The sequence below is a fragment of the Pleurodeles waltl genome, chromosome 3_1 (assembly GCF_031143425.1).
Source record: "Pleurodeles waltl isolate 20211129_DDA chromosome 3_1, aPleWal1.hap1.20221129, whole genome shotgun sequence".
Taxonomy (NCBI): domain Eukaryota; kingdom Metazoa; phylum Chordata; class Amphibia; order Caudata; family Salamandridae; genus Pleurodeles; species Pleurodeles waltl.
The window spans coordinates 966697872-966769960 of NC_090440.1; positions in this window are offsets into that span (position 1 = coordinate 966697872).

Sequence of the window (72089 nt, forward strand, 5' to 3'; positions counted from 1 at the left end):
CGGGGTCATCGAGTGCGCCACCCATCAGGGCTGCCAGTGTGCCACGTAGTGAGGGCAAGGATATTCCGCCACCTGCCAAGGTGAAAAAGGTGCCCACATCCCAGAGGGAGAAGCCGAAACTACCAGCCACCAAGGGCTCAGCAAAAACAAAAGGGGATAGTGGCAAGACAACTGCAGCACCATCAAAGGTGGGGAAGGGCCAAAAGCAGAAGACCAGGTCAGGAGAGGGCCTGCTGGCACCGACTGAGGGACCAGGGTCACACCTTCTGTCCACGACTACACCAACCTGTATGGCGGCAAACACCGCTAGCTGCCCCGGTACCACAACCGCCACCTGCACCGCCACCTGCACCGCCACCTGCACCGCCACCTGCACGTCTACAGCCTCAGCGATAGTCCCCAGCCTCTTCCCCAGTGGGCAGACGTCCGAGGCTGCAGGAGATGTCCAGCTGTGTCCCTCAGCAGGTGCTGACCCATGCACTGCCACCACAGACAGCGCTGCAAGCACTGCCACCGGCCCCGCGACATACTCGGACAGTGGCACCACCGCTGACATGGCTACCATCCCCAGTGATTAGTCGTCCGGGGCTGGAGGAGAGTTCCTGGACCCTGGGCAGCTTCCATGAGGCATGACTTCCATCACTGTTCGCACCTGCAGGTGGAAGGCGAAGCTGCAGCAGTGTGGGGTATGTCGATGCCTCCATGGCATATCATGCTACCTGTACCTTGCCAATCTCGGGGCACGCACACCCAGGTGAGAGAATTGTACCAGCCCCACTGCACGTGGAGCACTCTGGGTACCATGCCCCCTCCAGAACCAGTGGAGAGATACATCCACTACCTCAATGCTTGGCAGGATGAAGCAATCTGGGCATCATGCCCCCTCCAGAACCAGTGGAGAATGACATCCACTACCTCAGTCCTTGGCAGGATGAAGCACTCTGTGCACCATGCCCCCTCCAGAACCAGTGGAGAGTGACATCCACTACCTCAGTCCTTGGCAGGATGAAGCACTCTGTGCACCATGCCCCCTCCAGAACCAGTGGAGAGTGACAACCACTACCTCAGTCCTTGGCAGGATGAAGCACTCTGGGCACCATGCCCCCTCCAGAACCAGTGGAGAATGACATCCACTACCTCAGACCTTGGCAGGATGAAGCACTCTGGGTACAAGGCCCCCTCCAGAACCAGTGGAGAATGACATCCACTACCTCAGACCTTGGCAGGATGAAGCACTCTGGGTACAAAGCCCCCTCCAGAACCAGTGGAGAATGACATCCACTTGAGAGACTGTGGCTTTGCACTCCCCAGGATACAGCAGTGGGCAAACCACCCACTGGAGAGACTTGAGAGACTGTGGCTTTGCACTCCCCAGGATACAGCAATGGGCATGGAGCCCCCTCGTGCAGCACTGGCGTTGTGTGTTCATCTGGCTGAGGTGCCCCCTTTCTCCTCCACCTGAGTGCCTGTATATTTTCGATCTGATGCCCCAGCAGTGTTCTCTCCGTTTCCAGTCAGGAATCTAATGTGGGCTTCGCCCATGCATTTTGGGGCCAGTGGTCCACGGACAATGATTGGTACACTATCCGGACTTGTGGAGTTGGTGTACATATTTGTATATACTGAATTTTGAATTTAGACTATCAGATTTTTCATGATTACAATAGTTATAATCATTTCCTTTTGTCCTTGCGTTCTTCCAGGGGGGGGGGGTGTATATATAATGTTGCTGCATGTATTTGTGTGTATGTTGTGGGTGAGGGTGGGGGTATTGCATGTTGCATGTGCGTGTCACTCTCTCCCCCCCTCCCCAGTGTTGTAGGTGCAGTACTCAACGTGGTCGTCGCCGCCGCCGTTCGTACTCCTGGTAGATGAGAAGATACACCAACATGGGCAGGACCTGTAACTCGGGTGTCCTGGTTCCTCATTGGGTGTCGAGAGGTGAGTGTTTTCCCTTCTGTGTACTGTTTCCACCATGCTTTTGATGGTGTTGTTTCCGCCCCAGAAAAGGTGGCGGATAGGTGTCTTGAAATACAGTGGGGGGTACTTTGTCCTCCGTCTGTCTGTTGGCGGTTACCGCTGCGGTGTTTGTTTCTACCGCCGTGGCGGTCGGAGTGTTAAAGTGGCTTTCTATGTTGGCGGTTTCCGCCATGGTCGTGATTCCATTTTTTTTCCCGCCAGCCTGTTGGTGGTATTACCGCTGCTTTACCACTGACCGCCAGGGTTGTAATGAGGGCCTTAATGTCCTTGGCAATGCAAAGTACGTTCTCACGTTTGATTTCTTTTGCAAACGGCACCACAGGGTTCTCATAGGTGCAGCCATCTTTTTTTTCTGTGCTTGTTATGGTGCTGGTACTTACTTTTCTAGCCCTCTATATATATCCTGTCCCTCTACTTTAAAACCTATTTTAACCTAGTTTCTTTTTATTACATTACCTTTTCTCTTTCTCTTTTTATATTTTAACTTTCCTCCTAAATTTTTTTGTGTTTTTTGTGACTTTTTTTACTTTTTCATTTTTTTGCTTTACTTTTATTTTCCCTTTCTTTTTCCTAATCCTTCCTTATCTCTTCCCCCCAAGTCCCCAGCACCATGGAACAGCAGGGGAGCAGCAGCGCCAGGCCCCAAGCCACAAGCATCAGCCACCTTCCTTGCGGGTGGCGGCGACGACAAGGAGTGCAGCCCTGCGCCATATTTTCCAAAGTGGAGATGGCTGCCTTGGTGTTCTATTTTCAACGCCACCCACCCCTCCATCTTGGCAGCAGGTGGCAGATCAAAGTTTGGGTACGGCCTCCGAGAGCACCATGAACACTGGGAGAGAGTGCACCGAGCTGAACGCCGTAGCTCTGAGGTCTGGCGCATCCAGCAACTGACGCACTGATGGGCTGACATCCTAGATCGGGAGACGGACCTCCTAGATCTGCTAGGTGTCAAGGTTGCGGGGCTCGGTGAGTAATAATTAATTATGTGTTGTGTTCTATGCTAATACTTTTTTCCCAAATTGCAAGCATGCCTGCTGAAATAAGTTAACTTTATGTTACAAATATAATATTATTTGATTGTTATCCAGACAGGTGCTAGGCGCTACACTTAATTGTATTTGTTTTTTACCCTTGCTTGGGCTGATTAAGAAGTAATGCAGAGACCCCTTCTGTGCCCTGTCTATGATAGTCATCATTGATATATTAATATTAGTGAGTTTGCATGTTCTCTCACTTCTCTGTGCCTTTATTTTTCATAGCTTGTACAGTGCCAACTGCCAAACAATTTCCCAGTGATGTGTAGTAGTTTTGCATGCATCCAATCGATGCATTGAGAGATTGAGAATAAGATGAGAACTGTAGAAATCATTAATTGCACTTTATTAGTAGTTCCAAAATGTAGTTTAGGAAATTTGGAATAGGGTTAGGAAATTTGGAATAGGATGGTCCATGATACTAGTATTATCATTATAATACAGGGCCTCTGAACTTCTGATATTTTCTAATTTGTTTTCTTACATCATCCAGCATCAAGGGGAAGGAAGAGGGCTGGTGGTGATGAGGCGAGCGAGCCAGCTGAAGGTGGCCCCTCCACAAGTGCTCAAAAAGTCCTTCTGTTATTGTTAATATTAAAATATATTTCCCAAACTTTTACAGCTCCACAATTATTTTCTACCTTTTTACTGTGCCTGTCTCCTAATTCTTTTCCAACTCCAGTTTGATTTATCTGTTTTGCAAATTCTTCTGCATTATCCTTTTACTTATTTTCTATATTTCAAGCGTCTATACTTCACACTGTCTGGCTGCACTAGTCTGTCTGTAGCTTCCTTTCTTCTGCTTTGTCAGTGAGCTTTCCCTCTCGCCTTATGTATCTTATCTTGTGCAGCGGTGGTAAGGCTCACAGAATACACGTACTGAAGATTTCACGCACATGTAATGTATTCTACACATATTTCGTGAGAAGGCTTTCTTTTTCGTGCTCCAGGCTCCAGCTCAATCACTAAAAGAAAAGTTGTTTTTGAACATGGTTGTGTAATTGTTTGTACTCTACGATGCTGTGGATGTATTATTAGTATACTAGCAGTTAATGACCCTGCACCATAGTTGGAAGTATAAGGAGGATGGCCCCATTGTATTAGCCAACCAAGACCAAGGGGGTTATTCTAACTTTGGAGGAGTGTTAATCCGTCCCAAAAGTGACGGTAAAGTGACGGATATACCACCAGCCGTATTACGAGTTCCATAGGATATAATGGACTCGTAATACGGCTGGTGGTAAATCCGTCACTTTTCCGTCACTTTTGGGACGGATTAACACCTCCTCCAAAGTTAGAATAACCCCCCATATGTCCTTCATTGACCAATTCTTGCACCCTTTTATTTCTCTAGAAAAACTCAGATTTATTAATAGCTAGTTCTGCCCCTCCATTACCAATTTTTTTACTTGACTATCTGGCTTTAAAAAAATTGTCAACCAACAAAATACCCACCTGATATTTTGGTAGAAGAAAATCTGTAACTGAAATATAGTGATGTATTGTGGTTGTATTTTGCTATCACAAAAAAAACCATAGAGGGAGGCGCATGTGGCATCTAAATTGCGTAATCTTTTTTTCTAGCCGCACCGACCACCAGTGCCAGTGCCAGCAATGACAGCTCCTGTGTGGCTGCACGAGCAAATGAGGGTGGAGTCTCTGCGGCTGTAGTGGTGGGTGGTGGTAAGTTCTATTGCTTGCTTATTGACAATTAGTAATATGGTCAATACAAGAGTATACTAGTGTTGTTGACTCACTTGTCAACACTCTGCGTTTGCAGATGCAGTGGAAGTTAAGTAAGTATTGGCCTCTTCTATCTGCAACGCAGCAGACTAAGGTTTATAAAATGAACTTAAACTATAATGTTGTATCTTTCATACCGTACTAGTTGAAAGTGAGAGGATTTATAGTAGTACGTAGTGAGAACCAGCTCAACCATCCACCTCAAGGTCTTCAAGATCTTCACCCAACCTCCCTGTAATCCTCCACCCCATCATTCTAAGCTGATGTCAGAGATTGACATCAGTACCCAATACTGCAACCCCCCTCCTTTTAACACACAAAATTATATGAGCTGTCACAGAAAGACCTTAAGGAAAAGCATCATACAATATGTTTATATACATTAAACTTCAGAGGGAAATTGACCCTGGAAACTAAAAATGAAAATAACGAAAGAAGAAGAAATGAAACATAGTCACTCAGGTAAGCTGGACTTTGCACTTTCCTGCCAGACCTCCTTGGATGTACACCATCTCCTTTTTTGATAGAGGTATTGTCCTTCCCTTTACATGAGCCAACTTCCTCTTTATTATCACCACCTTGTTGAGAATGACTTCCAGTATCCTGTAAAATGTTGCCTCTACACAAGACCCCTCTATTGAGATTCCACACACAATGATCTTCAATTCTAATGGCATTACTGAAAACCTTGATGACTTTCATTGGTTTTTACAGTTTGTTACCGCACGCCTGCAAACCAGGACATTTTATCATAACCAAATCACCTACATTTAGTGAACTTAACAGAATGTATTTGATCAAAATGTATCTTCCTATTTCTTATTCTTAAGGATTCTCTCATCGTCGACAGTTTGGTTTCACAACTTGGTTTATTACCCCCTAGAAATATATTTACCCACGAAGGTTCTAACACGGTGTTGGGATGTCTTCCCCGAAACAATACAAAAGGGGGCATTCCTGTGGTTGTATGAGGAGTGAACCTGTACATTCTTTTTTAAACTTCTACCAGCCAACTTTTTCCATTGTTTTTAGCTAAAGCAATGGTCTCTTTCAACTTTCTACCATTCCATTGGATTCAGGATGATATAGAGAGCACTTTTTGTGTATAATTCCACAATCATGAAGAAAATCCTTCATTTCCTTAGAAATTAGTTGCACTCCATCATCTGTTAGTAATGTTTCAGAGATACCTTCCCTTACAAAGAGTTCTTTTAAACAATTCATGATATGATGTCTTTCAATGCCTCTGGAGAAGCATATTTCAGGCCAGGTGAAAATATCTTTTAAAACTATGATGTAACTTTCCTGACAATCTCTATGTATGGGCCCTAAAATGTCTAGAACAATATCTTTCCATGGTTTATTGGGTTGATTCCTTATTATCATAGGTTGAGTTCTTGGTTTCCAACTTTTCTCACCCAAAGCACATTGCATACATCCCCTCACCAGACGTTCAATTTGAGTGGCCAGGCCTGGCCACCAATAACTGAATCATAACCTTTCCTTGGTTTTAGAGATGCCCAAATGACACGTATGAGCTAAATTCTCCAATTCCTCTCTTAATTTGACTGGAGGAACTAGTCTAGTGCCACATAACAGTAAACCATCCTTGGTTGCTAACAGATTCTTGACCAATCAAAAGTCCTTACACTGCTCTTCCCTTTGTTGTTTGCATTTCTAGTCAAGCCTAATAAGATCTATCAACTTTTGTAAACTTGGATCTCCCTTTACTTCCTCACGCCATCTGTTTTTTGATATTATCTCATAGTCAAGTTCACAAATGAATTCTGTACAATCATTATTAGAATCACTATCCTGGTCATCCTTGTACTCATGCACCAACCTAGATAACTTTATCCACAATCACATTTTCAACGCCAGGGAAGTACTTCACATTGAAATTATACTCTTGTAAGCTAATCACCCATTTAGAAATTGTAGAGGAAACTGAGTCAATACCCTTTTTATTGAATATTTCACACAAAGGTTTGTGATCTGTTTTTACTGTAAATGTAGTCCCCCACAAAAATGTCCTTAAGTTTTTAATTGCCCAATGTACAGCCAGGGCTTCCCTTTCAATCACAGGGTACTTACATTCTGAACCTTTGAGACTCCTTGACAAGAACATAATAGTGTTTTCAGGGCCACTACCTCCCTGCTGTAAAACTGCCACAAGACCTGTGAGACTGGCATCAGTGGTAATGATAGAGCTTTTTTTTAGGGCAACATTCTTAAGTTTCGGTGCCTGAGCTAATTTGAATTTAATTTCATCAAATGCTTTCTCGCACTTATTATTCCATACAAAGTTACTTCCTTTCTTCAGGAGACACCTCATGTTGTATGTAATCTCTGCAAAGTTTTTAATACATTTGTGAGAATACTCTACTTTCCCTAGAAAACGCATAAGCTCTTCGTTAGTAGTGAGTGGAACCATTCCTTGAATGGTATTTACAAGATCGGCCTTTGGAATTGCACTCTCTCCTGTTATGATATGGCCTAGATAATCAATAGTATTTGTGCCAAACTTGCATTTTTCCAATTTTACAGTAAGATCATGATCAAACAACCTACTCAATACTTGTCTAACTCTTGAATCATGTTCAATTTTATCTTTTTCATACACCAAAATGAACCTTGGTTCTTTTCCCTTCAATCTGAATATAGTCTAAAGGACCACTTTTGTTCACATTCTCCACTTGTAGAACAATCTGTCCAGGATCAAAATCAGTAGTGCGTGAATTTTCATTATCATTTACATGGACTTCGTAAATCTTCTGCTTTGATTTCCTCAATCTACATACTGAGGGGAAATGTCCCTGTTTCTTATAGGATGTGCATCCAGCTTTCATAGCAGGACAGATTCTGTCATTAGCAAAATGTCCTGACTTATCGCACCTAAAGCATCTCTTCTCTACCGTAGATTGAGTTTTAACAACCTTGTAATCTTTGTTCTCTTTCTTCTTTGTGCTTACAATCTTAGCTATATCACTAACTACAGTGCACACCTGATTGGACAAATCACTTTTCATCACTTCTACACATTTCAGAGAATGACCTATCTTTTTAGCAATATTTAATACTTCCTCATGAGTGGGTTCATCTCTCAGCCATAATTCTTCAGAAACCTTCTCAATGTGACATCCTAACATGAACTGATCCCTAATTCTGTCATCTGATAATATGCCAAACTTACAGGAGGATGCCAAACGCCTGAGATCTATCACATCATTTTCTTAAGATTCTCTTTCTTTCTGTACTCTCTTAACAAAATAATACATTCCAAAATGGTGCTTACTTGGGTAAATAGTGTAAGTCTAATTTGCGTATGCAAGTTTCATACTCATTGAGGTCAACTGCTTCACTATCAGGCACATCTAGGAGATGATCAAACACTTCTTGTCCTTCAGAGCCAAGACAGTGAAGTAATAATGCAGTCCTCCTTTCAGCACTGAAAGAGGTTCCACAAACTCTTGAAGAGCATTCAAATATGTTTTTTCATTTAGCCCATTTTATAGGAGGATCATCAGGGCTTGCTAAAAAATAATGGGGGTGCTGTGACATTCTGCATATTGTATAATGTACATAGAACAGTATATAAAATAAAATCACACTGAGGAAGCTTTTCCTTTTTGTATTCTAACAGTGTACAAGGTAGTGTGCACATGCAAGTACTGTTTTAAGTCAAAATACTTCAATAGTAGAAGCTGTGTACAGCGATGTGCTAAAGGAGAGATTTTTAAAAAAACTGTGCACGTCAGGAATATGCCTTTAATAAGCGTGAAGAAGCTGTGCATGTCAGCGATGTGTAAATCCAGAGAACACATTCTGAAACATGTGCACTTCCTTTAATATGAGCTGTTGACATCAGTGATCTACAGTGGAAAAAAACACCAACTAGCGTAGCGTAAACCGAAAACAGGGCCACGGCAAATGGAAACAGCATCCACAGACATCTCTAGGCAACGGTAACGTCAATCGGAGTAGACGCTGAGATTATGCCATGGCAACTGCAGAGTGTCTGTGGTAACCAAGATGTATCCAAGGATAAGTGTGAGCGTGCCGACATATCAACGTCTAAAAGTAAACAACAATTTATGCACAAGGAGGAGGCCTTGTGAATCCAACGGAAAATGATAGATAACACAGGACCAAAACGGTGAGAATCCAATGTTAAACAGTTAATGGTTGAAGATTGGTAGACAGCGCACAAAAGAATAAATTGTCCAGGAGATGTTTAAACAAATAACTTGACAAGGAGATGAGAGGACTCACCAGGTTGGCCTGCCATCTGCTAGGGTACAGCAGCAATTGAGATGATGTTGAGCTATGAAATCTCCTGTTTAAATCCCATCCTCATCGCCAGTGTAATATTGGAACTTTCACGCCGTAGTAGTTGAAGGTGAGAAACAGCTCAGCCATCCACCTCAAGGTCTGCTAGATTCTCACCCTAGCTCCCTGGAATCCTCCACCCCATCATTCTAAGCTGATGTCAGAGAGTGACATCAGTACCCAATACTGCAGGTGTGTTTTGGAAAATTGAAAGAAGGATGGACGTAGAATGGATGGGTGAATATAATATGAGTGAAAAGATGTGTGTAGCTTCAAGCTTCATCACCTTGAAAACTCTACGACACATCTTCCCCCACCTCGGATTTCCACACAAGGTGCAAGCTACTATCTTGCTTGTACTATCCAAACTGGAATATGCCAACGGCCTCTACAATGGATCATCTCTATCTATTATGAAAAAACTACAACGTATTCAGAACTCCGCAGCCAGGATACTATTACATGTAAAGCCACAAGCCCACATCTCCCCTTCCTTAAGAGCACTACACTGGTTACCCGTTGCCAGAAGATGCACCTTCAAGCTGCTTTGTATCACCCACAAAGCTATACATGGAACAGGACCGCTTTTTATCAGAAACAAAATAACCAAATACATTCAACAAAGAAACCTTCGCTCTAGATTTGCACACCGCCTTAGAACATCATCATACAAGAAAAAGACTATAGGTGGTACATCCTTCTCCGTTCAAGCAGCCAAACTAAGGAATTCATTCCTTCTAGGAGATTTGAAAGACAATGCCTGCCTCCATTCTCTGCCTATCCTTTCTTTTGTCCTCTAGCAAGACTGCCCCAGATATTTGCATTACAACTTACTGGCCAATGTGTGTTTCCTTTCTTGAATCTAAGAAGGTCAGCAATGTGTCACTGTGCTTGACCGGAATAGGTTAGTACTGCTATATATATGCCCCATTGATTGGTATGAGGAATACTTGTTTCAATGTTGAGAACTGAGATAGTTCATGTGACTCATGTCTAGTCGTGGCAGATAGTGAGAGTGGGTGTTTATATTGTTTAAGTATATTACGATCAGCGACTGATCTTGTCATCTGGAGAATGTATGTCTCCTTGGTAGATGCCAACTACACTTGTTTTGTTAACAGTAGCTCCTTTCGTAAGGTGTGTGTGTGGGGGGGGGTATGTGCGTGTCTGTGTCTGTGTGAGTGTCCATGTGTGTGTGTCTGCGTGTGATGACTAATCGTAGTCTCACATTCGCTTCCGCTCAGAAAGACCTCTGTTTCACCGTTCATACATTGGAACTCAAAAGGCAACTCCAGACAGTACCACTGACCTGGTCAGTGAAATGCTGTGCCTCCCATAGCTCCACCGGTAAGTAGAGCCCTAATTCCTCTGAACTCCTGACCTCTGTCATGCACTCATGCCCCATTCATCGCTCTCACAGTGTACTCACCTGTTAGTCTGGAGGCCCATTCAGCAGTCGGTACTGGGGTAGGACCCCATCCACTAATCGCTCCAACTCCTCCGAAGTGAAGGCGGGGGCCCTTTCCCCAGTCACAGGCACCATGGTAGGTTCCAGACACAGGTCACAGCAGCAAATGCAGTGTAGGTCCTCTCCTGTTGAAGGTCAGGTAACAAGTGAGTGAACAGATAGAAAATGGCGGTCACGTCCGCGGCGGTGTGTACTGTCACCGCCGGCGAACATCACCATTGGCCACTGTATCCCATAGGGCCCAATGTTAACCATTGAGCAGTTGCACTGCAGTTCCCGACAGCTTCCCTCAACGGCGCACAGCGTCAGAGGAATTACCTGTTTTCCACCTGCCCCTCCATATTGGACAGGCAGACGCCATTTCAGGGGGGGGGGGGGTAGGCCATGGGTCCTAACTGCGTCACAGTTCACAATTTCAAATTCTGGACATATGCCACCGAAATATTGTAACAATCACAATATGCATTGAACTGTAGTGGTTCCAATGTACAGATTATGACCAGCTGCTCACTATGTTACCCCATAGATTGAAACCGCTGTGGATTAATAGGAGATGGAGACATCCCCCTGTGTACAGACCCCTAGTGGACTTGGCAACAATGGAGGACAGGCACATTATCCTCACCTACAGACTTGACAGGGCCACAATCACAGAGCTGTGTGCCCAATTGGAGCCTGACCTGATATCTGCTATCCGTCACCCCACTGGGATCCCACCTCTTGTGCTCCATTTCCTGGCAACTGGTTCTTTTTAAGTGACAGTGGGTTTGGCATCAGGAATGTCACAGCCAATGTTCTCAATAGTGCTGATCAGAGTGTTGGCTGCCCTGATTAAACACATGTGCAGCTACATCGTTTTCCCCCAGGTGGAGGATTTGGGCTCAGTGAAGGCTGACTTCTATGCAATGGGACATATTCCCAACATCATTGGTGCGATTGATGGGACACATATTGCATTTGTCCCCAGCAAAATGAACAGGTCTTCAGAAATCATAAAACTTATCATTTGATGAATGTGCAGATGGTGTGTTTGGCGGACCAGCACATCTTCCATGTCAGTGCTAAGTATCCAGGCCCGGTGCATGATGCTTATATCCTGAGGAATAGCAGCATCCCAAATGTGATGGCCCAACTCCAGAGGCACCGGGTGTGGCTAATAGGTGAGCCCTGGTTCCCACCCAGTGGATGTTGGTGTATGGGTATGGTGTGGGCCATATGGTATAGTGTGTAGTGTGTGGCTAACAGTTTTCCCTCGATATTTGCAGGTGACTCTAGTTACCCCAACCTTTCATGGCTACTGACCCTTGTGAGGAATGCCAGGACAAGGGCAGAGGAACGATACAATGAGGCACATGGGCGAACAAGAAGGATTATTGAACATACCTTTGGCCTCCTGAAGGCCAGGTTTCAGTGCCTCCGTCTAACAGGTGGATCCCTGTGCTACTCACCCAAAAAGGTTTGCCAGATCATCAAGGCATGCTGTATGTTGCACAACCTTGCCTTGAGACGCCATGTGCCTTTTCTGCAGGAGGAGGAAACTGGAAATGGAAGTGTGACAGGAGTAGACCCTGTGGAGAGTGAAGATGATGAGGTAGAGGATGAGGACAACAGAAGTGCAGTCATTCGTCAATACTTCCAATGGCACACAGGTAACACAGTGTTATTTCACATTTAACTGACAGTTTGATGTGTGACATTGTCACTGGCAGGCTGTGAATTCCTACTTCTATACCCGCTCGCTGTACCCATTGGCATATCTTTTTGCAGATGTTGGTGCACCACTATTGCTCCTGGTGTGTTCACTGCAGCAAACTACAGGTCTTTCCTATGTATACTGTATATTACTGTACAGTTGAATTAAAAATTTTGAACCTTGTTAGACGAATACATTTTGAAATTATTTGACATACTCCATCCTTGTGATTTTTCAAAGTGTGTTTATTGCAGTGCTCTGTAGAAAAGGGGGAAGTGCAATGGGCTGGGGTGGCAATGCGGGAAAGTCCAGGTTAGAGTCCAGTGTATTTGTAGCAAAGGTGCATTGTCCAAGGGGGCATAGGAAGGGGAGCAATTGCAGTTCAAGGTGGACAGGGTGACAGAGTGGGACACAAGGGTGACAATCAGGAGAGTCTCATTTCCTGGCGGGGGTCTTGGCAATAGTCTCTGGCTCCTGCCTGGATCGCAGGGAACTTTTGTGCAGTGGTTCTCCTTCTGCAGAGGGAGGGGTGCTGTTAGCCTTTTGGTCCTGTGATGGGGCCTCCTGTCCCATAGCGGCAGTAGAGGTGGAGGGCTTTCAGTAGTGTGGCTAGGTGCAGGGGCCCGCTGGTGTGCCACTGCCTCTCTCATGGTGTTGGCCATGTCTGCCAGCACCCCTGCAATGGAAACCAGGGTGGTGTTAATGGCCTTCATGTCCTCCCTGATCCCCAGGCATTGTCCCCCCTGCAGCCGCATGTTCTCCTGCATCTTGTCCAGGATGTGGCCCACCGTATCCTGGGAATGTTGGTATGCTCCGAGGATCGCGGTGAGTGCCTACTGGAGTGTTGGTTCTGGGCCTGTCCTCCCCCGGCGCACAGCAGTCCCCCCAGCTTTCCTGTTGTTCTGTGCCTCTGTCCCCTGAACCGTGTGCCCACTGCCACTGACCCCAGGTCCCTGATTGTCCTGGGTTTGTGGTGTGCCCTGGGGTCCCTGTAGTGGTGAATGCACTGCTGATTGCTGTGTCCTGGGGACAGAGGTATGGCCTGCTGGGTGGGTGAGACTGTGGCTGGGTAACTGACTGTCCGGAGGTCCCTGATGGGCCAGGTTGGTCATCCAGATCCAGGCGACCAGAGCTGCTGTCATCAATGTGGGCCTCTTCTGTCGGGGACTGGATGTAGCTGGCACCTCTTCTCCAGTGGCATTGGCTGGGGTACCTGTGGGAATGTAAATGCAGTGTTATTGTTTCTGTGTGTGACATCTTGTGCATGGGTGGGTTGCCCTCTATGGTTGTTATTGCCCTGGCAGCTTTGCCTTGTGTGAGTTGTTATTTGGTGGGCTAGCTGATTCTCTCAAGTGTGCATGTTGTAGTGATAGGTGTCCATGCAGAGCTGTGAGTGGTGTCCCTGCATTGGTGGTGCATGCAGGGCTTGGCATTGGAATGAGTGGGTTGTGATGGTGGGATGTGTGGGAAGTGGTGGAGTGATGGGAGTGAGGGTAAGGGTGGGGGATATGTGGTGGGAGGTTGATAGTAATAGAGAGTTGACTTACCAGTATCCAGTCCTCCTGCTACTCCTGCCAGGCCCTCAGGATGCATGATTGCCAAGACTTGCTCCTCCCATGTTGTTAGTTGTGGGGGAGGAGGTGGGGGTCCACTGCCAGTCCTCTATACTGCAAGCTGGTGTCTTGCTGCAATGGAACATACCTTCCCCCTTAGGTCATTCCACCTCTTCCTGATGTCATCCCTTGTTCTGGGGTGCTGTCCCACGGTGTTGGCCCTGTCCACGATCTTCTGCCATAGCTCCATCTTCCTAGCAATGGAAATCTGCTGCACCTGTGCTTCAAATAGCTGTGGCTCTACCCGGATGATTTCCTCCACCATGACACTTAGGGGGTCATTCTGACCTCGGCGGTAAAAGGCCCTTACCGCCGGTCAGAAGACCGCCATAACACCGCCGCGGCCGCGGTTAACCGCCACGGTCATTCTGACCCCCAACGGCCAAACCTCCAAAATTCCGTCCTCCACTGCAGCCCGCCACATCAGCGGGCAGCGATAAACTGGAGATGACCAAACCTCCACCGTCACGCCAACAGAAATACGCCCATGCCATTACGACCCACGAATCCACACGGCGGTCATTCAAACGCGGTATTCCATTGGCGGTACACACCGCGGCGGTCAGAATACACACACATCACCAAAACACAGCCACATTGGACAATTTGAAATACACACACCTGATACACATACACACACCACTCCCACACAATCAACCAACTATAAAACACACACCCACGTCACCCACAAACCCCTGAGACCATAATTACTGAGAGAAGGAGAGAGAGACACAGCAGACAATCCAAAGCAAGACACACTGAGGCACACTACACCATCACAAACACCACATAGTAGCACAAAGCACCACTCACCAACATACTTATCATCACATACACCACCCCACACCTCACCCACACCACCCCATGGCACCCCAAAGGCACCCACGCTTTTCGGACCAAGAACTCCGGGTCATGGTGGAGGAAATCCTAAGAGTGGAACCCCAGCTCTTCGGCTCGCAGGTGCAGCACACCAGTATAGCTAGGAAGGCGGAGCTATGGCAGCGGATCGTGGACAGGGTCAACGTGGTGGGACAGCATCCCAGGAATAGGGAGGACATACGCAAAAGATGGAACGACCTACGGGGGAAGGTCCGATCGATGGTCTCCAGGCACAACATCGCGGTCCAGAAGACTGGCGGCGGACCCCCACCCACCCCTCCCGAATTCACATCGTGGGAGCAAGACGTCTTGAACATCCTGCATCCTCAGGGCCTCGCAGGAGTAGCCGGAGGAATGGACTCTGGTAAGTCCAATCTCAACTACTATATCCCCCCCACCCCACCAGCATGCCAACCCACACCCCCACCCTCACCCCCAACCCCCCAGCACACATCCTCCCTGACAATGTCTCACCAGCACAACCCACCCATCCCAACACCAACTCCTGCATGCCAACACAAATCATGGGCACCCATCACCTAAGCATGACCACTGCACTTACCCCCCCCCACTAACTACCCTCACAACACCTCCCTCAAGGGAATGCCTGCACTGGGGGACGAGGGCACCCATAACACGCACGCTATTGTACACACAGAAACAATAACCAAACTCTCTTACCCCATGCAGGACCCGAACGACAACACACCAGCCAGGAGGGTCCAGAAGTGTCCATCCCACCACCGGAACAGGCCCACACTGAGGATAGCAGCTCTGTCGACAGTGAACCTGATAACCAGCCCGGACCATCGGGGACCTCTGTGCAGTCGGTTCCCCTCAGGCAGCCACAGGCCACACCAGACCCGACCCCCTCTGCCAACACCAGCACAGCTCCCACCCAGCGGGCCCATGCCTCTGTCTCTAGGACAGCTCAATCAGCGGTGTGTCTGCCACAACAGGGCACCCAGGCTAACCCAACACCCCAACAACAACAGGGACCTGGGGGCAGTGGTAGCGGGCACACCGTCCAGGGGACAGAGGCCGGGGGAAACCGGGCAGCTCGGAGGGCTGCTGTGCGACAGGGGGGGGAGGAGAGGCCCAGGGAACCCACTCTCCAAGAGGCCCTCACCACCATCATGGGGGCATACCACCACTCCCAAGAAACGATGGCGATGGTACTGGCCAGGTTCACTGAGATCCAGGCACAGCAGGAGGAACGCTACATGGGGTTCAGGGAGGAGCTGAGAATCATCGGGACCGCAATGGGGACCATCGTCCTGGCCCTCCACAGGATAGAGGACGCGTTGCGGGACCATGGTGCACCACACAGGGCCCCTGTCACTAGCCCGGACCAGGAACAGCCTACCACCTCTGCCGGCGCTAGTGGACAGGAGGTCCCAACACCTCGACAGCCCCCCAGAACCCCACCTCCTGCTGAAGAACAACCACCCCGTAAGAGGAGCCTGAGACCAAAAAAAAAGACAGAGTAGGATGTCAAGACCCCCGCCAGCAGGACATACCCCCTCAAGTCTTCCCACTGTCCCACATTGCCACCCTGTCCAACCATGAACTGCCTATGCTCCATCCTTCCACAGGCAAAAGGACAATGCACCTGTGAGACTGAGAACTGGACTCTGCCATGGATATTCCTCCACCCCCACCCATCACCCTTAGAATCACATGTACCGATATCTAGCACTGTAAATAAATCACATTTTGCACACAAATCTGTTTTGAGTCATGCTGTATTATTGACAAATGTATTACATATTACTGTTCGATTTCTGTTCTGTCAATTAGTCATGACAACATACCAATATCAATACGCTGTATTTCATGGGCGAACCAAGCAGAAGTCAGGTACTGAGTCAGACAGCACTGAGAAGGGAAGGGAAAGGCAAAAATTAATGAAAAACATCTGTGGGGAACTACAGAAAGTACAGATGCAGGAGGCTATAAGCAATTGTGAAATGGCGTGGGTGATTTTTACCTGTGTGTTACTGGAAATACTGTTGTATCACTCTGTCCCTATTGTCTGTGTCGTCCTCAGAGTCTTCCTCCTCTTCACTCTCCACAGGCTCCACGGCTTCTACAACACCACCATCTGGACCATCCTCCTGCAGGAAAGGCACCTGGCGTCGCAAAGCCAGGTTGTGGAGCATACAGCACGCCACAATGATATGGCACACCTTCTTTGGTGAGTACATTAGGGATCCACCTGTCATATGCAGGCACCTAAACCTGGCCTTCAGGAGCCCAAAGGTTCACTCAATCACCCTCCTAGTACGCCCATGGGCCTCATTGTACCGTTCCTCTGCCCTGGTCCTGGGATTCCTCACTGGGGTCAATAGCCACGGCAGGTTGGGGTAACCAGAGTCACCTATTAGCCACACACGCTGTCTCTGTAGCTGGTCCATCACATAGGGAATGCTGCTATTTCGCATAACATACGCGTCATGCACTGACCCTGGGAACTTGGCATTTACATGGGAGATGTACTGGTCAGCCAAACAGACCACCTGGATATTCATTGAATGGTAATTCTTCCTGTTCCTGTACACCTGTTCATCGTCATTTGGGGGGACTAAAGCCACATGGGTCCCATCAATTGCACCAATGATGTTGGGGATGTGTCCAAGGGGATAGAAATCAGCTTTCACTGTAGGCAAATCATCCTCCTCTGGGAAAATGATGTAGCGCCGCATGAGTTTCATCAGGGCAGACAACACTCTGGATAAGATCTTGGAAAACATAGGCTGAGACATCCCAGATGACATGGCCACTGTTGTCTGGAATGAGCCAGTTGCAAAGAAATGGAGGACAGACAGAACCTGCACTAGAGGGGGAATTCCTGTGGGTTGGCGGATGGGGGACATCAGGGCTGGCTCCAGCTGGGCACACAGTTCATGGATGGAGGCTCGGTCAAGTCGGTATCGTAGTATTATGTTGCGTTCTTCCATTGTGGACAGGTCCACCAGCGGCCGGTACACGTGAGGATTCCTCCTTCTCATCGCTAGTCCCAGCGGACGGTGCCTAGGAAGGAGAATATGGAGTACAGAGTCAATCCACTCACAGGTACATACAACACAGCTTGCACAGTACAGGTAAATGTATGGTTTGATATGTTTGTATGTGTGCCATTGCAAGGCCTAGGCCTGTGTGACGCATTAGAAATTAAGCCATGTGGGCCCTTGAAATGGCCGATGCCTGACCTGTGAAGTGGGACAATGGGATGTGAGGTCACTGCGCTGGCGGGGCACACCGTGGCGGTAGGCGGTCGAAGACCGCTGTGCGAAGACGCATTGGTTAACATTGAAGCCTATGGGTTTCAGGAGCCAATGACGATGTGCGCCGGCGGTCGCGGGACGCACCGCCGCGGTACGCACCGCCGTGGGCGTGACCGCCATTTTCTATCTGCTTAATCATTCGAAACCTGATCATCCACAGGAGAGGACCTATACTGCAAGTGCTGCTGTGAACTCGGTCTGGAAGTGACAATGGCTGCTGCTACTGGTGAAAGGGCCCCCGCCTTCAGTTCAGAAGAGTTGGAGAAGCTCGTGGACGGGGTCCTCCCCCAGTATGCGCAACTCTACGGTCCTCCAGACCAACAGGTGAGTACACTCAGTGCACATTGAATGGGTTATGCCTGTGTGGAGGGGGGGGGGGATGTAAGTTGGTGGGGTGTGGAGGGAATGGGGAGTGCAACGCACGACAGATGAGAGAATGGGAACCATGACAAGGTTGGGGAGGGGGGGGCATGTACTCCAAACATGCAGATATGTGACGGTTTCTCTTTCCCACCCTGTACATGTCAAACAGGTGAGCGCCCACCAGAAAATCGATATTTGGCGTGCCATCGCCGAGGAAGTCCGGAACTTGGGGGTCCACAACAGACGGGGCACCCACTGCCGCAAGAGGTGGGAGGACATCCGCCGCGGAACGAGGAAGACCGCAGAAACACTGCTGGGGATGGCCTCCCGACCTAGGAGGGGTGCCAGTCGCACCATGACCCCCCTGATGTCCCGGATCCTGGCGGTGGCCTACCCTAATTTGGATGGGCGCTTGAGGACAGCACAGCAGACACAAGGGGGTGAGTATCCGCACATTCTCCTATCTGTATGCGCATTGGAGGCGTCTGGGTGGGGGAGGAGGGCTGTGGGTGACATTAGGCCCGGGCGCTCTCTGTAGTGTAGTCCGCTCCCTTAGGCATGGCCCTGTGCCCCCGCCCCCCACCTCTGTAGGGTGCCAAATGCAGCTACCCATGCTCCAGCATCACACATGTGCGCGTGTGTTGTCCCTAGACCTGTTTGCCTAGTCAGAAGTACTGAGTAGTGTACCCCAAGTTTGCGACTTAGTGCACGAGGCACCTGTGTCTGTCCTCTCCGCAAAGGGTATTGCTAAGGCATGCACTCAACTTTGTTTAATTTCTCCCCCCACCCTAAATCTTTGTCTTCTTGTGTTTTAGCATCATCAGGCGGAGGAGATTTGGCGTCGGAGCAGGAGGGAGCTGCAGGTCACCAGGCCCCGGTGGGCACTGACACAGACACCGAGGGCACCAGTGATCCGGAGGGCGAGGGGAGCACCATAACGGGGGCCGGTGGAGACACCAGCGACACGGACACGTCCTCGTTTGGGAGCTCCCTAGCGGGGGCGGCACCATCTGTGCCCCCCCGCAACAACAGGTACAGCCGCCACCCAGCGCACCAGCACCGCCCTCCCAGCAGCCCCTCAGTCTTCGCTCCGTGGCCGCTCGGCCAGGAAGGCGCGCGTCTCCTTCGCCCCAGGCACCTCAGCCCCTGCCTCTGTTACCCCTGCTGCCCTCAGTGCGGAGCTCATTGACCTGGTGAGGACGGTCATTGTTGGGCAGACTACCCTTCTGAATGCCATCCAGGGGGTGGAAAGGGAGGTGCATCGGAGCAATGCCTACCTGGAGGGCATTCATTCGGGTCAGGCTGCCCATCAACGAGCGTTCACTGCTCTGGCCTCAGCACTGACGGCAGCCTTTGTCCCTGTCTCCAGTCTCCCTCTTCTATCTGCCTCCACCCTTTCTCTGTCTCCTGTACCTCAACCTATCCCATCCACACCATCAGACCAGCCTGCAAACACCTCAACACCCAAGGCCAGCTCATCCAAACATAAGCACCACAGAAAACACAAGCATTCACCCAAGCAACACACAGATGCAGACATATCAACAGTCACTACCACCTCTGTGTCCCCGTCCTCCTCGTCTCCCTCCTCCCTCCCTGTGACGTCTACACTCACACCTGCATGCACCCCAACATCAGCCAGTTCTTCCACCACCAGCAAACCCTCCACTACAGTCCGCACACCTGCAGTCACCACCCCCACTGGCATTTACACGTCCCCTGTGTCCTCTCCCACTGTGTCTGTCACCCCCTCTTCCAAGACACATAAACGCAGGCAGACACCCAAACAACAGCCAACCACCTCACCACAGCCTACGTCCCAGTCACCTGCACCCAAGGACAGCACACCTGGCTCTCATACAACCACATCCTCTTCCTCCACTTCTCTCACCACTACTCCTACCCCTTACCTTGGTCCCAAGAAAAATTACCTCTCTAGTTTTGACCTCTTTCCCTCCCCCGACCCACCCCCTCCAACTGGGAAAAGTCCCAAGGGCACCTCAGCCACCACCAGCCCAACTACTACAGTGCAAGTGGTGCATGGCATGTGGAGTCCACCCTTTGGCGGCAGTAACACTTCGGTGAGCAGCAAGGGGACAGCCAGCCCCCCCCCAGGCAAGAGGACCCGGAAATTGAAGGGCCGCCGTGAGCGGACAGAGACGGCTGCCCCCAAGGAGGTGACTCCGGCCACTTCACCGGCCACAACAGCCAGGGGAGGCAAGGGCCCGAGAGCCCCATCTAAGGAGCGGAAGGACAGCAGGGCGGAGAGGACAACCACCAGGAGCGCGGAGCAGGAGGGCCCCACAAGCCCCATCCCGGCTGCAAGGGACGACACCAAAGGGCCCAGGACTCACTCCCCGAAGGGGCCTGACACAGCACGGTCGGAGGGCGACTGAGCAGGGTGTCCAGGCCAGGTATGACTCCCTTGACATACTGCAAGAGCACCGCCGAACAGGGCCCCGCCGTGAAGACAGGTACCGCTGAACAGGGCCCCGCCGTGCAGAAGAGCACCGCTGAACAGGGCCCCGCCGTGCAGAAGAGCACCGCTGAACAGGGCCCCGCCGTGAAGACAGGTACCGCTGAACAGGGCCCCGCCGTGAAGACAGGTACCGCTGAACAGGGCCCCGCCGTGAAGACAGGTACCGCTGAACAGGGCCCCGCCGTGCAGAAGAGCACCGCTGAACAGGGCCCCGCCGTGCAGAAGAGCACCGCTGAACAGGGCCCCGCCGTGAAGACAGGTACCGCTGAACAGGGCCCCGCCGTGAAGACAGGTACCGCTGAACAGGGCCCCGCTGTGAAGACAGGTACCGCTGAACAGGGCCCCGCCGTGAAGACAGGTACCGCTGAACAGGGCCCCGCCGTGCAGAAGAGCACCGCTGTACAGGGCCCCGCCGTGAAGACAGGTACCGCTGAACAGGGCCCCGCCGTGCAGAAGAGCACCGCTGAACAGGGCCCCGCCGTGAAGACAGGTACCGCTGAACAGGGCCCCGCCGTCTCAAGCACCGCTCCGCTGGGCCCTTCCTGTCAAGCACCGCTCCGCTGGGCCCTTCCTGTCAAGCACCGCTCCGCTGGGCCCCGCCGTCTCAAGCACCGCTCCGCTGGGCCCTTCCGGTCAAGCACCGCTCCGCTGGGCCCTTCCTGTCAAGCACCGCTCCGCTGGGCCCCGCCGTCTCAAGCACCGCTCCGCTGGGCCCCGCCGTCTCAAGCACCACTCCGCTGGGCCCTTCCTGTCAAGCACCGCTCCGCTGGGCCCCGCCGTCTCAAGCACCGCTCCGCTGGGCCCTTCCTGTCAAGCACCGCTCCGCTGGGCCCCGCCGTCTCATGCACCGCTCCGCTGGGCCCCGCCGTCTCAAGCACCGCTCCGCTGGGCCCTTCCTGTCAAGCACCGCTCCGCTGGGCCCCGCCGTCTCAAGCACCGCTCCGCTGGACATCGCCATGTCATGCACCGCTGCGCTGGGTCCCGCCGTCTCAGGCACTGTTTATGGTTCACTGTGCCCACCATGCCTCCTCCTTGACCAGCGGACTCTGTAATCCACCTGAGAGACTGTGGCTTTGCACTCCCCAGGATGGTCCAGTGGGCAATCCACCCACTGTAGAGACTTGAGAGACTGTGGCTTTGCACTCCCCAGGATGGTCCAGTGGGCAACCCACCCACTGCAGAGACTTGAGAGACTGTGGCTTTGCACTCCCCAGGATGGCACAGTGGGCAACCCACCCACTGCAGAGACTTGAGAGACTGTGGCTTTGCACTCCCCAGGATGGCACAGTGGGCAATCCACCCACTGTAGAGACTTGAGAGACTGTGGCTTTGCACTCCCCAGGATGGTACAGTGGGCATGGTGGCTCCTCGTGGATCTGGCGTCGTGGACTCATGTGGCTGTGGTGGCCCCCCCTTCCCTTCCCCCTGAGGTGCCTGTAGTTTTGACATCGGATGCCCCTGCAGTGTTCTCTCCAAAGGACTCAGGTCTCGTGTGTGGGCTTTGCCCTTGTTTCGCAGAACCTTGGCCCACGGACATGTTAGATTCGTAGGATGTGCAGGACTTGTTACTTCAGTGATACACTGATGTGTATATCTTTTTGGTTTTTGTAAATATTTTTCACGGTTGCTCAATTATTTCCAGGTGCTTTTTTTGTACATGAAAATGTATTCCAAATTTGGTTGTGTCATTGTATTTTTAAAGGGGCTTTGTGTGGTGTCACTGTGACTTCCTGCTCTGCATTGGTGTGTACATATTGGGGGGGTGGGGGGGTCGCATATGTTTATGCCCATAACCTTTCTTCTTCCCCCCTCCCGTGTGTCGTAGGGGCAGTACTCACCGTTGACGTCTGCGCCGGAGTTCGTACTCGTGGTAGATGAGCAGGTAGACGAGAGCAGGTATGATGTTCAATTCGGGTTCCATGTTGTCCGGATTCCGCGTGGAGTGTGTCGAGGTGAGCGTTTTCCATTGAAAATGTCTGTTTCCGCCGTGTTTTTATCGGCGGGGCTCCCGCCCCGGAAAAGGTGGCGGATTGGTGGGTCGTGATAGGGTGGGCGGTACATTGTCTGCCGCCTGGCTGTTGGCGGTGACCGCCGCGCTGTTTGTTTGTTCCGCCGTGGCGGTCGGAGTGTTAATGCGGCGGGCTGTGTTGGCGGTTCCCGCCAGGGTCAGAATTGCATTTTTTTGACCGCCGGCCTGTTGGCGGGTTGGCCGCTGCTTTATCACCGACCGCCAGGGTCAGAATGACCCCCTTAGCTCCTTATCAGAGAATCTGGGGTTTTGTTGTGGTGCCATGGGTGTAGTGTGATTGGTGTGGGTGGGGATGTGTGGGGTGATGTGTTGGGGTCTGTGATGTAAGGTGCGTAGGTGGTGTATAGGTGATGGTGGTATGTGGCTCTGGTTGTGTGAGTGCTCTTGATGTCTCTCTCTGCTGGCAATTATTAGTATTCGTGAAGGGTTGTGGGGGGGGGTAGTGTGGGTGTGTGTTTTATAGTGGTGTGGGAGTGTGGGTGTGGTGTGTGTATGAATGTCAGGTGTGTGTAGTTTGAATTGTCCAATGTGGTGTAGTTCTGTATGTGTGTGTGTATTTTGAGCACAGCGGTATGTACCGCCAATGTTTTACTGCTGTTGAATGTCTGCCGTGGTGATTCGTGGGTCATAATGTTGTGGGTGTAGTTCTGTTGGCGTACCTCTGTGGGTTTTGATACCGCCAGTTTATCACTGACCTTTGGGCTGCCGGATTTGGGTGTGTGGCTGTATAGTGACAGATTGGTGTGTGTGTGTCATAATATGGTGAACGGATATTCACCGCCGCAGCAGTATGTTGGTGGCAGTCAGCATGGCGTTAAGTGGGATTTATCGCCAATTTTGTAATGAGGGCCAATGTCTCTTTGAACCCTTGTATTAACAGATAAGTGAAAGATTAAGCTCTCCTCCAACTCCTGCGCATCAGTTTTTTCATCCACACCTGAGTAACGTTTCAGACACCTCCTTTATCTGTTTCTGCAGCATATGCACCAATGGGATAGCTTGGGCCACGGTACAGTCCTCCTTGCTGACTTCCTGTGTGAAAATTTCAAAAGGAAGCAGCATCTCTGTCAGGCATTTGACTAGGCACCATTGGGCCATCTCAATGATCATGGCTTTCACAGTTTCATCCCATCTTTGCATGACATATTCATTGATCAGTCTGTCCTGTTCAAACAGATGTTGTAACGTAATAAGTAGAATTCCAACGTGCTTGAACCTCCTGTATGAGGGCTTTACCTGGCATTCTATTATCATGCTGAATACTCCTCAACAGCTTGCCGGCTTTAAAAGAATAGCTAAAGTGAGTGCAGATTCTTTTGTATGTGGACAGTAAGTTACTGACTCAGTGTTCTTTTTTGAGGAAGTCCAGTAGAATGATGTTTTTGCAATGGGCCAAACACAGAACCCTGAAATAGCCACCATCTGACACGGCCTTAACTGCCATTGACCGTGACAACAAATCCAATGTTAAGCCCTCTGGGGTGCAGCCACTCAAAGAGCTTGTTAAGTCATCCAACCTTGTTTGCAGCTGTATGGGATTTCTCCATGGCAAACATAGCTACTGTTGCATGCTTCCGAGTACCATAAAAAATTTCAGCTGTGTCAAAACCTGCAGATATCATTTCACTAACCCCCACAAAAGAGACACAGTGTGCAGTGATGCACATAATCAGTGGCTTGGCAACTGGCCCACATGTGTGTCGTCAGGTGGATTGTCTGGACTGCACTCTGCTGCAATGCTTGTCCAACCAATTACAGCACATCATGATGTAGCGCTGGAACAGCAACTCTGGCGAAATAGGTCCGGCTGGGAACCTTACATTTTGTGCAGATAGCCGCTACAAATTCTAGAAAACCCACTCCTTCCACAAAAGAAAAAAGAAGAAGGTCAAACGCTAACATTTTATCCAGCTTCCGTTGTACAAATGTGATGTTGGGTGGTTGCGTTCGTACTGCCCCTCCTGCCTAAACATGGCAGTATTAGTAGCCTGCATTTCTTTCTTTGCTGGTGCCACTGATGCCGGTGACTTAGAAGGTGGTGGTAGGCTCAATGTGCGTCTCGGGGGCAGCCACTGTAGGTTCTTGCCTTGGTGTTTCGACCTGACTCTGAATCTTCCTTTGCCATTGCTATGTTGCTGATGTGGGCGATGATACTACTGCACTGCTGGGGACAGGGTTGATTTGTGTAACACAAATGTCACCCTCTTCTTCACCTTCACCTTCCACCATGGTAGGATCATAATCCCTGATTTCACCTTCCACCATGGTAGGATCATATTCCCTGATTTCAACACCTTCACTAACACCACTTGCATGTTTTTCCTTCTGGCCGCTAAGGTGTGCCTCCAGCGGATTGCGTGGTGTTTTTTCAAATGGATTGTTTGGCCTCCGATTCCATAGTTTGTACCAAGCTTACTCAACTAACACTTGCTCAGTGAATGGAGCATATGGCAATGTTTGGCTCGTTTTCTGTAACCGTAAAGAAGTCCGAAACTGGGGAGGTCAACTTTCTAACACTGGACCACTGCCAATGTCTGAAGAAGTGGCGGTAGGTGGATGTTGTTTTGATGACTTTTCCCTCTTTGCAGTGCCTTCTTCTACTGAGGTGGGTGTGGATGTAGGTTGCACCCAGGGCCTTGTAAATATGGAAAGTGGTGCAGTTGGTGGTATCTGTGCCACATCTCTTGGAGCAGATTGGGAAGATGGAGTAATGTTTTACTCCACTGGGGCTGGGCTCACTTCCATGATGACTGGCTCATCATCAGACTCGTCATCCTCCTCTCCTTCATCCATAACCCTAAGGATTTCAGGAATCTTGCTTTTCACTCTTTGCCTCTCCTGTTGTGTCTCAGACTGAGGTGGCATCCTAGTAGAGTCTTGATCACTAGAAGGAGGGCTTGAGGATGAAGATAGTGGGAATCTGGAAGACAGTGGCTCTTGTGAAAGAGGGGCTTCTTCGGCTTCCTCTGCATGAAGCTCAACATTCTGATGTGCTCATACTTCGGGAGGAACTGCTATTGCTGGGTGTGGCTGTTGTTCTACACTGGCCTGTGTTTCCGGCAACAATTGGGTACTACTTTGAGAAAGAGATAAGTCCAATTCAACGTCACTGCTCGTCTGCATTCCTATGATTAGAGAGGCTGCCTCTGTACCAGACGCGGACTTGGGCCTACTTTGGAATGGGGACTCTGTAGGAGGCTGGTATGGCTTATAGTGGGTACCTGATGGTGCTTACACCTTGTGCCAGGTCCAGTTATCCCTTATTAGTAGATTAGTAGTGTTCTAGCAGCTTAGGCTGATAGAGGTAGCTATAGCAAAGCAGCTTAGACTGAACTAGGAGACATGCAAAGCTCCTACTATACCACTTATATTATATAGGTACTATATCATAAGAAACACAATACTCAGGGTTACTAAAAATAAAGGTACTTTATTTTAGTGACAATTTGCCAAAAATATCTCAGAGGATATACTCCCTTAGGAGATAATCAAAATACACAAAATATACACACAAACCAAAATCAGGTAAGTAAAACAGTCAGAACGTAGTTCAAACACTGTAGAATACAATAGGATGCTATAGGCTTAGGGGCAACACAAACCATATACTAAGAAAGTGGAATGCAAACCACGAATGGACCCCTAGGCTAGTGTATTGTGTAGCGGGTCACTGGGATTGTAAGAAAACACTAAGGGTGTCCAAGATACCCCACCTCAAGACCTGGAAAGTAGGAGTAAAGTACTGCTATTTCCCCAGAAATACACTGAACTTGTGATAGAGGATTTTGCAAAGACCACAACAGACTGCAAAGCACTGAAGACAGATTCCTGGACTGGAGGACCTGCAAAGGAAGGGGACTAAGTCCAAGAGTCGTGAAAATGTCCGGGGGAGCAGGAGCCCACTAAACCCCGGATGAAAGTGCAAAATGGCTGCCTCTGGTTGGAAGAAGCTGAAGATTCTGTAACAACAAAAGGTTCTAGGAACTTTTACTTTGTGCTGAAGATGTTCCAAGGAGTGCTTCAGGATACAGAGTTGTTTCTTTGGCAAAAGACTGCAAACAAGCCTTGCTAGCTGCAAGAGTCACAGTTGAAGTAAAAGGGTGCTGCCCGGCCCCAGGAAGGACCAGGAGGTTGCCACTTGGGAGAGGAGACAGAGGGGGCCCTTAGCAATATAGAGAGCCCATGCAGAAGAAGGTAGTGCCTGCAGAAGTCCTTGAACATGGGTTCAAGAAGACTGAGCACAGCGGTCATCTCAACACTACAAAAGAGGGTCCCACAAAGCCAGACCCTTCAGGGAGTTGAGCAATGCAGGATGGAGTGCTGGGGACCTGGGCTTGGCTGTGCACAAAGGATTCCTTGGAAAAGTGCACGGAAGCCCTAGCAGCTGCAGTTCACGTGGTGCACAGGATTACTGTCTGGAGAGGGGAGGCAAGGACTTACCTCCCCCAACTTTTGACAGTTGGACCACTGGACAGTCTGGGTTACTTGGGTCCACCACCTGTGTTCCAGGGGCCACGCTCGTCAGGATGAGAGGGGTCCTAGGGGGAAGACTCCGTCAACCCACAGGAGATTTCTTCGTGGATTCCAGTGCAGGATGAAGACAGGCAGCCCTTAAAGCATGCACCACTAGGAAACAGTCGAGAAAGCCGGCAGGATTAGGCGCTCCCATGTCGCTGGTAGTCTTCTTGCTACTTTGTTGCAGTTTTGCAGGCGTCCTTGAGCAGTCAGCGGTCGATCCTTGGCAGAAGTCGAAGAGAGAGATGCAGAGGAACTCTGGTGAATTCTTGTAAGTTGTTATCTGAGGAAAAGCCCACTGGAGAGACCCTAAATAGCCCTCAGAGGAGGTTTGGCCACCTAGTGAGGTAAGCACCTATCAGGAGGGATCTCTGATGTCGCCTGCTGGCACTGGCCACTCAGAGGCCTCCACTTGCCCTCACACATCTGGATCCAAGATGGCAGAAGTCTGGGACACACTGAAGGAGCTCTGGGCACCACCCCTGAGGTGGTGATGGACAGGGGAGTGGTCACTCCCCTTTCCTTTGTCCAGTTTTGCACCAGAGCAGGGGCTGGGGGTTCCCTAAACTGGTGTAGACTGGCTTATGCAAGGAGGGCACCATCCCACCATAAACTGTTTGCAGAAACAAAATGTGAAATACTGCCAAACTAAATGTGGTTATCTTTAATCCAATGCCATCCATGGTGTTTCAGATCCACAGACACCACAAACAGTTATTTTTTCATCATGCACCCATGACAGTACGGGCCTACATCTGGAAGGCCTATTCCATTAGCAGGCTACACCACTTAACATTAATTTTCAATTTAATGAATATTGCAAATTTACAAAACAAAACATGGAGAAAATGTAGCGAACAGTTAAAGTAAACGTTTTTTCCTTTGTGAACAAAACTTACAAGTAAAACTATAACTGGGCCCCAAATGCAGGCCACCCACCACAATAAATTTAAAACATTGAAAAAATGTACAGATAAATCCTGGTGCATGCAATACCCTTATACAAGTGTTTTTAACTTAGTTGTGAAATCTCAAATACAACAAAGTCCTTAAATCCAATGATATATCCAGGAAACAAAAAAAGTGATCCTTCCAGCTCGAAATCCAAGTGAAAAGTGACCAGGAGATGGACAAAGCAGTAGAAGGAGCCTGCTGGACAGGAACAGGAAGTTGGAGTCTCTGGGGCATTTCCTGTTGTTGGAAAAAAATATAATAAAAAAGTACTCCTCATACAACAATATCAACACGAACGGTCAATTAGAGATTTTTCACTCAAAGTTGTTGATTTTAGCTGCTTCAGCTTCGCCAGGTTGGAGCAGCAGTCGATCGTGCTCACTTGTGCTTGCCTATGTCAGAAAAGACACACCAGAAGTCGCTGGCGCGGTGCTAACTCTCATTCATGAGACAGGGAAGTCTTTTTTCTCACATCTCATGCGTGCAAAATGACAGAAACGGACGAAAAACTGAAAAAAATCTGCTACTTTGCAGAACACAGAGTTGCCAAATTCCGCAAACCATGCCAGCGGAGTGGAGTTTTTCGCCCAGGCCTTCATCCAGTGACTATTGTCACAAATGGTTTATAGCCAAGCAGATATCCTCAAACAAAGGGACATTCATGAAGTCGTATGTTGGTGACTGCTGACAATGGAAGTCTGGGTGAAAGGACAATCTTCTTTTTCTTAACTGACTGTCTCCTTTCACGCCGTGCACCATTACAAGATTATAAGTGCCATTACCACAATACAATGTGTAAACAGCTGACTCAGCCAGAGGAGCAACTGTGCAACACATGACAGAGTGACTCTAACAGTGGCACACAGTGTAACTGTGTAATGTGATCCAGTGATCCATCCTTTGATGTAGTTAATTGTAGTACACAACATGACAACATAGTGTGACCCCAAAGTGTACCAAACAGCTTAATACAGTGCAACTGGCAGTGTAACTCAGTGTAACCTACATGGTTCCCCTGTCCCCTACTGAGAAAGCATACAGTGCAGCAAATATTGTAATCCAGTTTAATACATAGTGGATCTCTAGAGTGTAACCCTAGAGAGTAACTGTGTATAATTGGGCTGTTGGATAAGGGGTATGTGAACCCTTCTTAGGCAACAGCTACAATCCTTGTCAGGGTGGACCACAACAGTCAACAAATTAACCTGTGCTTAACCAGCACAAAAGCAGTCAGGCTTAACTTAGAGGCAATGTGTAAAGTATTTATGCAGCCCACAAAGAAGAATAAAATTAAAACACAACACAAGGAAATTTCCATACCAATTTGAAAAAATAAAGTAAACTTAAAAAAAAAATGATTTGACACCAAAATGCCAAAAATCTAATCAATAGAACCAGAGATATGCAATTTCATTGCTTTCAGGTAAGTACAGTGCCTGTGCAGGACCGGATAAATGTTAAAAGTTCAGACCTACCACTCTGGTGCATGGGTCGGATACAGGGACCAGGTGTAGTCCCTCTGGAAAGGTTACATTCTAAAGTCGAGTGCCCAGGTAGATTAGGAATCCATGTGGAGCAGGATTAGCATTGTGGGTGGTTGTCGCTGTAGCACAGAGAACTGGCTGAGCGCCACGGATGGTTGTGCTTATAACATGAAGGTTTTGTCATGCATTACAGATGGTCGGTGCTGGGGCTTTGCATTGTTGGTCACTGCGGGCCGTAGCTGCTGTAGCATGAAGCGCAGATCGCAGATTGCCAGTAGTTGGTGGCGGTCACTGTGACCAAAACAGCTGGTTTCACCGGAGCTTCACATTGACCAGCGGTGCAGGCGCCAAGATCTTGGCATGAACTGGCCTGTTCCCTTTTGTGAAGAGCCCAAAACTTTAGGATTTCTCAGTTTTTTGGGAAGGATCTCAACTGAAGCTAAACCAAGGTTGAAGGACCGGGGAGTGGCCAAGATGGCGATTGAGTAAGTCATGAAAACTCAGATCTCTGCAGCCCCTAGCCCTGTGACAATAATCCTGTGCGCCCCCAAGACCTTCAGTAGGAATGATTGAGCCCCAGGATTGTCTGGATCGGCTGGAGGCGCAGAGAGCCCCCGTCTCGCCTCCTCCTGGCCACGGCGGCGTCCAAGTGCATTCTCTTGCGGGATGGATCGCAGCCCCTCTGCTGTTTCTGCACCCGAAAGGCACTGATTCTGCAGGCCTTCGGGGTGACTAGCCAGAGATTCATAGTGGCTCCCACCTGGTTCCCTTTTGCCGTGGCAGAGACCGGATGAAAATATTTATGTGGTGGCCCGACATCCTTGCAGGATGATGCTGCATTGCAGCCACTGAAGCTGCTTACCCTGGTCCTGGCCCTGGCAGCCGACGGACAACGGGACTATGCCCTGCCCGAATTCCCTTGTCTGGTGCGACCCCCTCTCATGATGTGTCTTCATGCCGAGCAGCTGACTCTCCACCAACTGTCTCCATGATCGGGGTGTGAGAGGCCCTGAGACCAGCTGCAGATGGGGACAGCATTTGAGGCAGGACTCCATATGAATTGTCGAAGCATTGGAGCTGCGGGTGAGGCCTACCCAGCGCTTAACCCTAGCAGCCGACAGCCACTGGGATAGCACACTGCCCAACTTCCTTCAACTTTTGCAGCCCCCCGCTGAATGGATGATTCTCAATCAACCATCTCAGTGATCAGATGGCGGGTGCGGGCCCTAAGAACAACTGCAGATGGCGACTGTGCTTGGGGCAGGTGCCACAGGACTTGGCGGGAACTAGGGACTCATCTTGAAGGAGATGCCTGCTGTCTCTATGCTACTATAATTATCCAAACTAATCTTCAGTGACACTCTGAGGCCTCTAAATACATAGCACTGACACACTGAAAACAACAGGACAGAGGGAGAGCTCATAGGGCCAAAGGGAACAAAAAGAAGGGCCTGCATTGTTACCTGTTTATGGCAGAAGCCTATTGTTGAGTGCCTGTGAACACTAATAAAGGGCCTGTTGGTGTCAAGTGTTTATCATTGGGCCTTTGAAACACCTGGGTAGATGGTAACACATGAAGATTCTTTGAAGTGTTCTACGTCTGCAAACTGGACTTGTGAAGGCCTCTCAGAAACTATAACCTGCAGGGATCTGGGGACAGGCAGATACTATGCCACCAGGGAATGCCCTCAATCAGGCCCCTAACGACTCACCTGTATTTTGGATCCCCCCCTCTCCTGGAAAAGGCACCTTGAGACTTAGGGCCTGAGACTTGTTCTGACTACCAATGCCGCAAGGACGATGCCACCGTTATACCGGTGGCACTCCCCCCTGCCCTATTACAATGTTCCGAAGGGCTGACCAGCGGAAACATTGTAATAGAGCATGCTCCCCACAGTGCTACAGTATAGGACTTGGCTTCCTGAAGGGAGCCGAGTCCTATATCATAACACAGAGGGGGCCGCCCAGCACCCTTGGAATGTGCACTGTCTACAAAGCAGACAGTGCGCATTCCGACAGTGCTGGGCGGGGGGTCCTGCACTGCCCATGGGCCATGAGGCACGGAGTTCAACGCCGCCATGGCTGGTTACAAGCCCTGTTGCCGTCACCCGTCGGGATCTATGATCCTGGCGGGGACAGCAGTCTTCAGGCGGGTCCACCTGCCATAGTTGTAATTGGGCGGTGGGACCGCCTGGATTGCGGCGGTCCGACCTTCAACTCGAGTGTAACGAGTGTCAGGCCTCCGCACTTGTAATGAGGCCCTTAGTCAGATAAATATATAATTGATGTGCTGCTAATTCATGGTAGCAAACCCGTACATATTCCAATGAGGAGGAAACCTAACAATAGCACCCACAGGGGGCTCACCGTTTGGTGCTTGAATATAGGCAGCACAGAGTCAACTGTGGCAAGGTGTGTCTCAGATCCGTATCAGTGACCAGACCCTTGATGTTTCACTTTCTGCCTGTCACCTGCACCAGCGGGCGCTACACTCAACATGCTACACACAAAGAATGATAGCACTTTGCGGCAAACACATGGAACTCAAGAAGACCAAATGGAGGGAGGAAAGATATGCACCTCGAATGGATACCTGACAAGCACGTTAGTAGAGCACACTCACAAGTTTGTTGAACTATTAAGTGAAGTTCTTGACATTAAATCCATGCTGGGATTAAAAATTGATGATCTGCAAATATATATGGGACATGTGCGTGAAGACCATAAGAAATTAAAAGAACGAGTAGACAACTTGGAATTGTTACTGGCCTCCCTCCGCCCCCTGTAGTGGATATGGGGAAACACCAGCAGACACTATAAGATGAAACACCTTCCTTCAGAAACGGGTGGACGACCAGGAGGGTAGATCGAGGCGTAATAATGTGAGGATAGTGGGCTTTCCTGAATAAGTTGAAGGCCCATGCTTGGAGCTATACCTCAAAGATGGATTACCAACACCATCCTAAATGTCAGTTGAGTGAGCACACAGGGTCCAAGGCAAACCCCTTCAGCCAGGAGCTCCTCCCCACCCTGTGGTAGTGCTCCTCTTTAATTAGAGATAAAAAACATATCCTACAGGTGACACGTGCCAGGGGTCCACGGATGATCATCAACTCTCCGGCAAACATTTACCGTCACTTTACTATGGAAGTACAACACCACAGATATTCTTTCCTGGCCGTCAAGAAATGCCTGTGAGACAATGGAATTAACTATGCTTTGCCATTCCCCGCAACACTCAGACTCATGCATGATGAATCAACTAGATGGTACAACTATTTTTTGGGCAGCACCTGAAGATGCCTGGAACTGGCTAGAGCAGAAAGACATCACGTCTACCTCTAGTTGAGGTAAAGATGCATCCACTGAATGAACAGTGCAATGCAGACGCAGGCCTCAATCAGGTTGACGCATCAGTGGCCCATTCAAGGAACAGGCAGCTAAAGACAGAGTGCAAGTGATTGCTGAGGTGGAGCAACGATTGGCAACTCCCCCAAACAAAGACTCTGAAAAGTGCAGTGTCGGTGAGGGTCTTCTGGAAGCTCCCAAAACTTTGATTGAAGCACTACTGGGCGAAGGCCCATCAGTCACCCTTTAAACAGCTGACAGCTTGTTATAAAAGGTTGGGTAATACCTGAGGTTGACCCTCTTCACCACTTCTTGTGAGTATGTAAGTGGGGGATGCCCATCAAGACATGCATCATATAGACTGGCTGGGGGCTGCAGACTTTCCTACACAATGTAATCGACAGCTATATACCTGTATTACAACCACCCCCCTTTCAAGACATTGCAGTGGCTCTGCGGTAAATGAGTGATTTCACTAAAAGTTGTTTTTGCATCACAGTGCTTGTGGCTGGGCACCTGTTGGCGAACTGATCTGGGAATGGGAGTTGGAAATCATTCATACCATTTTTTATGGTTTATTGATATGTTTATTGTTATGCAACAGGGGAAGTGTGGTTGGGGGAGGTATGGGGGACACAAAGAGTCACAGTCCGGTGGGAGTGAAATACACTAAAAAAACAATGGACACTAAGAATATGACACAAGGGGCACCAATCGTTCTGGAATGTGCACGGGTTAGCCAACTACAAGAAAAGATACCTAGTTCATCAATACTTGATCAGGCGCAAGATCCAGATAGCACTACTCCAGGAAACACACCTCACTGTCATAGCATTAGAAGCATTAGAAGCCATGCATAAACGTTGGAGGGGTACAGTAGTCAGGACCACAAACTCCAGCTATGCTATTAGATTCTCAATATGGGTGGCTCCTAGGGAGTGATATTACACACCAAAATAGACCCGAAAGGGAGGTACCTGAAATTAGAGGGACTTTTAGATGGATCCCTTTGGCAGTGATGTCCATATATGCCCCCAACAGCAACCAAGCACTTTGTCTACATTCCCTAACCCCAGCACTCCTCCAAAATGCCTTGGCCCCTTGCTATTGGGGGGGGGGGACTTGAATTGCACTCCAAACTCAGATCTAGAACAATCCTGTCCACCAATTCCGAGGGCCCAATTCATCGCTCTTACACACTTCTTACAGAGATGGGCCACTAACAGCCAAGTTATGGATGCTTGGAGTAGATTTTTGCTGAATACCAGGGAATATTCATGTTATTCAAGCATATACAACCTGCAAACAAGAATAGATCTTTCCTATTGTACCCCTAATGCACTCAAGAAGGTCACACGGGCGGAATACCTTGGGAGAACTATAACTGACCACTTTCCTCTGCACATGCAGCTGTTCTGGGGCCGATCATGCCCCCGTATTACATTTCCGACAAGGCACCTCCCTGAATGTGCTCTAAATGATGCAACATTTCGCACCGAGCTTGCTGACCATATCACACAATACTTTCAAGTAAATGCTAACACTGCTTCAAACATTGGAATTTAGTGGGACACATTCAAAGTGGCACTCTGCGCATATGTGATTAAAGCAGCGTACAGGGTCAAATGAATCCTTGTTAGAAATGGTGTCTCTGGTTGGCAGTCAGTTTGCACTCTGCTCAAGCACGGACCCTCCCTCTAGTCAGGGTAATGGAGCTGCACATAGGATAGCCCCTGCTGACCCCCTTGGTAGTTTGGCACAAGCAGTCAGGCTTATCTCAGAGGCAATGTGCGAAGTATTTGTACAATCACACACAGTATTACAGTGAAAACACCACAAAAGGACTCAACACCATTTTAGAAAAAATAGTCAATATTTATCTGATGAAAACCAGACCAAAATTACAAAGATCCTACATACACAAGCACAGTCATGAATTTTTAAAGATTAAACTTGAATATAGTGCTTTGAAACACAAATGCTACACCAATGGCAACGGTCCTGGAGTCACACGGAGCCAGGGTCAGGGAGCAAGGCGTCACTAGATCCGGTGTGGCCTCGGTTCCGGTGCTGCATAGCAGAGGTGTTGGTGTGAAGCATCGGGTCCTTACTGTGGAGCGGTGGAAGTGAGACTGCATCAGTGCGAGATGTCAATCCCTTACACTTCTGGTGGGGTCAATGTCTAGCGAGTCAAGGTGCTGTGGGCCTACCTCATGGGGCCGTGGTCACGCCACGGGGCTGCAAGCGCCGAGGCGGAGTCGGGTGTCAGGAACGTCGGTGATACGATACTCTGATCTCACGAGATCATGGGGCGTCAGCAGCTGTTGTGACATCTGGCCTGTGATGTCTGTTGGGTCTTTGCACTTCTCCAGTTGCAGGCGGCGTCCCGGGGTCAGACAGCGGCATCCATCTCATGTGGTCCAATGTCGATCTATGTCATTGCACTTGGTTTTTCACCAGCTTTCACTCCCAGAGGCCCAGAAACTAGAATAGGCACTACATGGCAAGCTGGAGTCCACAGCAAGTGAACCCAGAGGCTGGTGAGTGAAGTCTTTGCTGTTCCTGAGACTTCTTAACAGGAGGCAAGCTCAGTCCTGTTGTTGACAAGATCTTGCCTTGCCGAGGCCCTGCCCCAGACACATACAGGGAGGGTTGGAGGCTGCATTGTGTGAGGACAGGCACAGCCCTTTCAGGTGCAAGTGTCAGCTTCTCTCTTCCCACTCTAACCCAGGAGACTCATCAGGATATGCAGGACACTCCCCAGCTCCTACTGTGTCACTGTCTGGGGGAATTCACAACAGCCCAAATTGTCAGTCTGACTCAGATGTGGAGTCCACAAACAGGCAGAGGCACAGAAAGGGTTTAAGCAAAAAATTGCCCACTTTTCAAACTGACAACTTAAAGAACACCTTTACCAAAAGATGTATTTTTAAATTGCAATTACAGAGACCCCAAACTTCACATCTCTATCTGCTTCCAGTGGGAAACAGCACTTAAATGATATTTAAAGGCAGTCCCCATGTTAACCTATGATAAAGGTAGGCCGTTTAATAGTGAAAACTGAATTTGGCAGTATTTCACTATCAGAACATGTTAAACACACTAGTACATGTTCTACCTTTTAAATACACTGCACCCTGCACATGGAGCTACATAGGGCCAGGCTTAGGGGTGACTTACATGAAATAAAAGGGAAGGTGTGTGCCAGGCAAGAGCGCACACTTGCCAGGTCGATATAGCAGTTTAAAACTGCACACACAGACACTGCAGTGGCAGGTCTGAGCCATGTTTACAGGGTTACTCATGTGGTTGGCACCATCAGTGCTGCAGGCCCATTAGTAACATTTGATTTACAGGCCCTGGGCACCTCTAGTGCACTTTACTAAGTACGTACTAGTAAATCAAATATGGCAGTCATGGAAAAGCCAATTACCAATATAATTTACACAGAGAGCACTTACACTTTAGCACTGGGCAGCAGTGGTAAAGGGCCCAGAGAACCAAAACCAGCAAAAACGAAGTCAAGCACACAGTCAAAAGTACAGGAAGCGGAGGCAAAAAGATCGGGATACCACACCAATGATGCACAGTGATTTTTAACCTACCTAGCGTTCTCTGCTTTAGTCCATGTATTTTATTATTTCTTTTAAAATGGCTACCATTGTGTATAGTTATAAAAACGCTTTGATGTGCATTATCATTGCCACTCTGTGAAGGCGTCACTATCAGCATCATAATCAAGTGATGTAGGTACGTATTAACATCATGTCCCTTTCTCACTTACTTGTGACAGGAACATAATGTACACTTGTTGGGGATTGTTTACATAATTGTCACCACGGAGTCTGACATAGAGACCTCATTCGAAGGTAATGACGGTTGGGTGGCGCTTCTCATGGTCATGATACTGGCAGATTAGGTTTATCACACCTAGCTCTCATAAGGTTAGAGGTTAGGTTCTCCATGCAAGGGAATTTACCTTTCATGTTTGTTGCAAGATGGTGGGGGTCTTTGTATTCAAAACTCTCATCTTCACAAATTTGCTTCTTTTATTGTTCATTATCCTAATCATTGCAGCTCATGCATTTTACTGTATATTGCAGTCTTTTCAATAAACCCATTGAAAACTCTCCTGCATCTCCCTCATTGCACATGTGTGACTGAGACTAATGGCTAACGAGAGAAAATGGTAACTTCCGTTCGACCAAATATCACCTGAGATGTCCCAGCCTAGAGTCCATTCATAAGGCTGCCAGAAATCACCTTTTACTGTTTGGGTTTTTGAGGAGGTACTGCTTGTGAGCCGGGAGGGTTGAACCGATAACAGTTGCAACTTGTTGTAGGAGTGGCTTAGTCCCCCACAAACGAAAGTGATGTCATCCCTAAACCAACAGTCTTGCCTAGGAGTGACAGTCCAACTACGACATGGTCCTACAGTAATAACCTCCTTTCTGGGGGAATTAAATCTCCCACATATACAAGCCTCTCAATGGGCAGATTTGGAAGCATCCCATACAGAATCTGAAATAACTGAGGCAATTACACAAATGGCACCTGCTAAGACACCAGGTGCAGACGATTGGCTGGTGGAATTCTACTCCACCTTTCATTCTCAGCTAACCCCCCCCCCCCCCACCTCCTTAAGCTTTACACAGAGACGTACATGGTAGGGGGAGTTAGCCCCAACCTTAAGAGAGGCAGTATTGGTGGTGCTACCTAAGCTAGACAGGAACCCATTGTTGCTAGGCTTCTACCATCCGCTTCCATTATTAAATACAGACTACAAAATTGTTGGTAAAGTGTTGGCCAACAATCTCATGCCTGTGATAAAACATGTAATACATTCCGATCAAAACAAGTTCATAGCTGGGAGGAATACATTTCTGAATCTCCGTCGCCTGATCTCACTGATGGATTGGACATACGCACCAGGTACCCACCCCTGGGTTGCGTTTCTTGATATTGAGAAGGCGTTTGATACACTGAGGTGGCAATACCTCAAGTATTCTTAGGGAAGTTCTGTTCAGATTCGGAATGGGCCTCATATTCCTGAAATGGATATCACTATTATATAATTTGCAGCTCTCTTGAGTGAAAACTGGCTCCACTATATCGGACCCATTCCTTAATGAATGTGACACTGATCAGGGTTGCTCCATGTCACCGTTTATCCATGGAGCCCCTGGCATGTGCACTTCGGAGCCAGGCATCTATTTGGGGATTCTACTCAGGGAATCGCTGGCATATAAAATCAATGTATGCAGACGATGCACTAGTATACCTTTGAAATGACAGTGCAGGGATCCCACACCTTATGGCATTGCTAGGGCAATTTGGTGATGCCTCTGGGTTGTGTGTTAATTGTGATTACTCTCAGCTTTTTCCACTGACATCCCTAACAACAGAGGAACGGCAGGCACTCCCACACACTTTACTTCCCTATTCCTACGACTCAATTAAATATTTGGGGCGTCAGGTCTATCATACACATAGGGATCTGATTGAGGGCAATCTGGGCAGAGTAATAACAGGGCCAGGTCCTCCTTACCATTCTGGATGGCCTTACTGCTTTCTCCTATGGTACGTGTCGCTATCTCTAAAATGCTACTTCTCCACAGATTACTGTATTTTTTCTCAGCCCTCCCTATTCTAGTACCCCAAAGCTTATTTAAAGACCTATGCTCACTCTTAAACACCCTAATAGGAGGCAGGGTAACAAGATGTGTTGTGCTCACTAAATTATATGCACCGTTAGAGGAGGGTAGTCTGGGTGCACCTAATTTGGAATACTACTATGCAGCTGTGCAACTCCAGTAGCCCACTTGCTGTAAAGTGAACCACAATTTGACCAAATTAAGTATAGAATTTGGGGACTTGCAGTCTGCCCAGGGACTAAAGTGGCTATGGGTCTCTGACATAGGGACCACTAGAGCCACTAAAACCATTCTAATGCAAACAACGAAGGTGTCTTGGATCAAGTACATGATCAAACCTAGCCCTCACCCCTCCATCACTATGGGTGATGATGGATGCACATAGATGGACAGAAGCTGGACTCACAACGTAGGGCAACATTTTCAATGATGAAATATTCTGCACATTTGGCAGTTTGGAGGCTGATTATAGTATAACTATAGGCTCCTTCTAAATAGTTTGGCACAGAAAGCATGATGAACCTAACACCTCAACTCCAGGCGATGCTGACCCACGGGTCTAACCACCATGCCATCACATGGCTATGCACTGAAATACACAAGACGGGAGTATACCACTCCTTTTGCTACGTAATTACTGGAATGAAATACGTGACACACCACTTACGGATAAACAGTGGGCACAGTCTCTGGCAATGCCAAATGTTGTCTCCATATATGCCCGCCTCAAATGCACATTTTGTTATTTACAACATAAGTACCTCACATCCGTAAGACTGTCCCGTATGTATCCAGGATCCCCCGGCTCCTGCCCACAATGCCAAGACACTGACAGAGACTTTGCACCAATGATTTTGGCGTGCCCCTGGCTTACCCCTCACTGAGAGGGGGTGTTGGACCTCCTTATTCCGGCCTTAGGCTACACACATACGATAAATGCTTTACATTTTGTACTACGAATTACACTACATTCAGCAGCCCGAAATTCCCTAAACAACTTTGTAGATCTAGTGCTGGTCTTGGCATAGTTCAGAATAGCTATGAAATGGAAATCAATAGCTGCCCCACCATTGCAACAATGGTTACTAGATCTACAATCTCATATAATATCCCAACAAGAGGCTCTTAAAAAATATAGGCTTGGGGCACCAGAACTCAGCTAATCTCCCTAACTGGCAGAAATACTTGAAAGTGGTGGAAGTCAAAATTATCACTGCACCACAGTGGCCACCTATTGCAGAGTAAAATAAAATTAAGAGCAATATTTCCTTTAATTTGCCCCTTCCTGGGACAGGCCCCCTCCCTTGTACTGGCTCAATATGTCATAGAACAGATATAGATGTATCCAGGGCAGCACAGTGACACTACTCTTTCCCCCCCTGAGGCCACTCCCCCCACAATCTTTTCCTTGGGTGTGGGGCGGGGTAAGTATGCATCCAAAGTATACCAGATGGAATTGTTAGTTAATAACGTAATTAATAGTGTTATCTTTATAACGATTTGAATGTACTTGAAATGGCTTGATGCAACGAAGATAAGGCATCCGTAATTCTCACCATATTCACGGTTATAGAGGTACGTATACAAAATGTACAGACACACATCGATAATGATACGCAATGTATATGTCTCGCTTGCTACGTGACTTGTTGTTGCTTAAATTGCTAATAAAGATATATTTAAAAAGAAAGGTTCCAGGACCAGGGAGGCACATCTTGAGGCTCAGGAACTCACTCAAAGAGAGGCCAGAAGGGCTAAGGCAGTTCCAGGTGCAGATCCAGCAAGGTCCAGTGCAGCTGGTCAGTTGCACTTTGCCCTAGATACATTTTATTGTGCCTCGCACTGTTATTTTACAATAACCAGTTTTACGGTCTTGTTTTTATTTCCTTCTGTCACACTGTTTAGCTTAGTTCAGCACTGTGTTCTCAAATAATGCATTCTTGCTCGCCCTGTGCTTCAGTCAAGGCTACAGTCTGGTACATTGCCGGTAAACGTGATAGAAGTTTAGTCTCCAGTATTTGTAGAAAATACACATCCTTACGTAGGGACATTTTCTTAGAACATCATTGTGTTAGTTCTGAAAACACTTCCTAGTCCTAGTACAGGTCAGAGGGAGATTCCGGCCAGGAACCTACAACTAGATGCTGACTGCCCAGTTGCAGATGCTGATGCAAATTACAGGCCTTTGCTCAGGTATGAGGGTTGATGTCCTCCCGGGGGAACCTGAAAGGCAGGCTTAGAGATTAACATGCTGTGCTCAAAATACAACTTAGAGAGAGAATAATCTAGCTGCACTATGAAAGCCTTATTCTTGTGCTTCACTCTCATCGTCACTATTTTAATATTACTGTGTTGTGTAGTTCTGGTTATTGCAGCTCATACTTTGCTATCTAAAATGCAGTCATTTTATTAAACCAATCTTTAAAACTTAAACTGCCTTTGTAATTTCTATGTGAGACCGTACCGTGTATGAGAGAACTGGTTGTGACGTGAGTGACCACGACCTCTCTGGAAAGTGCTAATATGTCATGCGCTCGGCTGCCCAATTGTCTCTTCCCTTTGGGAGAGATGAGGCACTGCTAGTTAGCCGGAGCAAAACCCGGATTTAGGGTGACAAGGGTCCTTCACCGTGGGTCAGACTTAGTCCCCCACACTGTGAACGATCTTGCTGCACAAAATCCAGTAGTCTCATTAGGATAATGAGAGCCTACGCGACAAGGCGCCGCCAACGTTTGGTCAGGCTCTAATTTTCGGATCCACCGGTATATCTCGGTCTCATATAATATAATGACCCCTCAGTTCCATATAAGGAGACGTCTGTGGTACTGAGGATTTCCACCACCGCCGTATAGGTAACTCTACTTTACAGCGGGTGGTTGTTCAAGCTTGAACCTTAAAAGGAAAAAAAGACCCTGTCTTGGTGTACCTTCTCTGAACCTTTAGTGCTTTGATAATGGCAAATCCCCAGGCTGTACAAATCGCTCTTAATACGAGACAACCACTTACAACACATTTATTAGCACATGGACTTACAGCACAGGGAGGTCCAGTCACATTTGTGGTGGACGCTCATGCAGCTTATAGAACAGAGCTGTTCTATTCTTGGGTCACATTTCCAGCAGTTGATGGGAATACAAATACATTCCATACATATACAGTTGCGAATGCGCCTGGGCAGTACAGGGCGTACGCATACTTAGAGATACCTATATCTTATAAAGAACATAATAATTGGCTTGATGGCGCCCTACCCCATACAATATTACCAGTAAGGTTAGGTCCACTAAGTAATGAAGGTCCTACCTGGCCTTTATTGGCCACATATACACCTCATCCTGCGGTTGCGAACATGGCGGTAGCTGAGGTTCGATGCTTATATACTTAATTAACAGCAATATATAGACTATTAGTACAATTTGTAATGCAGACACTAAATGCAAAGCCAGCGTGTGCTGCTCCAGCACAACCACATGCAGTAACAGCAGGTATAAATCTGGTGACTGTGCACTCTATTACGGGTAAAGTCCCAGCAAAATGAGAGGAGACTCCATTTTGGCTGGCACAAAAAATTATTATGCTGGAGGAGGTATTTCCCCATACGGGACCTCAGGATAAACATAGAAAATTAACTATGTGTTTGCCTTTTGGGATGGTTCCCACAGTTGAACATTGTAATACATGGGGCACGGTATTTGCCGTCCTCTATACAACGGCACACAGTACACCAACACAAGCCAACCTACTGGGGATGCTTAAACAAATTCAAGACGAATACGGGACTGCCCCGGCCTTAGATTTAGGAATGCAACTGATGGGCAACTTTGCTACGGTTTCTTCAATTATCCTAAGTAATCTTAAAGGGGAAGCAGTTGCACTTGCAGTGCACATGCGTCTTTGTGACGTTCCACAACAAGATCAGGAGCGGGAACTGCCTAAAATAATAGCGGAAACATATTCCAGTATCGGTTGAGATAGCCTTGGTGCCAGGCCACAAAAACCTCAATTTCAGGGTAAAATTAATAAAGAGAATACTAAAGAACAACCTGCGGGTAATAAGAAGCGCTGGGAGAAAACACAACAAACACCTAAAAAATAAAGGGGAGAATCTCTACGTACGGAAACCCCACAGAATAGATATAATCTCAGAAATAGAGAGAATATAAAAACGCCTGATAGATATCTATATAATGATACACGCCTATCTTGTTCCTTTCAGGACTCATCGGAAAAGAGAAATGAGAGAGGCGTGCGATTAGAGCGGAGAACAGAGTACGTGAAACCAAGACAGGAATCACAACGCTCTTCGGAGGTTTCTGTTTAAAAGGAAGAGAAACCAGTACAACAAAAACAACAGTTTAAAAAGAAAAAAGTGGCAGCAGTCTCAGTTAGACATGCCACTCAGGAAGAGGGTTCTCTTGTAGAACAAGAACTGGGCTCTAGCACTACTAGACAACGCGGCAGAGGTCACAATAGTTTGCCGGAATCTTCTAGAGCATCTGGAGGTGAAAGCAACTGATGACTTCATACAAGTAGAAACTGCAGATATGCGTGTCTCTGAACCCAATAGGGTGTATAGAATAACTCTACAATTGGAAGGAGACATTGAACGCACCATACACCAATCTTTTGGAATTGTGTAGTTAAAATATATGACATTTTGTTGGCCGAACAAGATTGGCCACCTGATTTTGTCTGCACCTGCCCAGCTGGGGAGGAAGTTTTTTTAACCTTAGTTCTTGCCCCTTGTGCCAGAGGAACTTGCTGAGTCCTATTCTATAGAATGGGCTCTCGCACAGGCACCTGCGTTATATAGAAATCACGTAGGGTGGGACAGGGATTCTACATACCATGTAATCCCTATTAAAGGTGAACCTCAGCCACAACCGCAGTATCCCATAAAACATGAAGCAAGGGCACCGGTGAAAGAAATACTTACACAATTAGAATACCAGGGGGTAATTGAACCCTGTGTCTCGCCGATGAATAATCCCTTATTCCCTGTAACTAAAATGGATCATTCATATAGAATAGTCTTAGACTACAGGCATTTGAACGGACGTACACGTACATATGCTATACAAAATTTGCATAGCACTGCACTAATGAGCAACATTGTGCGGAAAAAATATAAAACGACTTTGGATATCTCGAATGGATTTTTCTGCCAGAATATAGCACCTGAAAGCAGAGATTTAACAAGCTTTAGCGCACTGGGCTCCCAGAAAAAATTCTGTTGTTTGCCCCAGGGGTATAAGAACAGCCCAGGACTGTTTGCAGCTCGTGTGACTGCTATTTTACACGAGTTGGACCCTGAAGCATTGTCATATGTGGATGATATATATTTCACGGATGACGAGTCACTACAACATTTAAGATGGGTAACCCGCATTGTTGTAGGATTTGCCGAACTCGGCTACAAATTTAACTTTAAAAAATCAAAAATTGCCTTCCTCAGCGTCGTGTTCCTGGGATATGAGCTGTTGAATGAAGGGAAGAGCCTAGCGCCACAATTTTTAGAGAGGTGTGCACAATTGCAACCACTGAATACGATTAAGAAACTCCAATCATTGTTGGGCTTTCTAAATTTTGGCAGAACACACATTCCTGATTATGCTACACGCATAAAACCTTTATATGAATTAATATGTCCTGATTTTTCAAGCAAATTCTGGACAATTGAACATACACATACTCTTCGGGAGTTACAAGCAGATATGCTAGCAGTGAAACACCTACACACACGGGACAATAAGACACATTTGGTCATCAGGTTTATAGCTGAGGCCATTGGGTTTACTTATGTCACATTTAATGAAGGTGAGACAGTCCTGATTGCGTACAAGTCACACTTGTATTCCACTGCAGAACAACGATTTACAGACATACAGATGGCTGTTATTAAAGAGAGACCTCTTGCCCAGGGAAAACACATTATTGTTGTTTCTCCTATTCCGGCCCTTGAGGGGGTGACAAAAGCTAGCGTCCTGAACGCAAAAGCACTCCACCCACGATGGATACAATGGGCTACGTCTTTAACAGCTATTGATGTAGACTACATTTTTGACCTATAGTTACAAACTCAGGAATTTCTACAATATGAAGTTGAATATCCAGATCCAGCTGACACGTTGCCTATTGCTCAATATCAGGTAGTCATGTACACCGATGGTTCTGCGCAACCAGCGATTGGAACGAAACATCAGTATTCTGCTGCATGTGCGGTTGTGATTGGCTATATGGAGGGGGAGAAATTCTGTCCCCAACATACCTATACACAGACCTTAGGGGGTTGTACAGCACAATTGGCTGAGCTAAAAGCTCTACTAATGGCACTAGAACATACAGATCCGACACAGTTCACGCTGATTGTTTGTGATTCGTATTATTGCGTCCAGTCCTTTAATGAATACCTGCATTACTGGCGCTTAAATGGGTTCAGAGATTTGAAAGGCAACACCATAAAGCACAGAGTACTGTGGGGGAAGGTAGCAGACCTGAAAGAGACGCTACCCAAAGTCCATGTTGTGCATACACTTGGGCACCAGCGCGTTGGGATACACGTTGCTGGAAATACCTTGGCTGATGAAGCCACAAAGTCAGCAGTGGCAGTTGCCACTGTAGCTGCAGTGACTTGTTCGAGTTCCAAACCAGACACAGACATTATGGCTGCCATAAAAGCTACGATTGTTGGCACACCTTATCCTAAAGGATATCCTAATAAATATCAATACTTGATGGGAAGTATGCTGAAGTTAAAATTCCAGGCGTAGGCGTACGCAACATCCAAAATAAAGATGTAAGACCAAAATTGATTAAAGCAGCGCATGAGGGAGTGGCATCTGCACATGCTGGCGTGGCAGCTACAATTTTGCTTTTGCAGGCCCGTTATTTTTGGCCTGGTCTCTATAAAGAGACTAAGCAGTATGTCCTTTGTTGTGACATCTGTCAACAAATTAAAGTTTCAACAGCTAAGCGCCCACCGCAGACACCCCTCTTAATATCAAACAGACCATTACAATGTGTGTACTTGGATCATTGCGGTCCACTAACACCGGATAGTGCATACAAATATATACTAGTCGCTGTAGATGTTATTAAAGATTTGCAAGTCTTTGTCGGTACATATGCAGTTGCAGCATTCCATTCGGACCAGGGCCCTGATTTTGCCTCAAGGGCATTGAGGGACACCATGGCTTCGTTGGGGATCCAGCTCCAGTACTCGTCTCCATTTCATCCCGAGTGAAATTTTGTTGTGGAGCGATTAAACCACGATTAAAAGCAACCCTTAACAGCTAGAGTCTTAGGTACGGGTCGTAGTTGGCTAACCCACCTGTATGGAGTTCAGAGAGCACTAAATATCCTTCCTAGAAGGTCCCTGGGGGGGGTCGTACTTCATATGAGTGCCTGTTCAGAACACAATGTTTGTTCAGGATCTTGATGGTCCTGGTGTGGAGGCGGCGGAAACACTTTTTGACATAAATCTTTGTGTCACTGTTTTACAGGAGTTACAGCAGTTCCGTGAAGATAACTATTCTAAAAGTGCTGCCTCCACAGGAATTAAGGATTTGCCAGTAACACCTAACGGCTTGATTCCCAGGGTTGGGGATCTTGTGCGTTAAAAGGTCACAGTGAAAAAAGAATTCGGCCCTTCTTATCGTGCACCAGTCCCTGTGTTGGGGCTACACGGAACTAGAACTGTTATTCTACCTCCGTTGCCAGGTGCCAAAGAAAAACGCTTTGTTTCTATTGACAATGTCAAGTTACAACATGTGGCCGATTCTACACAGCCGACAGCAAACTTTGACCCTGCTTCCGCAGGCAGGTCGCTTCCCGCTCCGCCATCCGCGGCACCTCCACTCGGCATCTTTCTTTCCTCCTTCTTTTCCCCGCCGCTGCGTCTCCCTGCTGCCCTTCCCACCTCCCCCTCCTCCTCACCGTCCTTGTAGCCTGCTTTTCCCGCCGCTGCGTCCCCTGTGGCCCCTCCCACCTCCCCCCTCCTCCTCACCGTCCATGTAGCCTGCTCTTCCAGCCGCTGCGTCCCCTGCGGCCCCTCCCGCCTCCCCCCTCCTCCTCACCGTCCTTGTAGCCTGCTTTTCCCGCCGCTGCGTCCCCTGCGGCCCCACCCCCAGCCCTCTCATTCGCCAAGCCCTCCCACCTCCCAGCTGCCACTCCCACCCTCCCCTCCTCTTATGGCAGCCGTGGCAGCAGGGAGCAAACTTCGACCCTGCTTCTGCAGGCAGGTCGTTCCCCGCTCCGCCATCCGTGCCACCTCCACTCCGCATCTTTCTTTCCTCCTTGTTTCCCCGCCGCTGCGTCCCCCTGCGGCCCCTCCCTCTTCCCCCTCCTCCTCACTGTCCTTGTAGCCTGATTTTCCCACCGCTGCATCCCCTGCGGCCCCTCCCACCTCACCCCTCCTCCTCACCGTCCTTTGAGCCTGCTTTTCCCGCCGCTGCATCCCCTGTGTCCCCTCCCACCTCCCCCTCCTCCTCACCATCCTTGTAGCCTGCTTTTCCCACCGCTGCGTCCCCTGCGGCCCCACCCTCCAGCCCTCTCATTCGCCAAGCCCTCCCTCCTCCCAGCTGCCACTCCCACCCTCCCCTCCTCTTATGGCAGCTGCGGCGTGGTAGCAGGGAGCAACCTTTGACTCTGCTTCAGCAGGCAGGTCGCTCCCCGCTCCGCCATCCGCGCTACCTCCACTCTGCATCTTTCTTTCCTCCTTGTTTTCCCCGCCGCTGCGTCCTCCTGTGGCCCCACCCCCAGCCCCCTCTTTCGCCAAGCCCTCCCTCCTCCCAGCTGCCACTCCCACCCTCCCCTCCTCTTATGGCAGCTGCGGCGCGGTAGCAGTGAGCAACCTTTGACCCTGCTTCTGCAGGCAGGTTGCTCCCCTCTCCACCATCTGCGCCACCTCCACTCTGCATCTTTCTTTCCTCCTTGTTTTCCCCGCCGCTGCGTCCCCCTGCGGCCCCACCCCCCAGCCTTCTCATTCGCCAAGCCCTCCCTCCTCCCAGCTGCCACTCCCACCCTCCCCTCCTCCTATGGCAGCCACGGCACGGCAGTGCAGCGGGTGCTCCACTGGCGCGCCAAAGGCAAGCCTGTCTGCACCCGTCCGCGCCAAGAACGCGCCCAGCGCCAGTCCCCCTGGCCCTCTCAAACACACCTACTCCCCCCTCACCCTCCACTCTCTCAACCCAGGCCCCGCCCCACATGCACCCCATCTAGCCCCACACACACCCATGGCCCCTTCACCTGCCACACCTGTCACTTCTCCTGCTCCTCATCCCTCACACCACACACCAACCATAGTGACCCCACCTTCAACAAACACAACACACCAACACAAGACTCACCCACCCTGCCCCTACCAACCAACCCCGCAGCACACCAGCCCACAACCAGAACACACCCTGCAACAACACCCTCACGCACCACACCAACGCCACCCACCACAACCACCTCAACTGCCTGCTCCTCAACATCCGCTCCCTTCACAAACATGCCATAAAACTCTGGGACTTCATCACATCACACTCACCTGACATCGCCTTCCTCACAGAAACCTGGACCAACCCCTCCTCAGAACCCGACACAGCCATAGCCACCCCCAAGGGATACAAACTCCAACACAAAGACCGACTCAACAGGCCAGGTGGCGACATCGCCATCCTACACAGAGACACCATCAAAGTCACCAACAGCTCCCAAGACACTATCGACAACACTGAACACATGCACTTCCTCATCCACATTAACAACAACTCCACCCTCAGAGGTACACTAATATACAGACCACCCAGACCATGCCCGCCTTCTGCAACACCATCGCCGACAGCATCAGCTTTCACGCCCTCACCTCCACAGACTACATCATCCTCGGTGATTTCAACTTTCACTTAGAAAACCTACAAGACCACAACACTACCTCCCTCACAGACAACTTCACCAACCTCAGACTCAAACAACTGGTCACCACACCCACCCACTCAGCAGGACACACACTCGACTGAATTTTTTCTGCAAGCCAACACACAGCCTACACTCACACCACCGAACTCCTCTGGACTGACCACCATTGCGTCCACTTCTCCTTCACCAAACCCCCACACACTACCATCAACACACCACACCCTACCGTATGTGGGACAAGATCCCCACAGAACAACTAAACTCCCAACTGGCCCACAACCCCCCCCCCCACACCAACGACCCTAACACAGGAGCACACAAACCTCTCCGAATGGATCACTACCTGCGCAGACACACTAGCCCCCCTCAGAAAACACATCACCACCCGCAACATCAAGAAAACCCCATGGTTCACCCCTGAACTCCAAGCGCGAATGCTGCCAAGCTGAGAAAATATGGCAATTTGAACCTTCCACAGCCAACTTCTCCACCCTCAAAACCACCATTCGCACCCATCACCAACTCATACGCACCGCCAAAAGAGACCACTACAAGACACGCCTTGACATCAACTCTCAAAACAGCAAAGAACTCTTCACCATCATCAATGAACTTGCAAAACCCAAAGCCAGCAACATAGACCCCACACACACACACACACAGCCCCTATGTGACGCCCTCTCCAACCACTTCCTCCACAAAATCCTGGACATCCACAACAGCTTCATACCACACACACCCACCACACACACCCCTCACTCACCCAACCCAACCCCCACTCATGACCCCCCCACCACACTCTCCACTTGGACCCCCACCACACACGAAGAAACCAAAAAAAAACATGAACTCCATCCACTCCGGTTCCCCCTCCGACCCCTGCCCACACCGCATCTACAACAAAGCTAGCCCAACCATCGGCCCCATACTCTGCAACACAATCAACTCCTCTTTCAACTCCGCCACCTACCCAGGCCCCTGGAAGAACACGGAAATCACTGCTCTCCTAAAAAAAAAAAGAAGCAGACCCGGAGGTCCTCTCCAACTACCGCCCCATCTCCCTCCTCCCTTTCCCTGCCAAGGTTGCAGAGAAATTAGTCAACACCCGCTTATCCCACTTCCTCGAAGCAAACAACACTCTTGACCCCTCACAATCCAGGTTCTGCTAAAACCACAGCACGGAAACCGCCCCCACGACATCAGGACCAAAGTCGACAAAGGCGAGACCGTCGCACTCATACTCCTAGACCTCTTTGCAGCCTTTGACACCGTCTGCCACCACACACTCCGCACACACCTCCACAACATAGGAATTCACCACAAAGCCTTAGACTGGCTCACCTCCTTCCTCACCGACTGGACAAAGAGAGTCCGCCTTCCACCCTTCCACTCCAACACTACCAAGATCACCTGCGGAGTCCCCCAAGTGTCCTCCCTCAGCCCCACACTCTTCAACATCTACATGACCCCTCTAGCCAACATCCTCCGAGCACACCTCCTATGCAGATGACACCCAACTCATCCTCCGCCTCACCCGCAACCCCACCACTGCCAAAACCAACCTACACGCTGCTCTCCTCGACACCGCCAGCTGGATGGCCACTAACCATTTCAAGCTCAACTCAAACAAAACCGAGATCATCATCTTCGGCCCCAACCAAACCACATGGGGTGACTCCTGGTGGACCACCGCCCTAGGCCCCGCACCCACCCCCGCAAACCACGCACGCAACCTTGGCATCATCCTTGACACCTCCCTCTCCATGACACAGCAAATCAATGCTCTAACCTCCTCCTGCTTCCACACACTCCGCACTCTAAAAAAATCCTTCAAATGGACTCCCCCAGAAACCAGAAAGACAGTCACCCAAGCACTCATCAGCAGCAGACTGGACTACGGTAACGCCCTCTACGCCGGCACCATACTCAAACTCAAACACAAACTCCGGAGAATCCAGAATACAGGCGCACGCCTCGTCCTGGGCCTCCCCCGCCACAAACAAATCTCATCACACCTCAAATCCCTTCACTGGCTCCCAATAGACAAGAGAATCACATTCAAGATCCTCATCCACGCACACAAATCCCTCCACAACACCGGCCCAACCTACCTCAACGAACGAGTTAACTTCCACACTCCCACACGCAACCTCCGATCAGCCAACCTCGCCCTAGCCACAGTTCCCAGCATCCAACACACCACCACAGGAGGCAGGTCTTTCTCCTACCTCGCCCCCAAAACCTGGAACTCCCTCCCCACCGACCTTCGCAAAACCAAAGACCTCCTGGTTTTCAGAAAGAACCTCAAGACATGATTGTTCGATCAGTAACCCTCCCTGCCACCCTCCCTTGATCCCCCCCCCCAGCACCTTGAGACCCTTACGGGTGAGTAGCGCGCTCTACAAATTTTTTTGATTGATTGATTGATTGATTGAACAAGAGGAATGTCCAGTAGTTCCCGAATCCCTCTCACTACTGGAGAAGAAGTTCTGCTTCAAGTTGTCTATGCCAACACTGTTGACTCTCTGAGCTTGGGGAGGGTGGATGATGATCTTGCATTAGTTCCACTAACAACGACCAAGTTAGAAACATTTGATCAAGTCACTATGACTACAAACGTGACGGATGGTGCTGTCTACAGTGTACCACCGCAGGAAACACCAACTCCTCCTTTGACTACGGCAATGCCTTTTGCACGAGCTGCCTCTGGTTACTTTGCCGACAACAATGATGGTCTATCGGACTCGTTTGCCTCTTCGACTGCTGACCTGTCAGGTCAATGTAAGCTGATACGTTGGTTTAAAGATACGTATTTTTTTTTTCCATGGAACTATCTGTGGGTTTTATTGACTATGCTAGCATTTTTTCTCTGGATTGGTTTTGTCATTACCTTTTTTCTGTTGATACATGGTCATTTTCTTCCCAGGAGATCCGTGGTTGAACAGGTGGAGGAGGTGTTGAAACCACATTTTTCATCACATAAGGTTCGAAGAGACTTGTCCTTTGTGAACATTTCTGCAGTGCCAATTCCAGATGGGATTGTGTGGGATAAAGTAATGTTTGATATATACGGTCCCACTGAAATAATTCAAATACCTTATGTGCTAAAGTTATCTATGAATGATATAGTAATACCAGGCATTGTATCTGATGATAGGGATGTGAAGACAGTTGACTCAATGATGGCAGAATTGCAATATTATACTGTCTATGAAAATGAGGATGTTTACCAGTTTAAAGACAATTATGGTGACATGTTTTGCTATAATTATTATGGGCACCACTTCATACATAAAGCGAGCAATCCAAAAACAATATTTGATTATACGCAATGGGAACATTGCCCAACTCCCCCACAAGGGAGTTCAAAAACTTATTTTGAAAAATTCACTTATTTTTCTGGGCATCATCAAAAAAAATGCTGAGTGATATTATTTTAAGATTACTCCAACTAGGGATAAACAAATGTTGTTGACTAACACGAAATGTATATATTCGGACTCCTTTGTTTCCGGGTTATCAATTGAAAGTTATGAATATTGGTCAAAAAATGTTGATTTGAAAAGTGTTTGGGAAACAAAAAATTGGCAAACTAAGGGTAGAGAAACATTGTTTAGAGCATGTCTCATCCCTGTTCAAATGATTTTTTTAAATGAAACAGTACAACAGACCAGTTGTTTAGGCTTAGCTACAATCAGGGAATTAAACATCCCCAGCATACCTGCCCCTGCAAAATTTAATAACTGTTAAAAGTATACGAATGCAACTTTTAGTGAGCTTAATGATTGGGTCCAGAATGGTACATTTAACACTTCACTGACACGTCCAGGCGGGTGGTTACTGTGGACAATAGATACCGACGGGTGTCATCAACGTTTTGCCACCTCCTCAGGGGTTTTCCGAACGAGTAGGTCAGACCCTCGCTATATATCACCAGAACATGCTGAAATAACTACAACATATAGGGGGTCATTCTGAGTCTGGCGGGCGGCGGAGGCCGCCCGCCAGACTTCCCCCCTCCAAAATACCGCTCCGCGGTCGAAAGACCGCGGAGGGTATTCTAAGTTTTTCCCTGGGCTGGCGGGTGGTAGCCAAAAGACCGCCCGCCAGCCCAGGGAAAAACTCCCTTCCCACGAGGATGCCGGCTCGTAATTGAGCCGGCGGAGTGGGAAGGTGCGACGGGTGCTGTTGCACCCGTCGCGTATTTCACTGTCTGCCAAGCAGACAGTGAAATACTTGTAGGGGCCCTCTTACGGGGGCCCCTGCAGTACCCATGCCAGTGGCATGGGCACTGCAGGGGCCCCCAGGGGCCCCGCGACCCCCCCTACTGCCATCCGGTTCCCGGCGGGCGGACCGCCGGGAACTGGATGGCGGTAGGGGGGTCGGAATCCCCTCGGCGGCGCAGCTAGCTGCGCCGCCTTGGAGGATTCCAAAGGGCGGCGGTACACTGGCGGGAGACCGCCAGTGTTGCCGGTCCGACCGCGGCTTTACCGCCGCGGTCGGAATGCCCTTGGGAGCACCGCCGGCCTGTCGGCGGTGCTCCCGAGGTCCTCCAACCCGGCGGTCATTGACCGCCAGGGTTGGAATGACCCCCATAGTGTAGGAAAATTGTGCCAGCAATGGCTAAAATCATCCTTGCTAGATGCAGTTAAGACACATCTCACTCTCCTGTCTAACAAGACTGACTTACAAGATTTTTTGTCAGGCCCAAAGATACCACGTAGGAAGCGTTTCTTGTATGAAGTATACAATGAAATATGGAAATTTTCCCAACAAGAGTCGGCAGCCCGGTTAAGGCAGATAGATCAGCAAAATCTGAAAAAAGCATTAGCTGTTATGGATAGTGGAATTCACACCTTGTCCGACTGGATATATACAATTAACAACATTGTTTCTTCTGCTATAGACATTATACGATCTGATATTCTTCTTTATATCACGGACAGAGTCAGACCAGGTCCCTTATGCAGTTGGGTTGGACGCTTCAGACATTGAAGGCGGGTCGCGTTCCGTGGCAGCACAATAGTGCCAGGGAAATATTTTTTTCCTTTAATTTAATGCGACAACAACAACTAATGGCTAAGAAGGAGGTGACTTATGTCATGCTCAACATTGAAAAGTTAGAAAGATTGCCTTTTACCGTGGCCGAGATTCCCTCAGCAGAGTGGTTGATACACGAGGTTATTAATCTGCCTATTTCTACATTACAATTCACTTCTTGTTTGAAACATGTTCCGGTAGGCAGATATGAAAAGCTGGGAGATAGTTACATCCATGAGGTGTGGGTGCTTCCCTTCTCGTACAAAAGCCTCAATGGCATGAAAGAGGTCTTTCTTAGCGGCAGTGAATGTGAGACTTCAGTCAGCCATTCGATAATTTGTAAGCAGCTGTCCTTGCATGGGACGTGTAATGCCTCGGTTGCGAACTTGGCTTGCTATCTGAAGGGAGTTCCGGTCCCGTTGATTAAACGCACGTTCCAGGTGCTTTCAAATGGCAGCTACGTCCTCCTCAGTAGTGAAGACTGTTGTGGCATGCGGGCCGGAATAGTTTACGTTGTTTCGGTCACTAAGGTCGTTACATGCTGCGGGAACGTCTTGTTTCCCCCCACCAAAAATAGGGAGGTAGCGGATATTTGGCCTCACATTGCTACTTCCAAGGTGAATTTTGACAAGTTAAGTAGACTGAAGGCTTTATTGTTTCAGAAGCATGTGGCCCTTACATCTGCACGCAAGACTTACGCACCTCAGCTGACAAGGTCATCGGCGGAAATACAGTCCCTGTTAAATACAAACTTTCTGAGACACTTTGGTGAACTCGTGGGATGTATATTTCATGCGTCCAGCACAGCTGGATTAGCACATTTTTTCAAAGCTGTTGGTATTGGTTTCGTTCACACCTTTTCTTCCATATTCGGTTTAATACCTTCGGCTATTCATTCAATTTTCGGAAGCATTTTTGGGGGATTTCCGATAACGTTGGCTTTCTTAGCCCGCATTTTGCTGTTGCTGTTGTTTTTCCGCAATGGCTGTCCCGCCGCAGCAAGGACGAATGTGGGCGCTCCCATCAGCGCACCTGTGTCATGATCGCATGATGTAGCACTTTGGAGCAACACTCCTGGAACATTTGGAGTGTGACTGGTCTCTGTCATTCAGACAGGTTTTGGATTGTATGCAGCCCGTGTTTCGGTGCCATTGGTGCTTTTGAACATGCACTGGATGTTTGTCTCTCACAGCAACGCCCCTCAGTGATTGATGCTGATCTGTTGATGTTCTCGATGAGGGTTCATTACCGGACATGCGCGCTGCAGCTGCGTTTACTTAGATAGGCTGATTACGAGCTACTCTTCCTGGAGGAAGTTGATATTAACTCGTTCGTAGGCACTGCACGGGATGCCGCCTTGGTTGATACTGGGGCTTTGGAACACACCTGCTCCTTGCTAGTTTTTGGCGTGGATCTACCGGTTTTGTTATCTGCTGAGGTGGAGAATCTCCTGCTTTCCATGACTAATGCTTGATTTGGACTTTTTCTAAAGTGACATTTTCCTTTGAATTTGGCATTTGGCCGCATGATTATTTTAAAATTGTAAATTAGTATGCTTGTGTGTCTTCTTAACTTGTTAAAATTGAATAGGGTTTTAAATGTATTTTAGCTTAGGGCATTTTTTAGCTTCGGCTTAAACCACTTTCTACAGACAAGGGGAGGGTGTAGTGTAGCCATTTTTAATACAGCTTCATGCACGTTAGTTTAACATACTAGGCCGCTGTGCATTTTGCCCTAGATACATTTTATTCTGCCTCACACTGTTATTTTACAATAACCAGTTTTACGGTCTTGTTTTTATTTCCTTCTATCACACTGTTTAGCTTAGTTCAGCACTGTGTTCTCAAATAATGCATTCTTGCTCGCCCTGTTCTTCAGTCAAGGCTACAGTCTGGTACATTGCTGGTAAACATGGTAGAAGTTTAATCTCCAGTATTCGTAGAAAATACACATCCTTACGTAGGGACATTTTCTTAGAACATCTGCGTGTTAGTTATAAAAACACTTCGTAGTCCTAGTACAGGTCAGAGGGAGATTCCGGCCAGGAACCTACAACTAGATGCTGACTGCCCCGTTGCAGATGCTGATGCAGATTACAGGCCTTTGCTCAGGTATGAGGGTTGATGTCCTCCTGGATGAACCTGAAAGGCAGGCTTAGAGCTTAACATGCTGTGCTCAAAATACAACTTAGAGAGAGAATAATCTAGCAGCACTATGATAGCCTTATTCTTGTGCTTCACTCTCATCGTCACTATTTTAATATTACTGTGTTGTGTAGTTCTGGTTATTGCAGCTCATACTTTGCTATCTAAAATGCAGTCATTTTATTGAACCAATCTTTAAAACTTAAACTGCCTTTGTCATTTCTATGTGAGACCGTACCGTGTATGAGAGAACTGGTTGTGACGTGAGTTACCACGACCTCCCTGGGAAGTGCTAAGATGTCATGCGCTTGGCTGCCCAATTGTCTCTTTCCTTTGAGAGAGATGAGGCACTGCTAGTTAGCCGGAGCAAAACCCGGATCTAGGGTGACAAGGGTCCTTCACCGTGGGTCAGAATTAGTCCCCCCCAATGTGAATGATCTTGCCGCACAAAATCCAGTAGTCTCATTAGAATAATGAGAGCCTACGCGACAGAAGGTCAGGCCATGTTTGACGATAAAGCGTCACACCTTCGTGCACATGTTCCATGTACTGGTCACCTTTGTGTTTGCCAATGACGGGGTAGGTGTCCTTCATGATCAAGTGTCAGAAGAGTTGGCAGGGGCCCTCTAGTCTTACCCTCTTTCTCCCCCTATCCGTCAGCCTTCAGTTGAAGGTTTTCCCGCCACAGTTCGCCTGGCAGGAATGCAGATCAGAAGGTGCTTGGCCTCAACAGTGACTGCAGTCCCACCACCAGCCACAGTTTCCCATTACTCCATCGACACGGGATCACAAGCCTGGTGGAGTCAGCAGGACTGTGCCTATCTTTCATTAATGGTCCTGCCAACAGCTAAATAGGGCGAGCGGACCGTCAAGCTGGCGGGCGGGAAATCTGATAAAAAATCGATGGCAGGGTGGTTACGGCCAACATCTAAATCAGGCCTAAGTACTTTCCAGTAGGTTAGTGCACACTAATCCCCTTATAGTAGTGAGCAGACCTGACTTTCAGCATATTCGAGACTATAGATTTGTCTCCAGTTCCTTTTCTGCAATTTTCCTCCAGCGCTCCTTGTTTGTTCTCATTCTGGACCCTGCCTCCATCCTTAGAGCTTGAACTGTTTTGCTCATAGACTACAGGCATAGGGCCTGGTTTAGAGTTTGGAAGAGGAGCTACTCCTTCACAAATGTGACAGATATCCCATCCACCATATTATAATTTCCTTAGGGTTATAATGGAATTGCATTACAGCAGACAGGCTATCCATCACGTTTGTGACAGAGTAACCCTAGCCGCCAAACTCTAAATCAAACCCTCAAATCTATGTTTCTCTCTTGAACAGAAGTGTGAAGAAGAATATTCTTTTAGAAGTGATTCATATCTGTATGAAACTCGTATCCTCCAATATGTGTTTCTCGTATACCCTGAGAGTGTCAGTAACTACAACCTATTTACAGAGTGTAACTTTGTTTCTAGTATACCTTGGGAGTGTTTTAACCTCCAACCTATGTCTCAAATGTAACCTGGGGAGTGTCAGTAACTCCAATCTATATTCTGAGTTTTCCCTGGGAGCATCAGTAACTCCAACCTATGTACAGAGTGTAAGCTTCGGAGTGTCATTAACTCCAATTTAAGTACCAAAGGTAAAATTGTGAGAACCACTAAATCCAACCCATGTTTTGTGTACAACCTTGGGAGTTCCAGTAACTTCAACGCATTTTCCCAGTGTAACCTTGTTCCTAGCATACCTTGAGAGTGTCTCAAAATCCAACCTATGTATTGAGTGTAACCTTAATAACTCCAATTTATGTTCTGAGTTTTCCCCAGGAAAGTCAGAGGCTGCATAAGTGTTTCAAGCTCTTCCTCGATAGTCCCAGAGATTCTTATACAAGAACTTCATTATTCTTCTCTCATGTCATGATTTGGAGAAATCTGTGCTGGTTATTGAAGCAATGTATTAGAGGCTTGCTAGTGTATTGATGGTAATTGCCTCATCTTGTTGTTCCCAGTGTATTGCGTCTTCACAGACCAGAGGTGCTGGTCCAGTAAACGTCCATCTTCGCATACACAGAAGGTCTCAAGAGTGATGTGTCCTGTTAAGCAGTGTGGTACTGTCGCTGAGCAGATCCCATACACAAGCTTCTTTCTCCTTATTTTGTCCCCTTCCCCTACAGGATGGTGCAGGATCTAAGAGTTCCATCCCTGGATCCTACATCGCCCTGAGAGGGATTGGAGGAACAGGATCGGCTCCAGTGTTGTCTCCAATTTTGGGACCAAGTGAGTGCGTGATATTTGTGAAAGTCTTGGGGGAAGAACACCCTAAGACTGACAGGTCTATGAGTATCCAACAGTGTAATCTAGTATACCTCATTGTAACACACATTGTAACCCTTAAGGTACCTAATAAAAAACAATGTATAACCAGAAGTGTAATCTACCTGGCTTGAAACCATCCAATGTAACACATTGTAACATACATTGTAAGTCACCAGGAAATTATAATTTGTAACATAATTTGCCTAATGTGTAATCTAGTGTAACCCACATAGAAACACAGTGTACCCCACAGTGCCACCAATCAAGAAACCATGCTTTGCAATCTAGTGCAAAAGGCAATGGATTCCAATTTAAGTCATAATAAAATGGTACAGTGCAACCCGTGGTGTAATCCAGTGTACCCACAGTTTATCCTTGCAGTATAACCAACAGTGAAATGCAATGTACACCAGACTGAGACACAGTGCAATTCAGTTTAATCAAGTTTTACTCAATGTAACCAACAGTCTAACAAACACAGTGTACTGCCAAGTGAGAACCTACAGTTCAATCCACATTGTAATCCTCCACATAGCTGCAAAGTTTTCAGGTTGCTTATGTGTAATATTTCACTAGGTTCAGTGCACTTTTGAGTAACATTCAGATGCCAAATGTGTGACACATGGAGTGACACTTCCTCACAAGTACAACCATGCAAAGAAGTGCATGGAAAGAGATAAATATCAGAAATCACACCTTTTTGAGCAATACGAAGCTCTAAAATATCTGCTGGAAAACCTCTGAAATGTAAGGTTACTAGCCAGCAACCTCTTTCTAAGATGACAGCACACCTTAGCCTACCTTATACTGTGTGTAATACAATAGTGAAACAATGACATGTATATTCACATTGCTCTCATTGCAAGCTAGGACCTTGTAGCACTTTTAATACAGAATTCACATTCTCCCACCATGCCTACCCGGCAGGCTCATAGAAGTATATTTTTAAGGGGGCACAGCCCTTATCTATGACCACTTATTAAATCGGTTTCTATAGGTGCATTCTTTCCCAAATACTGGTTGTACTAGTAAACATCCTCCCCCAGGATATCATGGTACAAGGGTGTCAAGGATAGAATATTGAAACATAATTGCATTTAGGCAGATGTAGATTTACTATTCCTAACTCGGATTCAAAACATTGACATACCTTGAAGACAAGCGTAATATATGCATACACACGCAGGCACACACACACACACATACACACAGATATAAACACATAGGTCCTCATTATGACCTAGTCGGTAAATGCCGCCTACCGCCACGGCGACGGCATCCAAAAGACCGTCGCCGTGGCTACCTACCGTCCGCCATATTATGACCGTAGCTAGAATTCCACCACAAGGCTGTTGGAATTCTGGCTCCGGTCATGGCGGCGGACGGTGGTAAGGTGGCACTGCTGCCAGCAACAGCTCCATGCCAGTAGAACACCGCCGACCGTATCATGTCCCATGATAAGGCCTGGTGGGGTTCTGTTCTATTCATGTTCTGCAGGCGGATGCTGCTGCTGGCAGCAGCGCCGCATCCTGTCTCCTGCTGGAGGACCCCCTGCAGGCAGGTAAGTCGGGTTCTCCAACAGGGGACGGGGTGGGGGTTGTTGTGTGTGCGACTGTGTTTGTATGCGTGCATGTGGGTGTGAGGCATGTATAATGCGTGTGTGTATGTATGGGTGTTGTGTCGTTTGATTGCGTGTGTTCTAGAATGAATGTTAGTGAGTGTCGCTGTGTGTGTGTATGAATGTATGTATGCATTGGTGAATGTGGATATGCATGTGTGCATGAGTGTGTATGTATGTGTGTGTAGGTGTGTGTATGTCGGGAGAAGGGAGAGGGTAGGGGTAGGTTTGTGGGAGGGGGAGGGGAGCAGCAGAGACCAATATCATTTTCAGGGAAGGAATTCCCCAGCACTGATACTGCCTACCGCCATGGTTTTCGTGACAGTAAAAAAGCCACAGGAACCATGGCAGTGGGCGGGGTCATTATACTGTGGGAGGTCTAGTGATGGCCACCGGGCTGGAGACTGTAGTTTCCAGCCCGGTGGTCATTACCCTCGTGGCGGACAGTGTGGTACATTGGTGGTTTGGCTTTTGCCAACCGACAATGTCATAATATGGCGGTATGTACCGACAGCCTGTTGGCGGTACTACCGCCACTATTGCACCGACTGCCTGGGTCATAATGACCCCCTTAATATATTGCATATGTACATATTTGTGAAGTAAGTTATAGTAAATGTAATCTTCCTACCTTTCAATAATTTGGATTTGATATTGTCCTCCATATTCTGTGCCACTGATATTCTGGCTTCGATATTCAAGGTACACATCCTGTGGTTCTATGAGAAGGAATGCTTGAAAGTACACTCAATCAACTTTCCACAATTCAATCTTAAAATCACAACAATTAGATGGGATTTAAAGTAGAGGGGTGTATAGTTGTAAAGGAGGCTGACTTGCAACTTTGTGTAATTTTTAAACTGTTCAAGCTTAGTAAAATGCATATTTTATGAGGATATTTTTTTAGAGAAGCAAGCTGGCCTCAGCTCAGAGCCCTTCTTTTCACATCCTTTATCTCAGCTGGTGGATACCCAGTCTTCACATTCAAAATTTTGTTGCCAGAGAGTGCCCTACCTGGGACATTCTTCATCAGGAAATCATTGAACCTGGAAGGTTAGAACAGTAAACCTTACCTTATGTAAAGTTAGTAAACTTCATCTGCTTCATAAAGTGTGGAGTTTCCTAACTCTACCAACTTTGTAAGTTAAGTTTTATTTAACTCACCACTAATTTAAAATAACTTCACTGAGAGACTGGAGCATATCCATCTTATAACACAACAATCCACATTTTGAGAAATTAGAGGTGAACAGTATGTTTTAAAGAATTTAGGGATACAGCAATAGTGAAAAATAAATACAATGTAGATGTAATTTTACAGGGGAAGTTGAGAAGGTCCCACAAATGACTTTGACTGTAAGGTTGTGGCAAAAGATGAATAGTTAAATTATATTTAATCAAAGTCACCAGTCAAAACTGCATGGACTTGATGCAGGCTCCGATATTGACATACACTCCCTATAGTTACAGGCAGGTTGTGTGAAAAGTGTTCTACAAAAAGAGACTTTTGCTAGACATCGACCAGCGAGACAGGTAAGCATGGTAAATGATCAGTGGTTGTGTGAGCCTGGGATGGGCACATTTTAGGTCGCTGGGACGGCTGAGGAAACTATTTCCATCTCCAGTTCGAAGAGCCATAGATTGACAGGCAAGAGAACCGCCTCTACAGCGCTATGTGCTGTCTTCACAGTTTGCTTCTAGGATCCTACTCTGTAACAACCTCTATCTTTGATGCTGCTTGCACAGTACTTATCATTTGGATGCTACAAATTCCTACACATCCAGAATTCTGGGCATTGTCCACTCTCACATGCACTAGACTCTTTGAATAGAATTCTCAAGGTGTCACCCTCTATGTGGCTAACATTGTTTGGATAAGCATGCTCTTTTTGGAGTGGTGAACTTAGAAAGCATGGAAGTCTTGCTGAGGGATTGTTAGGTTTTACTGCAGGTGCAGATATAAGCTATAAGTACAGCCTGATATTATGAAACAATTAAGATACTATGATATTTAAATCTACACTGGAAAGCCAAATCACCTCCGTAGCAGAGCTTGGACTTCTCAGCAAGCGAGTATTTTTTAGAGATCATACCACCAAATAAACAGATGTTGTTATGCATTAAAATAGAAGGCGTCAGTACTTCTCACCAAGAGCATCTAGTAACAAATAACAAGAGGATGCCGTTGTTAACCCCTTCGCTGCCAGACCTTTTTCGGCTCTGGTGCCAGGATTTTTTTGGGCTTTTTGGGGCAGTTCGCGATTAGGCCCTCATAACTTTTTGTCCACATAAGCTACCAACGCCAAATTTGGGATTCTAGAGGTACCCAGACTTTGTGGGTTTTCCCTGAAGGAGACCAAGAAATTAGCCAAAATACTGCGAAAAGTTCGTTTTTTTCAACAAAATGGGAAAAAGAGCTGCAGAAGAAGGCTTGTGATTTTTTCCCTGAAAATGGCATCAACAAAAGGTTTGCTTTGCTAAAATCACCAGCTTCCCAGCTTTCAGGAACATGCAGACTTAAATCAGAACCCCATTTTTCAACACAATTTGGGCATTTTACTGGGACATTCCCCATTTTTACTTTTGACAGAAATTAGTGTTAAACCAATGCTGGATCCCAGAAAGCTAAACATATCTGAAAAGTAGACACAATTCTGAATTCAGCAATGGGTAATTTGTGTAGATCCTACAAGGTTTTCCTGCAGAAAATAGCAGCTGAAATAAATAAATATTGAAATTGTGGTGAAAAAAACAGCAATTTTCCGCAACGTTTTACTCTCTAACATTTTCCTGCAATGTCAGATTTTTGAAAGCAATATACTGTCGAGTCTGCTGGACTCTTCTGGTTGTGCGGATATATAGGGCTTGCAGGTTCCTCAAGAACCCTAGGTACCCAGAGCCAATAAATGAGCTGCACCTTGTAATGGGTTTTCATTCCATACCGGGTACACAGCAATTCATTTGCTGAAGTATAAAGAGAGAAAGATAGGTATCAAGAAAATCTTTGTATTTCCGAAATGGGCACAAGATAAGGTATTGAGGAGCAGTGGTTGTTTGCACATCTCTGAATTCCGGTGTGCCCATACTAGCATGTGAATTACAAGACATTTCTCAAATAGACATCTTTTTTTACACACTGTCTTACATTTGGAAGGAAAAAATGTAGAGAAAGACAAGGGGCATAACACATGTTTTGGTATTCTGTATTCCCCCAAGTCTCCCGATAAAAATGGTACCTCACTTGCACGGGTAGGCCTACTGCTCGTGACAGGAAATGCAACATGGACACATCACATTTTTTCATTGAAATCGGACGTGTTTTTTTGCAAAGTGCAAAGCTGTGGGGTTTAGCCTCTAGCTCAGCCGGCACCTAGGGAATCCTACAAAACCTGTGCATTTTTTAAAACTAGACACCTATGGGAATCCAATATGAGGTGACTTGTGGGGCTCTCAGCAGGTTCTGTTACCCAGAATCCTTTTCAAACCTCAAAATGTGGCCAAGAAAACACTTTTTCTCATATTTCGGTGACAGAAAGTTCTGGAATCTGAGAGGAGCCACAAATTTCCTTCCACCCAGCACTCACCCAAGTCTCCTGATAAAAATGGTACCTCACTTGTGTGGGTAGGACTAGTGCCCGTGAAAGGATATGCCCCAAAACACTATCTGGACACATCAAAATTATCAATTACAAAATAACCGTTTTTTGCGGGGGAGGGCATCTGCGTTTTTGGTCCTGGGCTCAGCAGCCATCTAGAGAAACCTACCATACCCAGATATTTCTGAAAACTAAACACCCGAGGGAGTCCAGGGAGATGTGACTTGCGTGGATCCCCCAATGTTTACTTACCCAGAATCCTCAGCAAATCCAAAATTTAACTAAAAAATTCAAATTTTTCCCACATTTCTGTGTGGAATCACCGCACCAGGGGGCAGAAATGGCCTAAAGACAATTTGCCCCCAGGGGAGCGACCCTTGCCTAAGGGGTCGCTCTCCACATATAAAAAAAAAAAAAAAAAATCCCTCGTGCCTAGGGTTTTCCATCAGCCTAATTACAATAGGCCGATCTGCCCCCATGGGCGGCAGAAATGGCCTACAACAAATTTGCCCCCCCAGGGGAGCGTCCCTTGCCTAAGGGGTCACTCCCTTCACGTGAAACTGACAAAAAAAAATCCCTAGTGTCTAGTGGTTTCTGCCCCCCTTGGGGGCAGATTGGCCTAATAAAAATAGGCCGATCTGCCCCCAAGGGGGGCAGAAATGGCCTAAATACAATTTGCCCCCAAGGGGAGGGAGCGACCCTTGCCCAAGGGTCCCAAGGGGTCGCTCCCCATATATAAAAAAAAAAGTAAACATAAAAAAATATATATCCCTGGTGACTAGGGGATTCTGTCCCCACTAGGGGCATATCGGCCTAATTATAATAGGCTGATCTGCCCCCAGGGTGGGCAGAAAAGACCCAAAAATATTTTGCCCTCCTGGGGTGCGGCCCATGCCCAAGGGGCTGCTACCTTTATGTATAAACCTAAATAAAAAAGAAAACTCCCTGGTGTCTATTGGTTTCTGCCCCCCTTGGGGGAAGATTGGCCTAATAAAAATATGCCAATCTGCCCCCAAGGGGGCCAGAAATGGCCTAAAAGTAAATTTGCCCCCAAGGGAGAAACCCTTGCCTGAGGGGTCGCTCCCCATATACATAAAAAAAGGAAAAACTAATTGCCCTGGTGTCTAGCGGTTTCTGCCCCCCACGGGGGCAGATCAGCCTAATTATAATAGGCTGATCTGCCCCAGGGGGTCAGAAATGGTCTAAAAAGAAGTTGGCCCCCAGGTGAGTGGCCCTTGCCCAAGGGCCCGCTCTTCTAATTCAATTACAACAACAAAAAAACTCCCTGGTGTCTAGCAGGCATTTCTGAATGCTGAGAAATACATCAAAGGAAAGGAAAGGCCTTTCCTTTCCTTTGATGCCTTTCTCAGCCCCTCCAGTGATCGGAGCAGAAATGCAAAAGGATTTCTCCTCTAATCGGCGCTGCAAGCTCAGCTTCCAGCGCAGACGGGCAGGCCTCTGATGAGGTTAGCACCTGATCGCGCGCTGACATCATCAGACGCCACAGAGCGGTCAGGGGGGGAGTGGTGGAAGGGGAAATGATTCCCCTTCCATTCCTGCCCAGGGAAGGGGGGTGCCAGGCCCCCGAGGGGAGCGCTAGTGCTCCCTCCGTGGGCCCCTAGCTAGATGTAACAGTTACATCCTTGGCACCAGAATGGTGCTTCCCAGGACGTAACCGTTATGTCCAGGGCTTCCAAGGGTTAAGCAATTCGAAAAACACAATCGGGATCATGTAACAATGGTTAGACCTTATTAGGATTTTAAAAACAACTATGCAAGGTGATTTTTTAATAATACATTAGATTGATCCCTTTTAGAAAATAAGGTGCAAACATTGTGCAATGAAAACCTATTGAAACATTGAGCCAGGTGTATTGGCAAAGCATGATACCTTTAAATTCCACTTAAAATCTCATATTACCTTGTCTCTATGTCTATCTAGATTCTATTTACTCTTTTAGGCTCTCTCTTACTTTCTCTGTTCTATCCCCACCTCCTAATCTTTGTCCCATCGCTGCATCTCTTAACCTTTTCCCCAATATCCATTTCTCATCACTGCTGTAGCTCTCATCTAATTCCTCTCTCTTACTTTTTTTTACTCTCCTTTCTTTCTCTATTTTTTCTTCTTTTCAAGAGCCTCATCTCTTTATCTTCTTTTCTATTTTCTCTGCACTTTTAAATATTTTTTAGTCTCTCTCAAGCTGTCTTATCCATCGACCATGTATGGCAACTGACACTTTCTCTTGGCTGTTGATGGCCATTAGCAGCACCTATCATCTTTCTTCAACCACTGTTCTTTTTGCTGCTCTCCAGTATCAAAAGCTCTTCAGTATAAGAGGACTCCTGGAACTGAAAAAGTCCCTACACTCATGGAACAAAGACGCAGTTTGTTGTCAATTCCTACTGGACAGTGCATCAGACTGCATGGATTTGGTAGGTTTTAACTGCTTTAGGGCAGACTACAACTTGTTGATGTGCACCACACTATCTTCACAGTGCGGTAGACTTCAAAGGGTTGTCCATAGTGCTGGAAAAAATGTTTCTGGTAAAGAAGGGACATAAGGGAAATGCTTCCCATGAGTCCTGAGTTTTCTGTGTTGAGCAACACACTATCAGCACTGACTTTCCACAGTAAAACAAAAAGGAAAGCACACAGTGCTAACAGAATCTGAGGGCTTCACAAATGTTCTATCTGACAATGTTCCTACACTTCTCTCGATAATAATAGTATTACATTTGTGTGACTGGTCTATCACCGATGAAAAGAAAGGCTCAATATCTAACCTGAAGACAAGAAAACATCAAGATTTTGCCTCTTAAATTGGCCCATTCTGGTGATATGGGTAGCTCTGGTATTTAAGCCTGGGTCACTTGACACCCATGGGAAATCAGCTGGGCCCAGACATTTCTGAAAACAAGCATCTAGGGAAGTTAGGGGTGGTATGACTTGAGTAGATCCTACAACATGTCCTTACAATGTGACAATTTATAAAATTCTTACCCCCTAACGTTCCCCCCAATAAAAATTGTACCCCAAATGTTCACCAAGTATAATGCATTTAGTACATGAATTACATGGGACCTCATGAGAGCACTTGATTTGCTAAGACCATAAATAAGATAAAGATAAAGGAGAAATTCAAAAGTGTCAATACATTTCAAAAAGCATAATTGCACTATACAGATCTTAAATCACAATATATAAAAATCAGAAAATGTTAGTCGACGTTCTTCGAAGATGTGTGAAATGGTCAGTTATAATACATATACTTCCAGCATCAAAATGCCCTGATTATGGTGTCCACAATATTCGGTTCAAGGAAATTAATCCTCAGAGTGTTAACCCTGGCATGGTTTTCTAGATATTAAACTATAGATAGTCTATTATAGCAGTCCTTTATTAGGCCTGGGTGTTATCTCAATCACTCTGGGGTAAGTGACATAATTTAGTAATACCGCATTACTCTTGTGATGCGGAAATACGAATTGTAAAGCCCTGACGCCATTTCATGTAACCAATTCTCCTGCTCATGGAAAAACAGATCATGAGGACTGCAAAATGCACTGAAACAACATGGGAAAGCAAACACTTACATAGTTGGCAAATGCAAACTTAAGGCAGTAATTTTTTTACCTGAATAGACCATTTGGGTATTATTTTCAGCACAAAATGGACCTTTTTTTAAACAGGAGGTGTATTACATACTAGAGCCTGTGTGGCTACTGTACAAACAATAGCAACTTCCTCTTCCTGTCCTGAAGACCACACCCTCTGATTTGTTCATCCCTTTGTCCACTTATGATTAGGATTTTGGAAAGAAAAAGCATTGCTCTCTCTCTCTTTGTCTGCAATCCCACCTGTATCCTGCATCACTGGAATCTTACATTTTTGGGAGAAATCAAGTAAGCTCAATGCATAGTTTTGAAAAAATGTTTGTCATTTAAGGGGAGCATGCACCAGTTTTTGTTCCTTTTTTTTAATTAGCTTTTTTGTTCGTGTATGGCTTCTGTTTGGGCTGGAGTAAGGGGGTCAATGTGAGTTCAGCTTTTTTTAAGGGGTAATAGAAATGCTTCCATTTGTTTGGATGGTGAAAATCAAGGGTTCAATTGAATAAAAATGTTCCCAATTTCTTTTCTTTTTTTTTTAAATGTACACTGAATTGTTTACCATTTTATTGTGATGACATTTTTCTGTCTGGGGCCCTTTCTGCTTCTCCACTAGGCCTTGGGTGTATTTTTGATGTATGTTATGTTTTACATTCTCATTCCTGTGGTGCCCTATGCTTTTTAGAAACATTTAGGGCCAGATGTAGCAAATACTGATTTTGCGAATCGGAAATTGCGAGTCTGTCCAACTCGCAATTTCTGATTCGCAAAATCGGATGCAGAACGGTGTCTCAGACACCGTCTGTGACTCGCTATGGGGTCGCAAAGACCCACCTCATCAATATTAATGAGGTGGGTCACATTTTGCGACCCCCTAGCAAGTTCCTGCACTTACAGGGATGGTGGCCTGCTGAAGTCAGCAGACCTCAATGTCTGTTACTGCTTTTTCAATAAAACAGTTTTTTTTTCATTTTGCAGCCCGTTTTCCTTAACCCCTTCCCCGCCACGGACGTAATGGTTACGTCCATGGCAGCGCCCGTGTGGCGCCATGGACGTAACCATTACGTCCTGGGACTGGCAGTCAGGGGAAGCGCTAGCGCTTCCCCCGAGGGCCGCCCCCCAACACCCCCAGGCCAGGGCTGAAAGGGGAATCCCTTCCCCAATCACGCCCACCCCCCCACCCCCCCCCCATGACGTCAGCGCGCGATCGCACGCTGATTTCAGGGAAAGGGGGAAAGACGCGCTGGAAGCCATTTGCTTCCAGCGCGTCTAAGGGAGAAGGTGAGTTTTTCACCTTCGTGCGGGGTGGGGATGCTCTCAGAGAGGCATCGAGGGAAAGGAAAGGGTTTTCCTTTCCCTCAATGTCTCTTTGAGCATTCCTGCTGCCCGATCGCGATGCGATCGGGCAGCAGGAATGCCCACTAGACACCAGGGATTTCAGTATGTGTGTGTGTGTGTGTGTGCTTATTAGTGTAGGGGAGCGACCCCTTGGGCAAGGGTCGCTCCCCTTTGGGGGCACATGTATTTTACGTCGTTTCTGCCCCCCCTGGGGGCAGATTGGCCCTATTTTTAGGCCGATCTGCCCCCAAGGGGGGCAGAAAGCCACTAGACACCAGGGATTTTATTGTTGCTTTGTATTTTTTGTGTTGGGGGGCGGCCCCTTGGGCAAGGGTCGCTCCCCTTTGGGGGCACATGTATTTTACGTAGTTTCTGCCCCCCCTGGGGGCAGATTGGCCCTATTTTTAGGCCGATCTGCCCCCAAGGGGGGCAGAAAGCCACTAGACACCAGGGATTTTATTGTTGATTTGTATTTTTTGTGTTGGGGTGCGGCCCCTTGGGCAAGGGTCGCTCCCCTTTGGGGGCAAATGTATTTTACGTCGTTTCTGCCCCCCCTGGGGGCAGATTGGCCCTATTTTTAGGCCGATCTGCCCCCAAGGGGGGCAGAAAGCCACTAGACACCGGGGATTTTATTGTTGATGTGTATTTTTTGTGTTGGGGGGTGGCCCCTTGGGCAAGGGTCGCCCCCAGGGGCCCTCATGTATTTTTGGGCAGTTCTGCCCCCCTTGGGGGCAGAGAGGCCTATTTTTTTTAGGCCTTTCTGCCCCCAAGGGGGGCAGAATCCCAATAGCGCCAGAAATAGTATGTATGTATGTGTGCTTTGTGTTGGGGGGTGGCCCCTTGGGCAAGGGTCGCTCCCCCCAGGGGCGCAATGTATTTATTGTCGTTTCTGCCCCCCTTGGGGGCAGATTGGCCCTATTTTTATGCCGATCTGCCCCCAAGGGGGGCAGAAAGCCACTAGACACCAGGGATTTTATTGTTGATTTTTATTTTTTGTGTTGGGGATGGCCCCTTGGACAAGGGTCGCCCCCATGGGCCCACATGTATTTTTGGGCAGTTCTGCCCCCCTTGGGGGCAGAGAGGCCTATTTTTTTTAGGCCTTTCTGCCCCCAAGGGGGGCAGAATCCCAATAGCGCCAGAAAGATATGTTTGTATGTGTGCTTTGTGTTGGGGGGTGGCCCCTTGGGCAAGGGTCGCTCCCCCCGGGGGCGCAATGTATTTATCGTCGTTTCTGCACCCCTTGGGGGCAGATTGGCCCTATTTTTACGCCGATCTGCCCCCAAGGGGGGCAGAAAGCCACTAGACACCAGGGATTTTATTGTTGGTTTTTATTTTTTGCGTTGGGGGGCGGCCCCTTGGGCAAGGGTCGCCCCCAGGGGCCCACATGTATTTTTGGGCAGTTCTGCCCCCCTAGGGGGCAGATATGCCTATTTTTTAGGCCTTTCTGTCCCCAAGGGGGGCAGAATCCCCATAGCGCCAGGGATACTATGTGTGTGTGTGTGCTTTGTGTGGGGGTGTGGCCCCTTGGGCAAGGGTGGCCCCCCCCAAAGGGTGCAATGTAATCTGGGCGATTTCTGCCCCCTCCCCTTGGGGGTAGATTGGCCTATTTTTTTTTAGGCCCATCTTCCCCCAAGCAGAGAAGACTAGACACAGGGGAAAATGAAAAAATGGTTAGTGGCGGAGTGTTTGTCAACTGGCGAAGTATTTGCTTTTATGATAATAACAGTTTTTCTCCTTTTTGTTTTAGTTCAAAGCTTTTGCTGACTTTGCTGTGGCTTGTTGCAGTTTTGGCAGTAGTTGTCCTGCGGTTTGCGTAGTTGCATGTTTTAGGTAAGTAAATAAATTTACTCCAAGTGAGTATTGTTGCAATGCATGAATGACATGTTTGTAGGTGGTGTACTGAATGCAGGATTGTGTGTGAAATTGTCCTTAGAGTTATGCACAATGATTATTGTGTTGTCTTATGTCTAATTTGCTTTTTTTTTTCTCTTTTTAGTGGGATATCGTTGGTGATTGCTGTGGCTGTGCAGAGTAGTTGCTGGTGAGTCAAGCTTTTTCAGGCAAGTGAGCAGTATACTTTTTGAGTGTATAATTCTTAGTGATAAACCTATACTTTGTTACTTATCTTACACAGTGCTGGTTGTTGGTGGTGTATTTGTCCAGTTAATTTTAGTAGGAAGGATCATGGCCAGCCGTAGGATGACCGCTCAGCAGGTTGTTAGTGTGCTTTTTGAGTCATCTTCTGACCATGAATATGAGACTGACTCTGCGTCTGAGGCAGAGGAGGAAGTGCAGGATTCTGGAAGTGAATTTTCTGTCAGAGATGAATCATCTGATGATGAAGCCACTCTCAGTGCTGATGAAGGGCCTGTTTTAGAGGAGGACAGTGATGTGCCAATGGTGCAGGAGCCAGCGGCTGAAAGGCTTCCCATTGGAAGACCTGACGCATGGGTTGCACCAAACATGGAGCAGCCACAGTTGCCTGCGTTTACTGGTTTTCCAGGGTGTCGAGTTAATACGGAAAACTTTTTGCCCGTCAACTTTTTTGAGTTGTTTATGGACGATATATTTTTGGAAGAGATTGTTGAGCAGACTAATTTGTATGCAGAGCAGTTTTTGAGGGACAACGCTGCCAGACTTAGGCCACACTCTAGAGCTAGCCGGTGGATTCCCACAAATCTGGAAGAGTTGAAAAAGTTCTTGGGTTTAACTTTTTTGATGGGGCTGATAAGGAAGCCGTCGCTGTCTTCATATTGGTCTACTAGTCCCTTGATGGCAACTGCTATATTTCCTGCCATCATGAGTCGTAACCGGTATGAGCTTCTTCTTCGGATGTTGCATTTTGTAGATAATGCTTTAGCCTTGCCACGAGATCATCCTGATTCTGACCGTCTTTTTAAGATTAGACCTGTCCTTGATCATTTGGTAGATCGGTTTTCAGAGATCTATGTTCCAGGGAAAGAAATATCTGTAGATGAGTCTTTGGTCCTGTTCAAGGGTCGTTTAGTTTTTAGGCAGTACATTCCTAGCAAGAGGGCACGGTATGGAATTAAATTGTATATGCTGTCAGAAAGTAGTACAGGATATGTTTATAATTTCCGGGTCTACACTGGTAGGGATTCCAATATTGACCCCCCTGGTTGTCCTCCCACTTTTGGAGTTAGTGAGAAAATTGTGTGGGAACTTGGTAGACGACTGTTTAACAAAGGTCACCATTTATATGTAGATAACTTCTACACTGGAGTTCGGTTGTTCAAGGAGTTGTTAAGAGTGGACACTGTTGCTTGTGGCACAATCCGCTCTAATCGGAAAGGCAATCCAAAAGAGCTTGTCTGTAAAAAACTTGAGAAGGGACAGTGCAGTGCCTTGCGGAATGATGAGCTGCTAGCTCTGAAATTTGTAGACAAGAGGGATGTATACATGCTAAGCACCATCCATGATGAGAGTACTTCACCTGTGGCTGTTTGGGGTCAGGTTGCCGAAGTGCGCAAACCTGTGTGCATCTTAGACTATAATAAGCACATGGGTGGTGTTGATAGAGTAGATCAGAGGTTAGAACCTTACACTGCTGCTCGTAAGTCTTATGTGTGGTATAAGAAATTAGCGCTTCACTTGTTCCACTTGGCAACTTTTAATGCTTTTGTTGTGTTTAAGGATAGTTCTCCAGAGTCAAGGATGACA